General features: G+C 43.6%; 4 long non-coding RNA genes across 4 annotated transcripts; 2 read left to right on the plus strand and 2 right to left on the minus strand.

Moving 5' to 3' along the window:
• Positions 1–13,688: 13,688 nt before the first annotated feature.
• On the minus strand, positions 13,689–18,105 carry LOC135489815 (uncharacterized). Its single transcript, XR_010447239.1, has 4 exons — positions 17,973–18,105; positions 16,457–16,549; positions 15,743–15,791; positions 13,689–13,951 (listed from the first exon to the last, which is right to left on the minus strand). It is a non-coding gene; the product is annotated as an uncharacterized LOC135489815 (long non-coding RNA).
• A 4,314-nt stretch (positions 18,106–22,419) lies between these two features.
• LOC135489818 (uncharacterized) lies at positions 22,420–26,838 on the plus strand. Its single transcript, XR_010447242.1, has 4 exons — positions 22,420–22,552; positions 23,976–24,068; positions 24,736–24,784; positions 26,576–26,838. It is a non-coding gene; the product is annotated as an uncharacterized LOC135489818 (long non-coding RNA).
• A 22,846-nt stretch (positions 26,839–49,684) lies between these two features.
• On the minus strand, positions 49,685–54,101 carry LOC135489814 (uncharacterized). The gene is made up of 4 exons (XR_010447238.1): positions 53,969–54,101; positions 52,453–52,545; positions 51,739–51,787; positions 49,685–49,947 (listed from the first exon to the last, which is right to left on the minus strand). It is a non-coding gene; the product is annotated as an uncharacterized LOC135489814 (long non-coding RNA).
• Positions 54,102–58,415: 4,314 nt separating this feature from the next.
• On the plus strand, positions 58,416–62,837 carry LOC135489817 (uncharacterized). Its single transcript, XR_010447241.1, has 4 exons — positions 58,416–58,548; positions 59,975–60,067; positions 60,735–60,783; positions 62,575–62,837. It is a non-coding gene; the product is annotated as an uncharacterized LOC135489817 (long non-coding RNA).
• The last annotated feature ends 9,252 nt before the right edge of the window (positions 62,838–72,089 follow it).

The raw sequence follows: 72,089 nt of genomic DNA on the forward strand, positions 1-72,089 counted from the left end.
GGCCTTTGTGGGCTTTTGGGAACTTTGGTTTTCAAAATCATGCAGGATTCTCAGGTTCCTGGGCCTAGCAAGGCATACACTACACCATGCAATAGGCCTACACATACGTCAGGCACTGGTAGTGCAGACGGGCCTAGATCACCAATCAATAGCAGCAAATCATTTGCAGAGGTATTGGATAATCCAATGAGTCAATTGATAAAAGAGGACCTTTTCTGGGGTATGAGCCGAGAACACGGAATACAATGCAGGTTTATTGATGACGCTACCTTGGACGATTACTTGCTCCCAATAGCTAAAATTGTCGGAGCAGAGAATATTGTCGCTGCTTCTAAATGTGAGAGAAAAGCGAAGGTTTTCTTCACGTCTATGACTTTTGCGAATATTGTTATTGCTCATGGGTTGACTGTGAATGGACACTTCTTAGACGTTCATCCGGTTGGAAAGCCGACTACCAACCTCATTATTTCCGGGGTACCACCCTTTCTGCCCAACGATGCCATAATAATGCAGCTTCGTCAATTCGGAACAGTAACCAATAACATCCGTTACATCCCTCTTGGTACCAGGCAAAAGGGCCTAAGTCACATCAAGTCTTTTCGTAGACAAACTAGGATAAGTCTCGATCCCGGGGCAGAGCTGCCGTATACTCTGATGGTTCCGTCTGGTCCTGACCTGGTCAAGGTCTACTTGTCAACAGATAACAATCTACGGTGCGATATGTGTAAGAAAATCGGCCATCCTACGCGTCGTTGTCGTTCAACAGCAAATTCAACTACTGTGGCTCCTCCTGTCGCAGGAAAAGCACAAGCCGCTTTGTTGGCTTCGACAAATGATCCAAAAACAAGCACCCCAGCCATTTCCACTGTCGCAGGACCTGCAGCGCAGGAGTCCGTTGGAGACTATGTTTCAAAATCAATCAGGAGTGTTGTTGTGGACCCAAAGGCCAGCACTGACCGTCAAAATCTAGATTCCTCTCAAGATGACACTCAACCACGCCTAGGTTTGAATACGGATTCTCTGCAAGATCCTATGGAAACCTCTCAAATAGACAGTTTCAACCCTCTTGTTGGCAATGCACAGCCCCATCAACCAGTTGACACGCCCTCAGTCGATACTCTTGTGGATACGGGCTTGCCGTTCACTCTCGATGGCTTGAACTTCTCTCTAACGGCCCCTTACGTATCTGGAAATGCTGCTGAGAGTGATTCAGTTCCGACAAAGAACGACAGTCATCAAGCGTGCCTTCCATCCAAGCCAGCAACTAGAAAGTCGCGTGCTAGGTCTTTGTCGCCTACCCCATCAACGTCACCGCACAATAGTGACTCGGCCTCGCGCAAGGTCCCACGTATTGAAAAAACTATATCTGCAACAAACGCACAACCTCCTGATGAACCCATTGCGGAGCTTGGGAATGATGATGCGGAGGATGGATCAGCTATGGATCTGGATCGCTCCTTTGACACAATGTCCCAGATATCCGTCTCATTCGACAACATGTCTCAAGCTTCAGATGTACAGTCTGACCCATTTGCCATCATAAAAGCAAACGAATCAGGAGATCTCTTCTCGAACAGGAGGGTCATCGAGTTTCTAAAATACGTTAAAGGTTCTCCAAAGCCCCTGCTAAAGGCTAAAGAGTTTACTAATGATGTCGGGAAGCTGCAGAGAAGTCTTCGCAACTACAGAAGTACAAACAAACTTTCGTTGGGGGACCAAAGGAAGATAACAAGACTTGTCGACCATCTGAATAAATCCTAACTTTCTATCTACCTACGTATCTTCCAATGGCTTGTTTGGTTGTTGTCTTGATTATGTCTCTGTCCGTTATTTCGGCTAATGTTAATGGTTGCCACGATTCATTAAAACGTGCAGAAACCCTTAGCTTCTTAAAATTGCTCAAATCGGATGTTTACTTCTTACAAGAAACGCACGCTTCCTCAGCAGATGAGGCATTTTGGAACGTTGCTTGGGGTGGCACTATTCATTTTTCTCACGGAACCATAAATGCTAGAGGAGTAGCCATTCTCTTCTCTTCCAGGATGCTAGGGTATGATGTTTCGGTCAATTATCCCGTAGCTAGTAGGTGCATTCATATCCACGGTACCTTCAAAGGACACGGTCTCAACTTCCTAAATGTTTACGCGCCCAACAATGGGGCTGATCGTATAGCGTTTTATAAAACAATTGGTACATACCTCGCTTCCATAGACAACGATGATCCTTTCATTGTGGGTGGTGATTATAACTGTACCCTTACGCCTAGTTTTGACCGACTGAGCGGCAAGGAAACCAACGTTGCTTCGAGTCATGCTTTGAGAGACGTCATCGATAAGCATGAGCTAATTGACATTTGGCGTTCAAAAAATCCAGATAAGATTGAATTCACATGGTCCTGTCGCACGAACCTAAGGAATTCCGCAGCGAGGCTTGATCGTTTCTATGTTTCAGACTACATTGCAAATCACGTTTCTCAAGTGGAGACCCTGAAAGCTTTCAGGTCTGATCACTCACCGGTAAAACTTCTTATCCAGTTACCAAACAAAACGTCAATTCCTTCACCACACTGGTGTCTGAACACTGATATCCTCTCTGAGACTGCATATGGCAGGGAAGTTCGTGATTTTTGGACATCTTGGCAAGCCTGCAAAACCCAGTATGACTCTCTCTCTCTTTGGTGGGAAATTGGAAAGAATCGGCTCAGGTTGATCTCTAAGCAACATTCCATAAGGAAGAACAGAATAGCCGCTGCTGAGGAGAACAAACTAAATCAAGGGATTCATAGGTTGGACTTGCTTCCCAAGCCACTTGACTTGGCCGATACAGCTGAGCTTGAGGAGAAAAAGCAGCTACTTCAGACTTTGAAGGAAAGGAAAATTCGCGGAGCATGTGTCCGGTCACGTTTCCAGTTCTTGCATCATTTTAACGCGTCAACGTCTTATTTCTTTAGCTTTGAAAAGAAGAAGGGCATAAACAGGACAATTTCTAACCTGAGGAAGGAATCTGGAGAAGTGGTCACTGACCCCAACGACATACGGGATATGGCAAAAGATTTCTACTCCAATCTCTTCGCAAAGGAGCCAACTGATTCCGATGCTCAGGATCATTTGCTTCGTGATCTACCAACACTATCCGAAGACCTCAGGAACTCTTGTGATAGTCCCTTAACGCTCGATGATCTCACGGAAGCTTTGTCAACCAGCTCGAGTAATAAATCCCCAGGTATAGACGGTCTACCTTTTGAGTTTTATAAAACGTTTTGGAGCATACTAGGTCCTGACTTACTAGATGTTTTCACCTATGCTGTCGCAAAAAGCGAGCTACCTATATCGTGTAGACGCTCAGTTGTTACACTTTTGCCTAAGAAAGGGGACCTCAGTTGCCTAAAAAATTGGCGTCCTGTATCACTTCTGTGTTGTGATTATAAACTCTTCACAAAGGCCTTATCAAACCGTTTAAAACACTGCCTACCGGAGGTCATTCACCCTGACCAGTCGTATACGGTTCCAAATAGGTCAATTCTCAATAACATATCGCTTCTACGAGATACGCTTTTCTACTACAACAAGAACAACCTAGATCTTGCAGTTGTTTCCATTGACCAGGAAAAAGCGTTTGATCGGATTGATCATGATTGGCTCTTTGTGTCCTCCGGACTCTTGGTTTCGGAGAGTTCTACATATCCTGTATCAAACTTCTATACGTTGATGCTGAGTGTATTTTGAAAATCAATCGATCTCTTGGTGCTCCTTTTGGATTCACTCGTGGAATTCGACAAGGTTGTCCATTGTCGGGGTCGCTCTATGCTATTGCAATTGAGCCTCTTCTCAATAACATTCGGATGAATCCTGATATACAAGGGTTGTCTTTTCCAGATACGGATTTACCACCTACTAAACAGAGTGCGTATGCTGATGACTTAAATGTCTTTATTACATCCAATCCAGGGTTCGTGGCTTTAAAAAACTGTATCAGCACTTATGAGAGGGCCAGTTCGTCCAAGGTCAACTATACAAAATCCACAGGTCTATGGTCCGGTGCGTGGTGGAATAGACCTGATCGACCACTCAGGTTGTTGTGGAACAACAAGGGCGTGAGAAGTCTCGGAATCTTTCTTGGCAACGAAACGTTGTTTGAAAAACAAAACTGGGATAACACCATGGAGAAGCTCAAGGTGAAATTTGGGGCATGGACGCCTGTCCTTAACTGCTTGTCTGAAAGAGGCAAGGTGTTGCTTATTAACAGTCTTGTTCTGTCGACACTTGTATACAAGCTTCAAGTCATTACACCCCCGGCTACATTGGTGGCTGATGTTCAGCGACTCATGCTAGATTTTTTCTGGACCAACAACAAACACTGGATACCTTCGGAAATTTTGTCTTTACCAGTTTACGATGGTGGCCTTGCGCTTGGCAATGTCAAATGCAAAATCAGAGCTTTCCGACTACGGTTCCTCAGAGACGTCCTTTACGGGGAAAGGGGTCATCCCTGCTACGCTGTTGCTCTCTACTACCTCAAGAGTCTTCTAGGCCTCAACTATACCCAGGAATTTCTAGTTGCTCGTTTTCCAAACGAGATCATCCGCACTCTCCCAAGGTTCTATTCGGAGTCAATTCGTACCATCTCCCAGATCTCCATAATTCGTGAACCTGACACTCTAACCCTCGAACAAATTATCTCCGAACCAGTCTTCTTTAACCCGGATATTCTCCCTAACTTCTCTCCAGTAAACTCGCTCTTAGCCAAGGCTGGTGTTACTTTACTTAGACATCTTCTCCAGTCGGATCTGTCCTTCAGGAATATTGATGAAATTCATCGAGCTGTACCTGACAACTCCAAACGACTCCTTTCAAAGGAGCTAAAGGCCCTAGTTGAGTCCCTTCCTAGGAAATGGGTGGATTTTCTCGCATCTCCAACTTCAAATGTTAGCTCCTTTGATAAGCCTCAGCTGAGGGATGTTCTGGTTGCAGTTCCAAGGATTCATGAGAAGGGTGATGATGTCTCCCTAAACGGGGACAACCTCCCTTCGCCTCCATAACAGTCAAGCAGGCATATAATGTCCTCTGTCTGAATGCCTATCAGGAGAAGTATTTCAGAAGGCCTGGTCACAGGTGGGATGATTTTTTGGCCGGGTCTGATGTTGCTCCCATCTTCACCTCTACGTTTTCAAAGCCTATCAAGGACGACCACGCGTTTATTCATTTTAGACTTCTACATGGTGCAATGCCCACTGGTTTGTTCAGATATAACGCAGGTTTTGTAAACAACCCCCATTGTCTGTTTTGTGGGAGTCACGACGACCTACTACATTCCTTTGTACAATGTCATCATCTTACCCCTCTAGCTCAATGCGTAGCAAGCTTAGTGCTGAAAGTCAACAACGAATACTCTTTCTCGATAAAGGACTATATATCTTTATTACCCCTCACCTCTCTCGCAAACAGGTACATCAATTACATTTTTGTCACCGCCCAAGCAGCAGCCTACAAGGCACTTTTGCATAAAATCTTTGGTGAAGGAGCCACCGATCCGCTAGAGATATTTAGATCATTTTTAAAATACCGTATCAACATAGACTACCTCTATTACAAACTAGAGGATGAAATCATGGTATTTGACAATATGTGGTGCAGGAATGGCGCTTTTTGCACCATCAATGATGCAGAAGAATTGATCTGGAACTTCTAATTTTTCACATCTGGGTTTTACAATCTACCATTTTAGATTTTATCACTTTTGTTTCAGAAAATTCCCTCTAACACTTAATTACGTAACGTCTTTTTTTTAGCAGACAATGTCTTTTTCTAACCGCTTTTAATAGACTTTTCAATATCTAGACCTCAAAATCAATATCAACAAAAGCCAACCAATTGTTATTCACTCCATGCAAAACCACTCCCTGGAGAGGTGCCGCAGCCTAAATGTACGTACCTTGCATTATATTAGTTCAGGAGTGCTTGGATAGGGCTGTATTTATCAGTAGAGGTCATAAAGTCATTATCTAATTGTCTAACTATGTATATGAAATGTACCAACTTCTCGTTTGGTTAACAAAATCTTTGCTTTTTTTTACCTAACAACTTTCTTTAACCCTCCTAACTAACCCAAACAGAAATGAGGAGAATGTACTGACTGCACAAGACAGTCCAAATAGTACTACATACTGATCTGTTAATATCCTCTCTCGTAGGGGGAGGTCACGTTTCATGTCGGTCTCCGATACTTTCACAGTTTTCGCTTATTAAGGTTTCACGTTTCTTTTCGCTTTTTGGTTCTTTGTTTTCGTTAATATTCAGGCTAGCTTCTGGCTGGTAAGTTTTGGTCACTTTTTGTGGCCTTTGTGGGCTTTTGGGGAACTTTGGTTTTCAAAATCATGCAGGATTCTCAGGTTCCTGGGCCTAGCAAGGCATACACTACACCATGCAATAGGCCTACACATACGTCAAGCACTGGTAGTGCAGACGGGCCTAGATCACCAATCAATAGCAGCAAATCATTTGCAGAGGTATTGAATAATCCAATGAGTCAATTGATAAAAGAGGACCTTTTCTGGGGTATGAGCCGAGAACACGGAATACAATGCAGGTTTATTGATGACGCTACCTTGGACGATTACTTGCTCCCAATAGCTAAAATTGTCGGAGCAGAAAATATTGTCGCTGCTTCTAAATGTGAGAAAAAAGCGAAGGTTTTCTTCACGTCTATGACTTTTGCGAATATTGTTACTGCTCATGGGTTGACTGTGAATGGACACTTCTTAGACGTTCATCCGGTTGGAAAGCCGACTACCAACTTCATTATTTCCGGGGTACCACCCTTTCTGCCCAACGATGCCATAATAATGCAGCTTCGTCAATTCGGAACAGTAACCAATAACATCCGTTACATCCCTCTTGGTACCAGGCAAAAGGGCCTAAGTCACATCAAGTCTTTTCGTAGACAAACTAGGATAAGTCTCGATCCCGGGGCAGAGCTGCCGTATACTCTGATGGTTCCGTCTGGTCCTGACCTGGTCAAGGTCTACTTGTCAACAGATAACAATCTACGGTGCGATATGTGTAAGAAAATCGGCCATCCTACGCGTCGTTGTCGTTCAACAGCAAATTCAACTACTGTGGCTCCTCCTGTCGAAGGAAAAGCACCAGCTGCTTTGTTGGCTTCGACAAATGATCCAAAAAAAGCACCCCAGCCATTCCCACTGTCGCAGGACCTGCAGCGCAGGAGTCCGTTGGAGACTATGTTTCAAAATCAATCAGGAGTGTTGTTGTGGACCCAAAGGCCAGCACTGACCGTCAAAATCTAGATTCCTCTCAAGATGACACTCAACCACGCCTAGGTTTGAATACGGATTCTCTGCAAGATCCTATGGAAACCTCTCAAATAGACAGTTTCAACCCTCTTGTTGGCAATGCACAGCCCCATCAACCAGTTGACACGCCCTCAGTCGATACTCTTGTGGATACGGGCTTGCCGTTCACTCTCGATGGCTTGAACTTCTCTCTAACGGCCCCTTACGTATCTGGAAATGCTGCTGAGAGTGATTCAGTTCCGACAAAGAACGACAGTCATCAAGCGTGCCTTCCATCCAAGCCAGCAACTAGAAAGTCGCGTGCTAGGTCTTTGTCGCCTACCCCATCAACGTCACCGCACAATAGTGACTCGGCCTCGCGCAAGGTCCCACGTATTGAAAAAACTATATCTGCAACAAACGCACAACCTCCTGATGAACCCATTGCGGAGCTTGGGAATGATGATGCGGAGGATGGATCAGCTATGGATCTGGATCGCTCCTTTGACACAATGTCCCAGATATCCGTCTCATTCGACAACATGTCTCAAGCTTCAGATGTACAGTCTGACCCATTTGCCATCATAAAAGCAAACGAATCAGGAGATCTCTTCTCGAACAGGAGGGTCATCGAGTTTCTAAAATACGTTAAAGGTTCTCCAAAGCCCCTGCTAAAGGCTAAAGAGTTTACTAATGATGTCGGGAAGCTGCAGAGAAGTCTTCGCAACTACAGAAGTACAAACAAACTTTCGTTGGGGGACCAAAGGAAGATAACAAGACTTGTCGACCATCTGAATAAATCCTAACTTTCTATCTACCTACGTATCTTCCAATGGCTTGTTTGGTTGTTGTCTTGATTATGTCTCTGTCCGTTATTTCGGCTAATGTTAATGGTTGCCACGATTCATTAAAACGTGCAGAAACCCTTAGCTTCTTAAAATTGCTCAAATCGGATGTTTACTTCTTACAAGAAACGCACGCTTCCTCAGCAGATGAGGCATTTTGGAACGTTGCTTGGGGTGGCACTATTCATTTTTCTCACGGAACCATAAATGCTAGAGGAGTAGCCATTCTCTTCTCTTCCAGGATGCTAGGGTATGATGTTTCGGTCAATTATCCCGTAGCTAGTAGGTGCATTCATATCCACGGTACCTTCAAAGGACACGGTCTCAACTTCCTAAATGTTTACGCGCCCAACAATGGGGCTGATCGTATAGCGTTTTATAAAACAATTGGTACATACCTCGCTTCCATAGACAACGATGATCCTTTCATTGTGGGTGGTGATTATAACTGTACCCTTACGCCTAGTTTTGACCGACTGAGCGGCAAGGAAACCAACGTTGCTTCGAGTCATGCTTTGAGAGACGTCATCGATAAGCATGAGCTAATTGACATTTGGCGTTCAAAAAATCCAGATAAGATTGAATTCACATGGTCCTGTCGCACGAACCTAAGGAATTCCGCAGCGAGGCTTGATCGTTTCTATGTTTCAGACTACATTGCAAATCACGTTTCTCAAGTGGAGACCCTGAAAGCTTTCAGGTCTGATCACTCACCGGTAAAACTTCTTATCCAGTTACCAAACAAAACGTCAATTCCTTCACCACACTGGTGTCTGAACACTGATATCCTCTCTGAGACTGCATATGGCAGGGAAGTTCGTGATTTTTGGACATCTTGGCAAGCCTGCAAAACCCAGTATGACTCTCTCTCTCTTTGGTGGGAGATTGGAAAGAATCGGCTCAGGTTGATATCTAAGCAACATTCCATAAGGAAGAACAGAATAGCCGCTGCTGAGGAGAACAAACTAAATCAAGGGATTCATAGGTTGGACTTGCTTCCCAAGCCACTTGACTTGGCCGATACAGCTGAGATTGAGGAGAAAAAGCAGCTACTTCAGACTTTGAAGGAAAGGAAAATTCGCGGAGCATGTGTCCGGTCACGTTTCCAGTTCTTGCATCATTTTAACGCGTCAACGTCTTATTTCTTTAGCTTTGAAAAGAAGAAGGGCATAAACAGGACAATTTCTAACCTGAGGAAAGAATCTGGAGAAGTGGTCACTGACCCCAACGACATACGGGATATGGCAAAAGATTTCTACTCCAATCTCTTCGCAAAGGAGCCAACTGATTCCGATGCTCAGGATCATTTGCTTCGTGATCTACCAACACTATCCGAAGACCTCAGGAACTCTTGTGATAGTCCCTTAACGCTCGATGATCTCACGGAAGCTTTGTCAACCAGCTCGAGTAATAAATCCCCAGGTATAGACGGTCTACCTTTTGAGTTTTATAAAACGTTTTGGAGCATACTAGGTCCTGACTTACTAGATGTTTTCACCTATGCTGTCGCAAAAAGCGAGCTATCTATATCGTGTAGACGCTCAGTTGTTACACTTTTGCCTAAGAAAGGGACCTCAGTTGCCTAAAAAATTGGCGTCCTGTATCACTTCTGTGTTGTGATTATAAACTCTTCACAAAGGCCTTATCAAACCGTTTAAAACACTGCCTACCGGAGGTCATTCACCCTGACCAGTCGTATACGGTTCGAAATAGGTCAATTCTCAATAACATATCGCTTCTACGAGATACGCTTTTCTACTACAACAAGAACAACCTAGATCTTGCAGTTGTTTCCATTGACCAGGAAAAAGCGTTTGATCGGATTGATCATGATTGGCTCTTTCGTGTCCTCCGGACTCTTGGTTTCGGAGAGTTCTACATATCCTGTATCAAACTTCTATACGTTGATGCTGAGTGTATTTTGAAAATCAATCGATCTCTTGGTGCTCCTTTTGGATTCACTCGTGGAATTCGACAAGGTTGTCCATTGTCGGGGTCGCTCTATGCTATTGCAATTAAGCCTCTTCTCAATAACATTCGGATGAATCCTGATATACAAGGGTTGTCTTTTCCAGATACGGATTTACCACCTACTAAACAGAGTGCGTATGCTGATGACTTAAATGTCTTTATTACATCCAATCCAGGGTTCGTGGCTTTAAAAAACTGTATCAGCACTTATGAGAGGGCCAGTTCGTCCAAGGTCAACTATACAAAATCCACAGGTCTATGGTCCGGTGCGTGGCGGAATAGACCTGATCGACCACTCGGGTTGTTGTGGAACAACAAGGGCGTAAGAAGTCTCGGAATCTTTCTTGGCAACGAAACGTTGTTTGAAAAACAAAACTGGGATAACACCATGGAGAAGCTCAAGGTGAAATTTGGGGCATGGACGCCTGTCCTTAACTGCTTGTCTGAAAGAGGCAAGGTGTTGCTTATTAACAGTCTTGTTCTGTCGACACTTGTATACAAGCTTCAAGTCATTACACCCCCGGCTACATTGGTGGCTGATGTTCAGCGACTCATGCTAGATTTTTTCTGGACCAACAACAAACACTGGATACCTTCGGAAATTTTGTCTTTACCAGTTTACGATGGTGGCCTTGCGCTTGGCAATGTCAAATGCAAAATCAGAGCTTTCCGTCTACGGTTCCTCAGAGACGTCCTTTACGGGGAAAGGGGTCATCCCTGCTACGCTGTTGCTCTCTACTACCTCAAGAGCCTTCTAGGCCTCAACTATATCCAGGAATTTCTAGTTGCTCGTTTTCCAAACGAGATCATCCGCACTCTCCCAAGGTTCTATTCGGAGTCAATTCGTACCATCTCCCAGATCTCCATAATTCGGAAACCTGACACTCTAACCCTCGAGCAAATTATCTCCGAACCAGTCTTCTTTAACCCGGATATTCTCCCTAACTTCTCTCCAGTAAACTCGCTCTTAGCCAAGGCTGGTGTATCTTTACTTAGACATCTTCTCCAGTCGGATCTGTCCTTCAGGAATATTGATGAAATTCATCGAGCTGTACCTGACAACTCCAAACGACTACTTTCAAAGGAGCTAAAGGCCCTAGTTGAGTCCCTTCCTAGGAAATGGGTAGATTTTCTCGCATCTCCAACTTCAAATGTTAGCTCCTTTGATAAGCCTCAGCTAAGGGATGTTCTGGTTGCAGTTCCAAGGATTCATGAGAAGGGTGATGATGTCTCCCTAAACGGGGACAACCTCCCCTTCGCCTCCATAACAGTCAAGCAGGCATATAATGTCCTCTGTCTGAATGCCTATCAGGAGAAGTATTTCAGAAGGCCTGGTCACAGGTGGGATGATTTTTTGGCCGGGTCTGATGTTGCTCCCATCTTCACCTCTACGTTTTCAAAGCCTATCAAGGACGACCACGCATTTACTCATTTTAGACTTCTACATGGTGCAATGCCCACTGGTTTGTTCAGATATAACGCAGGTTTTGTAAACAACCCCCATTGTCTGTTTTGTGGGAGTCACGACGACCTACTACATTCCTTTGTACAATGTCATCATCTTACCCCTCTAGCTCAATGCGTAGCAAGCTTAGTGCTGAAAGTCAACAACGAATACTCTTTCTCGATAAAAGACTATATATCGTTATTACCCCTCACCTCTCTCGCAAACAGGTACATCAATTACATTTTTGTCACCGCCCAAGCAGCAGCCTACAAGGCACTTGTGCATAAAATCTTTGGTGAAGGAGCCACCGATCCGCTAGAGATATTTAGATCATTTCTAAAATACCGTATCAACATAGACTACCTCTATTACAAACTAGAGGATGAAATCATGGTATTTGACAATATGTGGTGCAGGAATGGCGCTTTCTGCACCATCAATGATGCAGAAGAATTGATCTGGAACTTCTAATTTTTCACATCTGGGTTTTACAATCTACCATTTTAGATTTTATCACTTTTGTTTCAGAAAATTCCCTCTAACACTTAATTACGTAACGTCTTTTTTTTTAGCAGACAATGTCTTTTTCTAACCGCTTTTAATAGACTTTTCAATATCTAGACTTCAAAATCAATATCAACAAAAGCCAACCAATTGTTATTCACTCCATGCAAAACCACTCCCTGGAGAGGTGCCGCAGCCTAAATGTACGTACCTTGCATTATATTAGTTTAGGAGTGCTTGGATAGGGCTGTATTTATCAGTAGAGGTCATGAAGTCATTATCTAATTGTCTAACTATGTATATGAAATGTACCAACTTCTCGTTTGGTTAACAAAATCTTTGCTTTTTTTACCTAACAACTTTCTTTAACCCTCCTAACTAACCCAAACAGAAATGAGGAGAATGTACTGACTGCACAAGACAGTCCAAATAGTACTACATACTGATCTGTTAATATCCTCTCTCTTTCTCTCTCTTTCTCTCTGTCACGAAGTTCCTTTATTGTGACAGTCTCTTCGCTATGAAATATTCCCTCTCTCTCTCTCTCTCTGTCACGAAGTTCCTTTATCGTGACAGTCATAGCAGTCTCTTCGCTATGAAATATTCTCTCTCTCTATTGCAGCATACACCGCAAAAGCCTGTATTGAAAACCCACTCTTAACATGCAGTTCAACACCCGCCAAATCCCAATATACAGTGTGAATACACCCATCGCATGTAGGACAAGAGGACTGGTCAAGCGATCCGCACTGGTCGGCTTGCTAAAACAGACTGACGAAGGTGGGCAGCGCGCACTTGCATGACGTCACCACTTTTGATTTAGTACAACAAAGAAAATACAATATAGTGTACTCTGATTATCTAAATATCTGTTTAAATTTAAATGTCAACTAGAGAAGTATGTTATTCATATAAAAACCATGGATCACAACCGTTTTGAAATAATTTTTTTAAACAATCAAGTTGACAGATACACTTCTTTTTATAGTAGATAATGATTTTGAACAAAACTACGGTAACAAGAGCTTGATGGTTTTTATTAGTATTCCCAGTCAAATCCTATGAAATAGCTCAAAGCACAAAATAATGATGAAGGGTTTATCACTCGACATAGAATTATGTACCAATAACCTGACATACTCGTCGATCCCATAGGTAGCAGGAGCTGATGGGGACAATATTGTTTGCAAGCGAGGTACCATTAGGCCCCACGGGTGGGGCTGATTGGCCACTGCACGGATGTAGAATGACTGATTAGGCAAGGTATAGACCAATTACTGGTTGCTGAATGGCAAAAGTATTTTTGGGTCCCAGGCCAAACTTTGAAGAAATTTCGCCTGTAGTTTTCGCCCAGCGGCCCAAAAGGCCCCCGAAAAACCAGTGTCAGTCGTAATCTCATCCCCTCGGTCGTTGGTGCCGAGTGTTGGCCTGCCTGGGGTGCAGGATGCCCTAAAGGATGTGGAAATTTACTTGTAACACCATTCTCCAAAGCAGACAAAATATTATAGCATAATACAGTATGGATGATACTCGGCCTCTCGATATATGTGTGTAACATATAGGAGTGAAAGAAAACACTGAATCAAAGGATGATGGTCTCTGGTCATTGGATAAAGGACAAGTCTTATTTGTTGCAACTTATTCTTTATTTGGTATAGCAAGAAGCAAAAAAGACTAATCTTTATTGATTCTTGGTCGGAGCAATTACGGAACAGCACGAATGAGGTACGGAAGGATGCTGTAAGGTTCTATCCAAGTCTTTTCATTATTGGTACTGGTATTTCGTCTGATCATTAGTAACATTTAAATCCCCAGCTGCAGTGTCCGATGCCACCTTCAGTTGGACAGCAAGTCCAGCTCTTGGTACAAAAGTGACCGACAGGAAAGCAATCAGACCTGGAAGAAAACGGGATAAAAGGGCGTCAATAGTGAGGTTTTGCTATCCCGTACCGAAAACTGATTAGTCCGTACAGCGCTTGGTTCACGGAGACCGGCTCAAGATCGGGAAATCTTTCACGATGACGTCTTACGAGGGGAATGTGTTCTTTCTTATAATGATAATAAAATGGTACTTCTATAGCGCTAAATCCAGGATAAATATTCCCGCTCAAAGCGCTTTACACAAAAAACATTAATAACATTCTAATTTGATGGATAGGCACTCCTGAACAGAAAGGTTTTCAAGAGTGCCTTGAATTCCTTAATGTCAGTGAAAGAAGTCAGTCTCGGGGGCAACTTATTCCATAGCCTGGGTGCCGCGGATGCAAAAGCACGTTCATCATTACCTGAACCGAGTGGCTTCGGTTGCATCAACCGGGTATGGGATGATGAACGGAGCACCCGAGACTGACCCCTCACACTGATGAGATTCTTCAGGTGAACAGGTGCCAGCCCGTGTATGGCCTTAAAGGTCAGAACGATAACCTTAAACTCAACGTGTTGTGAGACAGAAAGCCAGTGCAGATTCCCGAAGAATTGGGGTGATATACTCTGACCTCCTGCTCCTTGTAAACGAGTCGAGCTGCAGAGTTCTGCACTCTCTGCAATTTCAAGATGGAATTGGCTGGTAGGCCTTTTAACAGGGAGTTGCAGAAATCCAGGCGAGATGCTATAGGAGCTGTGTATACTGCCTGGCAGAAGATTTTGATAGGTATCTCCTGATTCGACTGATGTTGTGGATCCCGAGATTCGCATTTCGAACAATGTTTGAAATATGTTGCCTGAAGTTAAGGTACTTGTCGAAAATTACCCCCAGGTTCCTTGCTGAGTCTGCGGGATCCACAACACAATCAACTACTTTGATAACTGTGATGCTAGGCACATCTTTCATGTATGGGGATCTGATAACGATGAACTCAGTTTTCTCATTGTTACACAGCAGCCTATTCTCTAACAACCATGCACTGACCTTCGAAATGCAGTCACCCATGGATAATGTCATTGCACCAAGTTGGCTCATGTCAAAAACCAAGTAGCACTGTGCATCTTCAGCATAGAAATGGAAACCGCAGTGAGGAGTCAGTATGTCACGGAGGGGGTTTGTGTAAAGGGTGAACAAGAGTGGCCCCAGGACCGAACCCTGGGGCACCCAACAATCAACACTGATTGGGGTAGAGCAGGCTTTCCCGATTTTCACACACTGAGTCCTCCCTGACAGATACGACTGAATCCATTTAGGAGCCAGACATGTCGATCTCTCAGAATGGCATGGTCCACAGTGTCGAAAGCGGCACTTAGGTCAAACAGGACAAGGAGCACACCTTTGCGCTCAGCCAGAGCTTGAACGATGTCATTGTGCACCTTAAGAAGTGCCGTTTCGACACTGTGAGCCTGACGATATGCAGACTGGAAAGGGGTTTAGAGACCGTTCCTTTCGATATGGGCAGTCAACTGGCTAGCTACAACCTTCTCAAAACTTTTGATAAAAAGGCAAGGTTTGACACTGGCCTGTAATTTTTCAAGACTTCTGTTGGATTTCTCGACGGTACAGCATAGCGAAAACTCTCTATTAGCGGGGGCAAATAGGGGGGCAAATAGCAAATCTGGTTCAAGGTAGGAGGATCCTTGCCGGACTCATTACGAGAGGATGCTGTTTGAAACCTCTTTGTGTGTGACCAAAAGCCATTTTTACTGTGACGCCTCCAATAGAACAAGCGAGAGGGAGAACCCAAAGGCTGTGTCACCTACCGTTTTTCCAGATCCATTTCTTCACTGAATCCTTCCTCGACTTTATCTCCTGCAACAAACAGATAAACGGGTATAATAATCCATGTGTTTGGTAAGGGTAGTAAGTTTGGGGTAGAGTGAATGCGATTGGGACAGTGCATACACTGCTTTGTCATTTTACGCCGCACTGCACCAAGGCAATGGAAAAAAAAGGAAAAGTTTTGAAATCCATGGGAGCTGAATCGCGTCACCAAATGCATTTAGACTTGGTCCCATGAATTTCACCACCGACACGATTTTTGCACTGTTTGAGTACAGTGTCAGCTGAAAAAGCCGTGTGAAATAGCAAATGCACTGTCGCATGCGTTGTCACAATCGCATGCCAAGTAATCAATCAAACCCGCCCAAAAGCGCTGTCTCTCGCCTCCCGATAGAGAAAGTTGGTTTCGGTCAGGTTTCGACCAGCCTGCACCGATCATTGGAGGAAGAATATTCGAGAAACCCATGATCTCCCCTGGATAAGGCAGGTAGGATAATGGGCTTTTAGATCACAGAGATTAATATCTGTACTCGTTCATAAAGTTGATGTCATGATGTAGAGCATTATCTCAAACCCAGCGATTCTGTACCCGTTTTACCCGCAGACGTGAGATCTTTTTGTCGCATATAGAACCGATGATAATCGTAGGAACTGAGCTTAAGCCGATCATTTGCGGGCGTTGTATGTACACATACCGAGGACCAAGGAGAAGATCACCACCAGAACGAACAGGACACAAATGGTCTTCATCTTTTCCGTGAGAAATCTTGCTTGGGAGACGTCACTTCCTGGAATGTAGCGAAAAGAGGAAACTGAGATTTCTGAGCTTTTTGCTCGCCAACACTCGCCACTTACTAAGTTGGCTATAACAAGGTATCTCCCTACCCTCACTATCGGTGCAAAGCACCAGTATACACCACAGGCGCGTAAAAATAAGAGCTCAAAAGCCCTCCCCCCCCCCCCGACCCCAAAATCGACTGAAAAACACACCCGCACATAGAATTGCACAAGTGTTGACACTGGAGCTGGAGTTTTTATATTCAGGTATCGGTTAACGTCCAAGGATAAGGTAGGTTTTATCTGAAAGAATGCCAACTTACGCGATAATGCAAAATATTCCAGTGCAATAACGATTTATGCATTGTATATGGTGAATTGCCACTTGCGATGTCGGAATCGCATTCAGCCACTTCCGATGTCACAAAGCGAGAGCTTTTGCTGGTGCGGTTTGGGTGCAATGAAGCGTGAAAGTGCAAAGGTGTTTAAGAGCATTCTCGCAGTCGCAATCAGTGGTAACCCACCATATAAGGGTGTAGGTTTAAAGTCGGTTCCCGCTAAACGCGAGTTTGCTTGAATCGCAGCAGAACAAACTCGCTTGTCTGGGTGTTTGGGCGAGCAGTGGGGCGTAAAATAACAAAGCCGTATTATAGCGTGCGTTGCTGCAATCGTAATTACTGGTATTGGAAACCTCAATGATTGCGAATGGCCTCTTGGCTTGGCCATTTGACGCCCCCTGCAAAAAACCGAACTAAAAAAAGCATTTGCGCGGATTATGACAACGCATGCAATGCTTTTTCATTTCACGCTACACTGCACTGCCCTAAAACAAATCTCAATATGTAAAATTTCACACATATATACTAAACCAGTTTGCTTTCATGGCTACAGCAAACAGGGGATCTTAAGCAGTCTGTGGTGTGTTTACGCGCGATCAACCTATTTAAAATCAAATGAAGAATTCCGCAGAGGTGAAGAACTTCGAGTGCGCGAACATGCAGCTCAATGTAGTCCTCCCAAAGGATGTATCGTGTTTCAAGCAACTCTGGAAGGTTTGATTAAACCAGCCATCATAACTCTACCCTTGTCCAAACCAGACATGCCTTCTCTCCTTGCCATTGTGATTGACTTTTCACACATCGTAGAGCGTGGTCAGAAAAATATAAACAGTATGAGGAAGAAAAACACCTCTTTCCGACGTATAAAACAGCACAATGAGGAATGGAAAGAGCAAGGGGGATGAACTCAAATTGAGGCGGTTAATAGTTGATTGTGTGCTGAACATAATCGCATTCTCGACTGTTTGCGCCGCAATCACGAAATTGTGGATGTCATGATATTTTAAACCGATTCGAAAGTGTAAACCGGTTTGGAAGTGGGCGGCGAACCACACCATGACGTACAAGTTTAAAATTAATGGCATAATTCACTTACCTTTTAAAAAGATGCTACTGCACTACTGCTTGGAGTCCAACGACTGAGCTGTGAGTTGGTTTCGGCAAGGATTAGTATTTGTAGCCAGGCCTAGCAGGGCTGATTCTGGATGTGCGTCGGGTTATTGAGTAGAAAGCTGTCGTGAATGCTTTGGAATTCTGCTTCATCACTGTACTGTCAGCAAAATTCCATTGATACTCGACTTCAACTTCACCTGTTATTGTTACTCACTTGACATAATTCAAGTGGTAAGGATAGGTTTACACTCACTGTCACAGGGCTCGGGTTTGAGAACCAATAACTTGTATTCTGGATAAACTTGCATAGATTTAGGACTAGAATTCGTCACAGGCATTTGTGAAGGACTCTATGATTCGAGGGACTATCTTTCCGTTTACACCACCACCAATTCATTGTGTTCACAATACACAGCTAATGTACGCCGTGGTCATACAGTAGTCTCGCGTATACTCCGCCGTCAAAGCCGACGCGATTCCGAAATTCCAGCGAAGTTGTCGATTTTTAATTTAACAACAGCGGGTTCGAGACGGGGCATCAATCACCCTTCGACTGGGATTATACACCTTTCCAGAAATGGGGCGCTGAGTTTCCGAAATAGTGATATCATAAGGGGAAACTAGGCCTTATGGTGGAGGGACAAAGGAGATAATCATGGTTGACCAACACACTTGAATGCCTTTAATGACGGACAAGGGGGAAAAAGTTGGTTCCAATGCAAGTCACCAATTTCGGGAAGCATGTATAGGGAGCTCTTGAGCGAGCTTTATGGGTTAGAGAGTGTGTGTATACCGTTCACGAAAAAAAGTTGACCCGGTCTAATGTTTTTGAGTGTTTCTATTTTTGAGTGTTTCCCCTCATTGTTTGGGAACGCTAAAAGATAGATTGACAAGTTTTTCTGTGTTTCCCCCTATTGAAAAGTCATGGTCTCTCTAGCTGCCTATTGTTTGGAAACACTGACACATGGGAAACAACCACAGATGTTACACCGGAACCAGGAAACCTCCAGGCCCAGGTGAAATTTGTGCACGCGAATCGTATTCGCCGATGCACAGCAATTTACCTGTAGAGAGATTTTCTTTTTCCAAAACAATGCAGCGGGACCGATGATGTTTAAGCAGAGTAGCCGCTGTTCGGTTGGAGATTTCGTCATAATAGGGGCGAATCAAAGTGTGACGATACCCTGGGGCGAATCGAAATGCATTAAACAACTATCTGCATCTCTTTCCGCGAAGAAATCGTGCTTTGAACTGGCAAAAGTCCGCAAAAGATTTCGAGTCTGCTACTTTTTCCGTAGTACGCATGCGCACCAATATGATCGGTCCCCGGCTGCCCGTTTCGACGACGATTTCGTCAATGTCACGGCGTGAGGGAGGATGTCGACGATCTGGTCCTATTTATAATGCAATAATCTTGAAAGAACATTGCTCTCAATGTTTATTTCTCCGTTTCCATGACAAAATCCTACCGTGAAACCAGAAATCACTCGTCCACAACACAAGCCATTTCAATCTTCCGTAGAAAGCGCATGCGCACTAACTCAAACGCAAGCGCTACCCTCAGAGGTCTCATTAGGGAGTTTTTTTGTACTCTTGCGCGCCCAACTCGTAACCGTAGTTCCTAAAAAATCATTGATTTCTTGGTTCTCACAGTACGCCAGTGATGATTTAGCAGTTGCTTTGCCAAAGACATGTTTTTTGAAGTTTCTGAAACCTGGAGCGCTACTCAATAGGCGGCTAACAAGAAACTACGTATTTTACTGTTGTTGCCGACGTATGTGTACACTGAACTTGGGATGTGCGTCGGCCCAGTGTTGAAATGCTGTCCAGTGCTTGAATTATAAGCAGTATGTTGTGACAATTACCCCCATGAGCGATGTCCTCAGGGAGGGTCAGTTTCATCAGATTAGAAGGAAGTGAGAACCGTCGGTTCGCATATAGTTATATGGCTTGGGTAAATAGTTAAGATGATGCCATCATGGCAGTTGGCCGAAGAAGCAGTTGGCTAGCACACAATGTTAATGATGGCGTGTAGTTGGTGGTGGGGAGAGGAAGGGATATAGTTAGGATGATGCCATCATAGCAGTTGACCCAATAGACGCTGACGCAGTATAGAAAATAGGTGGGGAGAATGTGGGAAGGAAACTAAACAAAACAGGAGAAGAATAGGTATTTTTTCCCGGAGATAAGCATAATGATCCTAAGACCCAAGTGTAGGATTTGAATTCAAAAAGACCCTAGCCGACCCCCTGTCCTGAATAGTTTGGTCTCGTTAGGGAGTTTTTCCCAAATGTACGCGATGATGAAGTGCCCCATCAACAGGACGTAACATCTATTTTAAAATCCGTTTCCAAAGTGATTGCATGAGGAAAACCCATTTGTGTCGTATATCAGTGGAAACGCCCGATTCCCCTGATTCTGTAGGATGTTAAATCGGGCATTTTATTTCTTTAAATAAATCATAAGCGTCGCATTTGCTCCTGGCACTGTTCACCATCCCAAATGGCAATATTGCCACTTGGGCCGGACAATCACGGCAAACGCCAAATATTATATATATATACATTTCTTCCTGAATAATTCTTGTACTAACCACTCTCCCGTGAAAGACAGTTGCCTACGCTACACAAAAATTTTTAAAAATCGAGGGTCAACCATTGAACTTTTGAGATATGTTGAATTTTGCACAAATCAGCGAAAAACGCTCCATCTTGCACTGGACAGCATTTCAACACTGGGCCGACGCACATCCCAAGTTCAGTGTACACATACGTCGGCAACAACAGTAAAATACGTAGTTTCTTGTTAGCCGCCTATTGAGTAGCGCTCCAGGTTTCAGAAACTTCAAAAAACATGTCTTTGGCAAAGCAACTGCTAAATCATCACTGGCGTACTGTGAGAACCAAGAAATCAATGATTTTTTAGGAACTACGGTTACGGGTTGGGCGCGCAAGAGTACAAAAAAACTCCCTAATGAGACCTCTGAGGGTAGCGCTTGCGTTTGAGTTAGTGCGCATGCGCTTTCTACGGAAGATTGAAATGGCTTGTGTTGTGGACGAGTGATTTCTGGTTTCACGGTAGGATTTTGTCATGGAAACGGAGAAATAAACATTGAGAGCAATGTTCTTTCAAGATTATTGCATTATAAATAGGACCAGATCGTCGACATCCTCCCTCACGCCGTGACATTGACGAAATCGTCGTCGAAACGGGCAGCCGGGGACCGATCATATTGGTGCGCATGCGTACTACGGAAAAAGTAGCAGACTCGAAATCTTTTGCGGACTTTTGCCAGTTCAAAGCACGATTTCTTCGCGGAAAGAGATGCAGATAGTTGTTTAATGCATTTCGATTCGCCCCAGGGTATCGTCACACTTTGATTCGCCCCTATTATGACGAAATCTCCAACCGAACAGCGGCTACTCTGCTTAAACATCATCGGTCCCGCTGCATTGTTTTGGAAAAAGAAAATCTCTCTACAGGTAAATTGCTGTGCATCGGCGAATACGATTCGCGTGCACAAATTTCACCTGGGCCTGGAGGTTTCCTGGTTCCGGTGTAACATCTGTGGTTGTTTCCCATGTGTCAGTGTTTCCAAACAATAGGCAGCTAGAGAGACCATGACTTTTCAATAGGGGGAAACACAGAAAAACTTGTCAATCTATCTTTTAGCGTTCCCAAACAATGAGGGGAAACACTCAAAAATAGAAACACTCAAAAACATTAGACCGGGTCAACTTTTTTTCGTGAACGGTATACACACACTCTCTAACCCATAAAGCTCGCTCAAGAGCTCCCTATACATGCTTCCCGAAATTGGTGACTTGCATTGGAACCAACTTTTTCCCCCTTGTCCGTCATTAAAGGCATTCAAGTGTGTTGGTCAACCATGATTATCTCCTTTGTCCCTCCACCATAAGGCCTAGTTTCCCCTTATGATATCACTATTTCGGAAACTCAGCGCCCCATTTCTGGAAAGGTGTATAATCCCAGTCGATGGGTGATTGATGCCCCGTCTCGAACCCGCTGTTGTTAAATTAAAAATCGACAACTTCGCTGGAATTTCGGAATCGCGTCGGCTTTGACGGCGGAGTATACGCGAGACTACTGTATGACCACGGCGTACATTAGCTGTGTATTGTGAACACAATGAATTGGTGGTGGTGTAAACGGAAAGATAGTCCCTCGAATCATAGAGTCCTTCACAAATGCCTGTGACGAATTCTAGTCCTAAATCTATGCAAGTTTATCCAGAATACAAGTTATTGGTTCTCAAACCCGAGCCCTGTGACAGTGAGTGTAAACCTATCCTTACCACTTGAATTATGTCAAGTGAGTAACAATAACAGGTGAAGTTGAAGTCGAGTATCAATGGAATTTTGCTGACAGTACAGTGATGAAGCAGAATTCCAAAGCATTCACGACAGCTTTCTACTCAATAACCCGACGCACATCCAGAATCAGCCCTGCTAGGCCTGGCTACAAATACTAATCCTTGCCGAAACCAACTCACAGCTCAGTCGTTGGACTCCAAGCAGTAGTGCAGTAGCATCTTTTTAAAAGGTAAGTGAATTATGCCATTAATTTTAAACTTGTACGTCATGGTGTGGTTCGCCGCCCACTTCCAAACCGGTTTACACTTTCGAATCGGTTTAAAATATCATGACATCCACAATTTCGTGATTGCGGCGCAAACAGTCGAGAATGCGATTATGTTCAGCACACAATCAACTATTAACCGCCTCAATTTGAGTTCATCCCCCTTGCTCTTTCCATTCCTCATTGTGCTGTTTTATACGTCGGAAAGAGGTGTTTTTCTTCCTCATACTGTCTATATTTTTCTGACCACGCTCTACGATGTGTGAAAAGTCAATCACAATGGCAAGGAGAGAAGGCATGTCCGGTTTGGACAAGGGTAGAGTTATGATGGCTGGTTTAATCAAACCTTCCAGAGTTGCTTGAAACACGATACATCCTTTGGGAGGACTACATTGAGCTGCATGTTCGCGCACTCGAAGTTCTTCACCTCTGCGGAATTCTTCATTTGATTTTAAATAGGTTGATCGCGCGTAAACACACCACAGACTGCTTAAGATCCCCTGTTTGCTGTAGCCATGAAAGCAAACTGGTTTAGTATATATGTGTGAAATTTTACATATTGAGATTTGTTTTAGGGCAGTGCAGTGTAGCGTGAAATGAAAAAGCATTGCATGCGTTGTCGTAATCCGCGCAAATGCTTTTTTTAGTTCGGTTTTTTGCAGGGGGCGTCAAATGGCCAAGCCAAGAGGCCATTCGCAATCATTGAGGTTTCCAATACCAGTAATTACGATTGCAGCAACGCACGCTATAATACGGCTTTGTTATTTTACGCCCCACTGCTCGCCCAAACACCCAGACAAGCGAGTTTGTTCTGCTGCGATTCAAGCAAACTCGCGTTTAGCGGGAACCGACTTTAAACCTACACCCTTATATGGTGGGTTACCACTGATTGCGACTGCGAGAATGCTCTTAAACACCTTTGCACTTTCACGCTTCATTGCACCCAAACCGCACCAGCAAAAGCTCTCGCTTTGTGACATCGGAAGTGGCTGAATGCGATTCCGACATCGCAAGTGGCAATTCACCATATACAATGCATAAATCGTTATTGCACTGGAATATTTTGCATTATCGCGTAAGTTGGCATTCTTTCAGATAAAACCTACCTTATCCTTGGACGTTAACCGATACCTGAATATAAAAACTCCAGCTCCAGTGTCAACACTTGTGCAATTCTATGTGCGGGTGTGTTTTTCAGTCGATTTTGGGGGGGGGGGGGGGGGGAGGGCTTTTGAGCTCTTATTTTTACGCGCCTGTGGTGTATACTGGTGCTTTACACCGATAGTGAGGGTAGGGAGATACCTTGTTATAGCCAACTTAGTAAGTGGCGAGTGTTGGCGAGCAAAAAGCTCAGAAATCTCAGTTTCCTCTTTTCGCTACATTCCAGGAAGTGACGTCTCCCAAGCAAGATTTCTCACGGAAAAGATGAAGACCATTTGTGTCCTGTTCGTTCTGGTGGTGATCTTCTCCTTGGTCCTCGGTATGTGTACATACAACGCCCGCAAATGATCGGCTTAAGCTCAGTTCCTACGATTATCATCGGTTCTATATGCGACAAAAAGATCTCACGTCTGCGGGTAAAACGGGTACAGAATCGCTGGGTTTGAGATAATGCTCTACATCATGACATCAACTTTATGAACGAGTACAGATATTAATCTCTGTGATCTAAAAGCCCATTATCCTACCTGCCTTATCCAGGGGAGATCATGGGTTTCTCGAATATTCTTCCTCCAATGATCGGTGCAGGCTGGTCGAAACCTGACCGAAACCAACTTTCTCTATCGGGAGGCGAGAGACAGAGCGCTTTTGGGCGGGTTTGATTGATTACTTGGCATGCGATTGTGACAACGCATGCGACAGTGCATTTGCTATTTCACACGGCTTTTTCAGCTGACACTGTACTCAAACAGTGCAAAAATCGTGTCGGTGGTGAAATTCATGGGACCAAGTCTAAATGCATTTGGTGACGCGATTCAGCTCCCATGGATTTCAAAACTTTTCCTTTTTTTTCCATTGCCTTGGTGCAGTGCGGCGTAAAATGACAAAGCAGTGTATGCACTGTCCCAATCGCATTCACTCTACCCCAAACTTACTACCCTTACCAAACACATGGATTATTATACCCGTTTATCTGTTTGTTGCAGGAGATAAAGTCGAGGAAGGATTCAGTGAAGAAATGGATCTGGAAAAACGGTAGGTGACACAGCCTTTGGGTTCTCTCTCTCGCTTGTTCTATTGGAGGCGTCACAGTAAAAATGGCTTTTGGTCACACACAAAGAGGTTTCAAACAGCATCCTCTCGTAATGAGTCCGGCAAGGATCCTCCTACCTTGAACCAGATTTGCTATTTGCCCCCCTATTTGCCCCCGCTAATAGAGAGTTTTCGCTATGCTGTACCGTCGAGAAATCCAACAGAGGTCTTGAAAAATTACAGGCCAGTGTCAAACCTTGCCTTTTTATCAAAAGTTTTGAGAAGGTTGTAGCTAGCCAGTTGACTGCCCATATCGAAAGGAACGGTCTCCAAACCCCTTTCCAGTCTGCATATCGTCAGGCTCACAGTGTCGAAACGGCACTTCTTAAGGTGCACAATGACATCGTTCAAGCTCTGGCTGAGCGCAAAGGTGTGCTCCTTGTCCTGCTTGACCTAAGTGCCGCTTTCGACACTGTGGACCATGCCATTCTGAGAGATCGACATGTCTGGCTCCTAAATGGATTCAGTCGTATCTGTCAGGGAGGACTCAGTGTGTGAAAATCGGGAAAGCCTGCTCTACCCCAATCAGTGTTGATTGTTGGGTGCCCCAGGGTTCGGTCCTGGGGCCACTCTTGTTCACCCTTTACACAAACCCCCTCCGTGACATACTGACTCCTCACTGCGGTTTCCATTTCTATGCTGAAGATGCACAGTGCTACTTGGTTTTTGACATGAGCCAACTTGGTGCAGTGACATTATCCATGGGTGACTGCATTTCGAAGGTCAGTGCATGGTTGTTAGAGAATAGGCTGCTGTGTAACAATGAGAAAACTGAGTTCATCGTTATCAGATCCCCATACATGAAAGATGTGCCTAGCATCACAGTTATCAAAGTAGTTGATTGTGTTGTGGATCCCGCAGACTCAGCAAGGAACCTGGGGGTAATTTTCGACAAGTACCTTAACTTCAGGCAACATATTTCAAACATTGTTCGAAATGCGAATCTCGGGATCCACAACATCAGTCGAATCAGGAGATACCTATCAAAATCTTCTGCCAGGCAGTATACACAGCTCCTATAGCATCTCGCCTGGATTTCTGCAACTCCCTGTTAAAAGGCCTACCAGCCAATTCCATCTTGAAATTGCAGAGAGTGCAGAACTCTGCAGCTCGACTCGTTTACAAGGAGCAGGAGGTCAGAGTATATCACCCCAATTCTTCGGGAATCTGCACTGGCTTTCTGTCTCACAACACGTTGAGTTTAAGGTGCTCGTTCTGACCTTTAAGGCCATACACGGGCTGGCACCTGTTCACCTGAAGAATCTCATCAGTGTGAGGGGTCAGTCTCGGGTGCTCCGTTCATCATCCCATACCCGGTTGATGCAACCGAAGCCACTCGGTTCAGGTAATGCTGAACGTGCTTTTGCATCCGCGGCACCCAGGCTATGGAATAAGTTGCCCCCGAGACTGACTTCTTTCACTGACATCAAGGAATTCAAGGCACTCTTGAAAACCTTTCTGTTCAGGAGTGCCTATCCATCAAATTAGAATGTTATTAATGTTTTTTGTGTAAAGCGCTTTGAGCGGGAATATTTATCCTGGATTTAGCGCTATAGAAGTACCATTTTATTATCATTATAAGAAAGAACACATTCCCCTCGTAAGACGTCATCGTGAAAGATTTCCCGATATTGAGCCGGTCTCCGTGAACCAAGCGCTGTACGGACTAATCAGTTTTCGGTACGGGATAGCAAAACCTCACTATTGACGCCCTTTTATCCCGTTTTCTTCCAGGTCTGATTGCTTTCCTGTCGGTCACTTTTGTACCAAGAGCTGGACTTGCTGTCCAACTGAAGGTGGCATCGGACACTGCAGCTGGGGATTTAAATGTTACTAATGATCAGACGAAATACCAGTACCAATAATGAAAAGACTTGGATAGAACCTTACAGCATCCTTCCGTACCTCATTCGTGCTGTTCCGTAATTGCTCCGACCAAGAATCAATAAAGATTAGTCTTTTTTGCTTCTTGCTATACCAAATAAAGAATAAGTTGCAACAAATAAGACTTGTCCTTTATCCAATGACCAGAGACCATCATCCTTTGATTCAGTGTTTTCTTTCACTCCTATATGTTACACACATATATCGAGAGGCCGAGTATCATCCATACTGTATTATGCTATAATATTTTGTCTGCTTTGGAGAATGGTGTTACAAGTAAATGTCCACATCCTTTAGGGCATCCTGCACCCCAGGCAGGCCAACACTCGGCACCAACGACCGAGGGGATGAGATTACGACTGACACTGGTTTTTCGGGGGCCTTTTGGGCCGCTGGGCGAAAACTACAGGCGAAATTTCTTCAAAGTTTGGCCTGGGACCCAAAAATACTTTTGCCATTCAGCAACCAGTAATTGGTCTATACCTTGCTTAATCAGTCATTCTACATCCGTGCAGTGGCCAATCAGCCCCACCCGTGGGGCCTAATGGTACCTCGCTTGCAAACAATATTGTCCCCATCAGCTCCTGCTACCTATGGGATCGACCGAGTATGTCAGGTTATTGGTATATAATTCTATGTCGAGTGATAAACCCTTCATCATTATTTTGTGCTTTGAGCTATTTCATAGGATTTGACTGGGAATACTAATAAAAACCATCAAACTCTTGTTACCGTAGTTTTGTTCAAAATCATTATCTACTATAAAAAGAAGTGTATCTGTCAACTTGATTGTTTAAAAAAATTATTTCAAAACGGTTGTGATCCATGGTTTTTATATGAATAACATACTTCTCTAGTTGACATTTAAATTTAAACAGATATTTAGATAATCAGAGTACAATATATTGTATTTTCTTTGTTGTACTAAATCAAAAGTGGTGACGTCATGCAAGTGCGCGCTGCCCACCTTCGTCAGTCTGTTTTAGCAAGCCGACCAGTGCGGATCGCTTGACCAGTCCTCTTGTCCTACATGCGATGGGTGTATTCACACTGTATATTGGGATTTGGCGGGTGTTGAACTGCATGTTAAGAGTGGGTTTTCAATACAGGCTTTTGCGGTGTATGCTGCAATAGAGAGAGAGAATATTTCATAGCGAAGAGACTGCTATGACTGTCACGATAAAGGAACTTCGTGACAGAGAGAGAGAGAGAGAGGGAATATTTCATAGCGAAGAGACTGTCACGATAAAGGAACTTCGTGACAGAGAGAAAGAGAGAGAAAGAGAGAGAGAGAGAGAATATTTCATAGCGAAGATACTGCTATGACCGTCACAACAAAAGGGTATTCATGAAGAAAAGAAAAGAAAAGAAAAGAAAAGAAAAGAAAAGAAAAGAAAAGAAAGGGAGGGAGGATGTCGACGATCTGGTCCTATTTATAATGCAATAATCTTGAAAGAACATTGCTCTCAATGTTTATTTCTCCGTTTCCATGAAAAAATCCTACCGTGAAACCAGAAATCACTCGTCCACAACACAAGCCATTTCAATCTTCCGTAGAAAGCGCATGCGCACTAACTCAAACGCAAGCGCTACCCTCAGAGGTCTCATTAGGGAGTTTTTTTGTACTCTTGCGCGGCCAACCCGTAACCGTAGTTCCTAAAAAATCATTGATTTCTTGGTTCTCACAGTACGCCAGTGATGATTTAGCAGTTGCCTTGCCAAAGACATGTTTTTTGAAGTTTCTGAAACCTGCGTTTTGCGTTTTTCGCTGATTTGTGCAAAATTCAACATATCTCAAAAGTTCAATGGTTGACCCTCGATTTTTAAAAATTTTTGTGTAGCGTAGGCAACTGTCTTTCACGGGAGAGTGGTTAGTACAAGAATTATTCAGGAAGATGTATATATATATAATATTTGGCGTTTGCCGTGATTGTCCGGCCCAAGTGGCAATATTGCCATTTGGGATGGTGAACAGTGCCAGGAGCAAATGCGACGCTTATGATTTATTTAAAGAAATAAAATGCCCGATTTAACATCCTACAGAATCAGGGGAATCGGGCATTTCCAGTGATATACGACACTCATGCAATCACTTTGGAAACGGATTTTAAAATAGATGTTACGTCCTGTTGATGGGGCACTTCATCATCGCGTACATTTGGGAAAAACTCCCTAACGAGACCAAACTATTCAGGACAGGGGGTCGGCTAGGGTCTTTTTGAATTCAAATCCTACACTTGGGTCTTAGGATCATTATGCTTATCTCCGGGAAAAAATACCTATTCTTCTCCTGTTTTGTTTAGTTTCCTTCCCACATTCTCCCCACCTATTTTCTATACTGCGTCAGCGTCTATTGGGTCAACTGCCATGATGGCATCATCTTAACTATTTACCCAAGCCATATAACTATATGCGAACCGACGGTTCTCACTTCCTTCTAATCTGATGAAACTGACCCTCCCTGAGGACATCGCTCATGGGGGTAATTGGCACAACATACTGCTTATAATTCAAGCAGCCTGGTTGGTGAAATCATGATCACTTTTGATGTCATAAAACCCCATATAAAGTTGTCGCTTCGCTTCATGCATGTCCTTGTCTATTATATGTCACCCAAAATGCACACCCACTTTTAAAGAAACAAGAATGGTCACTGACCTAATGATCTTCCACCAAATGAGGAACCTGCAGAACTAAAATTCCAGATGGCAGAACCAATACCAAAAGGGATCTGACGAATACAGTGGCAAAATTTATTTGGTCTCTATGATATATGATCAAGGCGCACACTAGCTCTGTATTGTGTACATAGTGCATTGGTGGTGGTGTAAACGGAAAGATAGTCCCTCGAATCATAGAGTCCTTCGGTCGAGTGGCAATGGAATTTTGCTGACAGTACAGTGATGAAGCAGAATTCCAAAGCAATCACGACAGCTTTCTCCTCAATAACCCGACGCACATCCAGAATTAGCCCTGCTAGGCCTGGCTACAAATACTAATCCTTGCCCAAACCAACTCACAACTCAGTCGTTGGACTCCAAGCAGTAGTGCAGTAGCATCTTTTTAAAAGGTAAGTGAATTATGCCATTAATTCTAAACTTTTACGTCGTGGTGTGGTTCGCCGCCCACTTCCAAATCGGTTTACACTTTCGAATCGGTTTAAAATATCATGACATCCACAATGTTGTGATTGCGGCGCAAACAGTCGAAAATGCGATTATGTTCAGCTCATCATCAACAGTTTACCACCTCCATTTGAGTTCATCCCCCTCACCTTGCAAAGGTTGTTGAACGTGACCTTGCTAATGCTAGCAACATGTCGACCCTTTATACCGGGACCCTCTGTATTTCAAAAGAACCTTAATCCTATGTTAATGCCTACTGACATCGATGAATGATATTTGACGCGGTTTCAGATGAATTTCACAACGCATGCGATTTTCGGGTTGTTTTCGTCACTCGGGTGGAGCGTGAAAGAAAAAAACCACCGCCACATGCCTTGTCCAATCAGTGTTAACATATCCTTACTATATGGACGCAACAAACATATCGTTTTCGATACATTTGCTCTTTCCATTTCTCATTTGACATGTTGTTTTATACGTCAAAAAGAGGTGTTTTTGTTCTTCAAATCGTTTTTCTTTTCTGACCACGCTCTACGATGCGTGAAAAGTCAATCACAATGGCAAGGAGAGAAGGCATATCTGCTTTGGAGAATGGTGGAGTTTTGATGGCTGGTTTAATCAAACCTTCCAGAGTAGCTTGAAACACGATACGTCCTTTGGGAGGTCTACATTGAGCTGCATGTTCGCGCACTCGAAGTTCTTAAGCTTTGCGGAATTCTTCATTTGATTTTAAATTGGTTGATCGCGCGTAAACACACCACAAACTGCTAAAGATCCCCTGTTTGCTGCAGCGATGAAAGCAAACTGGTTTAGTGTATATGTGTGTATTTTTACATATTGAGATTTGTTTTAGGGCAGTGCAGTGTAGCGTGAATTGAAAAAGCATTGCATGCGTTGTCGTAATCCGCACGAAAACTTTTTTAGTTCGTTTTTTGCAGGGGGGCGTCAAATGACCAAGCCCAGAGGCCATTCGCTATCTGAGAGGTTTCCACTCCCTGTAATTACGATTGCAGCAACGCACACAATTCATACGGCTTGGTTATTTTACGTCACACTGCTCCCCCAAACACCCAGACGAACGAGTTTGTTCTGCTGCGATTCAAGCAAACTCGCGTTTGGCGGGAACCGACTTTAAACCTACATCCTTATATGGTAGCATACCACTGATCGCGATTGCAAGAACGCTCTTAAACGCCTTTGCTCTTTCATGCTTCACTGCACCCAAACCGCAACAGCACCTCTTGCTTTGTGACATCGGAAGTGGCTGAATGCGATTCCGACATCGCAAGTGGCAATGCACCATATACAATGCATAAATCGTTATTGCACTGGAATATTTTGCATTATCGCGTAAGTTGGCATTCTTTCAGATAAAAACCTACCTTATCCATGGACGTTGTCTGGTGCATGAATATAGAAACTCCAGCTCCAGTGTCAACACTTGTACAATTTTATGTGCGAGTGTGTTTTTCAGTCGATTTTGGGGTTGGGGGGCTTTTGAGCTCTTATTTTTACGCGCCTGTGGTGCATACTGGTGCGTTGAAACGGTAGTTAGAGCAGGATGATACCTTGTTATGGTCATCATAGTAAGTGGCGAGTGTTGGCCAGCAAAAAGCTCAAAAATCTCAGTTTCCTCTTTTCGCTACATTCCAGGAAGTTACGTCTCTCTAGCAAGATTTCTCACAGAAAAGATGAAGACCATTTGTGTCCTGTTCGTTATGGTGGTGATCTTCTCCTTGGTCCTTGGTAGGTGTACATACAACGTTCAAAGCTCTGTTCCTACGATTATCATAGGTGCTATTTACGACAAAAAGATCTCACGTCTGCGGGTAAAACGGGTACCGAATCGCTGGGTTTGAGATAATGTTCTACATCATGACATTAACTTTATGAACGAGTACAGATATTAATCTTTGTTATCTCAAAGCCCATTATCCAACCTATTCTGGGGAGATCAGGGGTTTCTCAAATAACGCCCCCTAGCCTCCTCGGAGCGAATTCTTCCTCCAATGATCGGTGCAGGCTGATCGAAAGCTTGACCGAAATTGCGCGCCAACTTTCTCTACCGGGAGGCGAGAGACAGCGCTTTTGGGCGGGTTATAGGTTTGATTAATTATTTGGTATGCGATTGAGACAACGCATGCGACAGTGCATTTGCTATTTCACACGGCTTTTTCAGCTGACACTGTACTCAAACAGTACAAAAATTGTGTGCGTGGTGAAATTCATGGGACCAAGTCTAAATGTATTTGGTGACGCGATTCAGCTCCCATGGATTTCAAAACTTATCCGATGTTTTGCATTGCTTTGGTGCAGTGCAGTCCGGCGTAAAATGACAAAGCAGTGTATGCCCTGTCCCAATCGCATTCACTCTACCCCAAACTTACTACCCTTAAACACCTGAATTATCATACCCCGTTTATGCGTTTGTTGCAGGAGATAAAGTCGAGGAAGGATTCAAGAAAGAACCCATTCCCCTCGTACGACGTCATCGTGAAATATTTCCCGATCTCGAGCCGGTCTTTATGAACCAAAACGCTGTATATCGGCCGCTATTTCGGGATCGGGAACTCGGGAAATGGCGGACTAATCAGTTTTCGGTACGGATAGCAAAACCTCACTATTGACGCCCTTTTATCCCGTTTTCTTCCAGGACTGATGATTGCATTCCTGTCGGTAACTTTTGTACCAAGACCTGGACTTGCTGTGGCAATGCAGTGTGCACCTGGGAATTTAAATGTGAATAATGATCAGACGACATACCAGTACGAAGGATGAAAAGACTTGGATAGAACCTTACAGCATCCTTCTCTACCACATTCGTGCTGTTCCGTAATTGCTCCGACCAAGAATCAATAAAGATTAGTCTTTTTTGCTTCTTGCTATACCAAATAAAGAATAAGTTGCAACAAATAAGACTTGTCCTTTATCCAATGACCAGAGACCATCATCCTTTGATTCAGTGTTTTCTTTCACTCCTATATGTTACACACATATATCGAGAGGCCGAGTATCATCCATACTGTATTATGCTATAATATTTTGTCTGCTTTGGAGAATGGTGTTACAAATAAATGTCCACATCCTTTAGGGCATCCTGAGCCCCAGGCCAACACTCGGCACCAACGACCGAGGGGATGAGGAAACGACTGACACTGGTTTTTCGAGGACCTTTTGGGCCGCTGGGCGAAAACTACTGGCGAAATTTCTTCAAAGTTTGGCCTTGGACCCAAAAGTACTTTTGCCTTTCAGCAACCAATAATTGGTCTATACCTTGCTTAGTCAGTCATTCTACATCCGTGCAGTGGCCAATCAGCGCTACCCGTGGGGCCTAATGGTACCTCGCTTGCAAACAATTTTCCCCATCAGCTCCTGCTACCTATGGGATCATTCCAGTATGTCAGGTTATTGGTATATAATTCTATGTCGAGTGATAAACCCTTCATCATTGTTTTGTGCCTTTAGCTATTTAATAGGATTTGACTGGGAATACTAGGCTAATAAAAACCATCAAGCTCTTGTTAGTTTTGTTCAAAATTATTATCTACAGGATAGAGAAATGTTACTGTCAACTTGATTGTTGAAAGAATGTATTTAAAAACAGTTGTGATCCATGGTTTTTATATGAATAACATACTTCTCTAGTTGACATTTAAATTTAAACAGATATTTAGATAATCAGAGTACACTATATTGTATTTTCTTTGTTGTACTACAACGTTTAGGCCAACAATAGATTGATCACTCCTTAGGGCAAGATTTTCTCTTACAGACTCCCTGGGCAGTCGATTGCGTCAACCTAGTTCGGTCTCCTTATGGTGAGGAACGAGGCCGGTCCACTGCGCCCGGTGTGTCAACGCAGCAGGTTCACGTAAAATTTGGCGTAATTGTAACTTATACCAAACGTCGATAAAAACCCGCAAGGTTTCCACTGGGAAACAAAAGGGCAGAAAGCACAAGGCTTCAAATAGATGGTGCTGACGCCAGAATTACTTAAAGGCGATATGCCGTAGCATTACTTAAACGCGATAAGCCGTTACAATCTGATTACGTGGCCAACCAGTATATAAACCCGAGGTCACAAACTGAAATAAAGGACGGTGAGGGTTAACGACAAATCACGCAAACACCAACTTTTTAATAGAACAAACTAAAAGAGGAATAGGCTTCAGAATACACAATGTACCTTGTTTATGCACATTGTATTTATATATGAGTAACAGACCTGCGTCACGTGAGAGATTACCTAAACTAATATCCCCCAGACAGTCAGGTGACTTCAGGTGACTTGACTATTCTGCCAAACTCCTTTGTTCAAGCCCCCAGTTGACCCGGGACAATTTATTCTTCGAATTGAAACCGACCTGGTCTGGCCCCTCCTTAGTCCCTATGACGTTCTAACGACAATGGCATGTTGCACCAAAGCTCAGTCGTGACCTGCATTGTGGAACTCTCTAAACTAACATTGATTTTTGTCTACAGAGTTTAATCCCTACAGTTTGACAATGTGGTTGCTCGGTACTCGCTCTCAAATTACACTCCTTAATGCGCATGGTATAAATCATTCTTCACGTACGTCTGTTCAAAAGTTTTCCTCTAGACCGATGTGTAACCACTGTTTACGTTGTCACCTGTCGTCTCTTTTACTTTGGCTTGTATATCATTCGCGTCATTCGACACCATCGTGTGTTTTTTGGAGAAGCTCGCCAACTCTGCCTCCGGTACATCTTCCGCCGTTGCTTTCCATCGGAGAATCACCGGGAGGATGTCTTTCCCTTTCAACGAATGTTCGGGCTTTAGCTGAGCTGTCACGGGCAGATAATGGCACCAGGCCTTGTCCTGTATTTATATATGAGTAACACACGTGCGTCACGTGAGAGATTACCTAAACTAATATCCCCCAGACAGTCAGGTGACTTCAGGTGACTTGAATATTCTGCCAAACTCCTTTGTTCAAGCCCCCAGCTGACCCGGGACAATTTATTCTTCGAATTGAAACCGACCTGGTTTGGCCCCTCCTTAGCCCCTATGACGTTCTAACGACAATGGCATGTTGCACCCAAGCTCAGTCGTGACCTGCATTGTGGAACTCTCTAAAATAACATTGATTTTTGTCTACAGAATTCAATCCCTACAGTTTGACAATGTGGTTGCTCGGTACTCGCTCTCAAATTACACTCCTGAAGTAGTGGTGCCATTAATGCGCATGGTATAAATCATTCTTCACGTACGTATGTTCAAAAGTTTTCCTCTAGACCTATGTGTAACCACTGCTTAGGAGTGTAATTTCATACTTACATGGGCCCCCTTTCAGAGTAGAGAGATCAGATAAATTTTACATAGTTTCCCGCTCATGCATGTAGCTTCCATAACCTGAACTTTACCATAACAATGCAGAACACTGTACATGCAACCAGGAACTAATCATTACTGATGTTGGTACTAAAACTTACTTCTTAACTTTACTTAGTTATGCTACTTTTACCATACAATGACTCCCTGTCATGAAAGTCTTTATCAATTATTTCTCTACGTGCTATACTTAGTATCAAGTATAATTACTCAAACACTCATGAAGTTCCGTTTCATGAGTAAATCTTGATGCATAGTAGCCCTTCGCTAAGCTATATCTCACTGCCATGGTGTTCTTCTATCATGACCAACTCTCAATGCGCAGCCGTCCTACGATATGCTTATTTGTTTTCCTTTCTATCTTTTTTTATTCATTTTCCTTTTTCCTTTTCCTTTTTCTTTTTCTTTTTCTTTTTTCTTTTCTTTTCTTTTCTTTTCTTAATTTTTCTTTTCTTTTCTTTTCTTTTCTTACTTTTCCTTTTCTTTTTCTTTTCGTCACGAAGACCCTTTTGTCGTGACGGTCATAGCAGTCTCTTCGCTCTGAAATATTATCTCTCTCTCTCTGTCAGAAGTTCCTTTATCGTGACAGTCATAGCAGTCTCTTCGCTCTGAAATATTCTCTCTCTCTCTCTCTCTCTCTCTCTCTCGTAGGGGGAGGTCACGTTTCATGTCGGTCTCCGATACTTTCACAGTTTTCGCTTATTTAGGTTTCACGTTTCTTTTCGCTTTTTGGTTCTTTGTTTTCGTTAATATTCAGGCTAGCTTCTGGCTGGTAAGTTTTGGTCACTTTTTGTGGCCTTTGTGGGCTTTTGGGAACTTTGGTTTTCAAAATCATGCAGGATTCTCAGGTTCCTGGGCCTAGCAAGGCATACACTACACCATGCAATAGGCCTACACATACGTCAGGCACTGGTAGTGCAGACGGGCCTAGATCACCAATCAATAGCAGCAAATCATTTGCAGAGGTATTGGATAATCCAATGAGTCAATTGATAAAAGAGGACCTTTTCTGGGGTATGAGCCGAGAACACGGAATACAATGCAGGTTTATTGATGACGCTACCTTGGACGATTACTTGCTCCCAATAGCTAAAATTGTCGGAGCAGAGAATATTGTCGCTGCTTCTAAATGTGAGAGAAAAGCGAAGGTTTTCTTCACGTCTATGACTTTTGCGAATATTGTTATTGCTCATGGGTTGACTGTGAATGGACACTTCTTAGACGTTCATCCGGTTGGAAAGCCGACTACCAACCTCATTATTTCCGGGGTACCACCCTTTCTGCCCAACGATGCCATAATAATGCAGCTTCGTCAATTCGGAACAGTAACCAATAACATCCGTTACATCCCTCTTGGTACCAGGCAAAAGGGCCTAAGTCACATCAAGTCTTTTCGTAGACAAACTAGGATAAGTCTCGATCCCGGGGCAGAGCTGCCGTATACTCTGATGGTTCCGTCTGGTCCTGACCTGGTCAAGGTCTACTTGTCAACAGATAACAATCTACGGTGCGATATGTGTAAGAAAATCGGCCATCCTACGCGTCGTTGTCGTTCAACAGCAAATTCAACTACTGTGGCTCCTCCTGTCGCAGGAAAAGCACAAGCCGCTTTGTTGGCTTCGACAAATGATCCAAAAACAAGCACCCCAGCCATTTCCACTGTCGCAGGACCTGCAGCGCAGGAGTCCGTTGGAGACTATGTTTCAAAATCAATCAGGAGTGTTGTTGTGGACCCAAAGGCCAGCACTGACCGTCAAAATCTAGATTCCTCTCAAGATGACACTCAACCACGCCTAGGTTTGAATACGGATTCTCTGCAAGATCCTATGGAAACCTCTCAAATAGACAGTTTCAACCCTCTTGTTGGCAATGCACAGCCCCATCAACCAGTTGACACGCCCTCAGTCGATACTCTTGTGGATACGGGCTTGCCGTTCACTCTCGATGGCTTGAACTTCTCTCTAACGGCCCCTTACGTATCTGGAAATGCTGCTGAGAGTGATTCAGTTCCGACAAAGAACGACAGTCATCAAGCGTGCCTTCCATCCAAGCCAGCAACTAGAAAGTCGCGTGCTAGGTCTTTGTCGCCTACCCCATCAACGTCACCGCACAATAGTGACTCGGCCTCGCGCAAGGTCCCACGTATTGAAAAAACTATATCTGCAACAAACGCACAACCTCCTGATGAACCCATTGCGGAGCTTGGGAATGATGATGCGGAGGATGGATCAGCTATGGATCTGGATCGCTCCTTTGACACAATGTCCCAGATATCCGTCTCATTCGACAACATGTCTCAAGCTTCAGATGTACAGTCTGACCCATTTGCCATCATAAAAGCAAACGAATCAGGAGATCTCTTCTCGAACAGGAGGGTCATCGAGTTTCTAAAATACGTTAAAGGTTCTCCAAAGCCCCTGCTAAAGGCTAAAGAGTTTACTAATGATGTCGGGAAGCTGCAGAGAAGTCTTCGCAACTACAGAAGTACAAACAAACTTTCGTTGGGGGACCAAAGGAAGATAACAAGACTTGTCGACCATCTGAATAAATCCTAACTTTCTATCTACCTACGTATCTTCCAATGGCTTGTTTGGTTGTTGTCTTGATTATGTCTCTGTCCGTTATTTCGGCTAATGTTAATGGTTGCCACGATTCATTAAAACGTGCAGAAACCCTTAGCTTCTTAAAATTGCTCAAATCGGATGTTTACTTCTTACAAGAAACGCACGCTTCCTCAGCAGATGAGGCATTTTGGAACGTTGCTTGGGGTGGCACTATTCATTTTTCTCACGGAACCATAAATGCTAGAGGAGTAGCCATTCTCTTCTCTTCCAGGATGCTAGGGTATGATGTTTCGGTCAATTATCCCGTAGCTAGTAGGTGCATTCATATCCACGGTACCTTCAAAGGACACGGTCTCAACTTCCTAAATGTTTACGCGCCCAACAATGGGGCTGATCGTATAGCGTTTTATAAAACAATTGGTACATACCTCGCTTCCATAGACAACGATGATCCTTTCATTGTGGGTGGTGATTATAACTGTACCCTTACGCCTAGTTTTGACCGACTGAGCGGCAAGGAAACCAACGTTGCTTCGAGTCATGCTTTGAGAGACGTCATCGATAAGCATGAGCTAATTGACATTTGGCGTTCAAAAAATCCAGATAAGATTGAATTCACATGGTCCTGTCGCACGAACCTAAGGAATTCCGCAGCGAGGCTTGATCGTTTCTATGTTTCAGACTACATTGCAAATCACGTTTCTCAAGTGGAGACCCTGAAAGCTTTCAGGTCTGATCACTCACCGGTAAAACTTCTTATCCAGTTACCAAACAAAACGTCAATTCCTTCACCACACTGGTGTCTGAACACTGATATCCTCTCTGAGACTGCATATGGCAGGGAAGTTCGTGATTTTTGGACATCTTGGCAAGCCTGCAAAACCCAGTATGACTCTCTCTCTCTTTGGTGGGAAATTGGAAAGAATCGGCTCAGGTTGATCTCTAAGCAACATTCCATAAGGAAGAACAGAATAGCCGCTGCTGAGGAGAACAAACTAAATCAAGGGATTCATAGGTTGGACTTGCTTCCCAAGCCACTTGACTTGGCCGATACAGCTGAGCTTGAGGAGAAAAAGCAGCTACTTCAGACTTTGAAGGAAAGGAAAATTCGCGGAGCATGTGTCCGGTCACGTTTCCAGTTCTTGCATCATTTTAACGCGTCAACGTCTTATTTCTTTAGCTTTGAAAAGAAGAAGGGCATAAACAGGACAATTTCTAACCTGAGGAAGGAATCTGGAGAAGTGGTCACTGACCCCAACGACATACGGGATATGGCAAAAGATTTCTACTCCAATCTCTTCGCAAAGGAGCCAACTGATTCCGATGCTCAGGATCATTTGCTTCGTGATCTACCAACACTATCCGAAGACCTCAGGAACTCTTGTGATAGTCCCTTAACGCTCGATGATCTCACGGAAGCTTTGTCAACCAGCTCGAGTAATAAATCCCCAGGTATAGACGGTCTACCTTTTGAGTTTTATAAAACGTTTTGGAGCATACTAGGTCCTGACTTACTAGATGTTTTCACCTATGCTGTCGCAAAAAGCGAGCTACCTATATCGTGTAGACGCTCAGTTGTTACACTTTTGCCTAAGAAAGGGGACCTCAGTTGCCTAAAAAATTGGCGTCCTGTATCACTTCTGTGTTGTGATTATAAACTCTTCACAAAGGCCTTATCAAACCGTTTAAAACACTGCCTACCGGAGGTCATTCACCCTGACCAGTCGTATACGGTTCCAAATAGGTCAATTCTCAATAACATATCGCTTCTACGAGATACGCTTTTCTACTACAACAAGAACAACCTAGATCTTGCAGTTGTTTCCATTGACCAGGAAAAAGCGTTTGATCGGATTGATCATGATTGGCTCTTTGTGTCCTCCGGACTCTTGGTTTCGGAGAGTTCTACATATCCTGTATCAAACTTCTATACGTTGATGCTGAGTGTATTTTGAAAATCAATCGATCTCTTGGTGCTCCTTTTGGATTCACTCGTGGAATTCGACAAGGTTGTCCATTGTCGGGGTCGCTCTATGCTATTGCAATTGAGCCTCTTCTCAATAACATTCGGATGAATCCTGATATACAAGGGTTGTCTTTTCCAGATACGGATTTACCACCTACTAAACAGAGTGCGTATGCTGATGACTTAAATGTCTTTATTACATCCAATCCAGGGTTCGTGGCTTTAAAAAACTGTATCAGCACTTATGAGAGGGCCAGTTCGTCCAAGGTCAACTATACAAAATCCACAGGTCTATGGTCCGGTGCGTGGTGGAATAGACCTGATCGACCACTCAGGTTGTTGTGGAACAACAAGGGCGTGAGAAGTCTCGGAATCTTTCTTGGCAACGAAACGTTGTTTGAAAAACAAAACTGGGATAACACCATGGAGAAGCTCAAGGTGAAATTTGGGGCATGGACGCCTGTCCTTAACTGCTTGTCTGAAAGAGGCAAGGTGTTGCTTATTAACAGTCTTGTTCTGTCGACACTTGTATACAAGCTTCAAGTCATTACACCCCCGGCTACATTGGTGGCTGATGTTCAGCGACTCATGCTAGATTTTTTCTGGACCAACAACAAACACTGGATACCTTCGGAAATTTTGTCTTTACCAGTTTACGATGGTGGCCTTGCGCTTGGCAATGTCAAATGCAAAATCAGAGCTTTCCGACTACGGTTCCTCAGAGACGTCCTTTACGGGGAAAGGGGTCATCCCTGCTACGCTGTTGCTCTCTACTACCTCAAGAGTCTTCTAGGCCTCAACTATACCCAGGAATTTCTAGTTGCTCGTTTTCCAAACGAGATCATCCGCACTCTCCCAAGGTTCTATTCGGAGTCAATTCGTACCATCTCCCAGATCTCCATAATTCGTGAACCTGACACTCTAACCCTCGAACAAATTATCTCCGAACCAGTCTTCTTTAACCCGGATATTCTCCCTAACTTCTCTCCAGTAAACTCGCTCTTAGCCAAGGCTGGTGTTACTTTACTTAGACATCTTCTCCAGTCGGATCTGTCCTTCAGGAATATTGATGAAATTCATCGAGCTGTACCTGACAACTCCAAACGACTCCTTTCAAAGGAGCTAAAGGCCCTAGTTGAGTCCCTTCCTAGGAAATGGGTGGATTTTCTCGCATCTCCAACTTCAAATGTTAGCTCCTTTGATAAGCCTCAGCTGAGGGATGTTCTGGTTGCAGTTCCAAGGATTCATGAGAAGGGTGATGATGTCTCCCTAAACGGGGACAACCTCCCTTCGCCTCCATAACAGTCAAGCAGGCATATAATGTCCTCTGTCTGAATGCCTATCAGGAGAAGTATTTCAGAAGGCCTGGTCACAGGTGGGATGATTTTTTGGCCGGGTCTGATGTTGCTCCCATCTTCACCTCTACGTTTTCAAAGCCTATCAAGGACGACCACGCGTTTATTCATTTTAGACTTCTACATGGTGCAATGCCCACTGGTTTGTTCAGATATAACGCAGGTTTTGTAAACAACCCCCATTGTCTGTTTTGTGGGAGTCACGACGACCTACTACATTCCTTTGTACAATGTCATCATCTTACCCCTCTAGCTCAATGCGTAGCAAGCTTAGTGCTGAAAGTCAACAACGAATACTCTTTCTCGATAAAGGACTATATATCTTTATTACCCCTCACCTCTCTCGCAAACAGGTACATCAATTACATTTTTGTCACCGCCCAAGCAGCAGCCTACAAGGCACTTTTGCATAAAATCTTTGGTGAAGGAGCCACCGATCCGCTAGAGATATTTAGATCATTTTTAAAATACCGTATCAACATAGACTACCTCTATTACAAACTAGAGGATGAAATCATGGTATTTGACAATATGTGGTGCAGGAATGGCGCTTTTTGCACCATCAATGATGCAGAAGAATTGATCTGGAACTTCTAATTTTTCACATCTGGGTTTTACAATCTACCATTTTAGATTTTATCACTTTTGTTTCAGAAAATTCCCTCTAACACTTAATTACGTAACGTCTTTTTTTTAGCAGACAATGTCTTTTTCTAACCGCTTTTAATAGACTTTTCAATATCTAGACCTCAAAATCAATATCAACAAAAGCCAACCAATTGTTATTCACTCCATGCAAAACCACTCCCTGGAGAGGTGCCGCAGCCTAAATGTACGTACCTTGCATTATATTAGTTCAGGAGTGCTTGGATAGGGCTGTATTTATCAGTAGAGGTCATAAAGTCATTATCTAATTGTCTAACTATGTATATGAAATGTACCAACTTCTCGTTTGGTTAACAAAATCTTTGCTTTTTTTTACCTAACAACTTTCTTTAACCCTCCTAACTAACCCAAACAGAAATGAGGAGAATGTACTGACTGCACAAGACAGTCCAAATAGTACTACATACTGATCTGTTAATATCCTCTCTCGTAGGGGGAGGTCACGTTTCATGTCGGTCTCCGATACTTTCACAGTTTTCGCTTATTAAGGTTTCACGTTTCTTTTCGCTTTTTGGTTCTTTGTTTTCGTTAATATTCAGGCTAGCTTCTGGCTGGTAAGTTTTGGTCACTTTTTGTGGCCTTTGTGGGCTTTTGGGGAACTTTGGTTTTCAAAATCATGCAGGATTCTCAGGTTCCTGGGCCTAGCAAGGCATACACTACACCATGCAATAGGCCTACACATACGTCAAGCACTGGTAGTGCAGACGGGCCTAGATCACCAATCAATAGCAGCAAATCATTTGCAGAGGTATTGAATAATCCAATGAGTCAATTGATAAAAGAGGACCTTTTCTGGGGTATGAGCCGAGAACACGGAATACAATGCAGGTTTATTGATGACGCTACCTTGGACGATTACTTGCTCCCAATAGCTAAAATTGTCGGAGCAGAAAATATTGTCGCTGCTTCTAAATGTGAGAAAAAAGCGAAGGTTTTCTTCACGTCTATGACTTTTGCGAATATTGTTACTGCTCATGGGTTGACTGTGAATGGACACTTCTTAGACGTTCATCCGGTTGGAAAGCCGACTACCAACTTCATTATTTCCGGGGTACCACCCTTTCTGCCCAACGATGCCATAATAATGCAGCTTCGTCAATTCGGAACAGTAACCAATAACATCCGTTACATCCCTCTTGGTACCAGGCAAAAGGGCCTAAGTCACATCAAGTCTTTTCGTAGACAAACTAGGATAAGTCTCGATCCCGGGGCAGAGCTGCCGTATACTCTGATGGTTCCGTCTGGTCCTGACCTGGTCAAGGTCTACTTGTCAACAGATAACAATCTACGGTGCGATATGTGTAAGAAAATCGGCCATCCTACGCGTCGTTGTCGTTCAACAGCAAATTCAACTACTGTGGCTCCTCCTGTCGAAGGAAAAGCACCAGCTGCTTTGTTGGCTTCGACAAATGATCCAAAAAAAGCACCCCAGCCATTCCCACTGTCGCAGGACCTGCAGCGCAGGAGTCCGTTGGAGACTATGTTTCAAAATCAATCAGGAGTGTTGTTGTGGACCCAAAGGCCAGCACTGACCGTCAAAATCTAGATTCCTCTCAAGATGACACTCAACCACGCCTAGGTTTGAATACGGATTCTCTGCAAGATCCTATGGAAACCTCTCAAATAGACAGTTTCAACCCTCTTGTTGGCAATGCACAGCCCCATCAACCAGTTGACACGCCCTCAGTCGATACTCTTGTGGATACGGGCTTGCCGTTCACTCTCGATGGCTTGAACTTCTCTCTAACGGCCCCTTACGTATCTGGAAATGCTGCTGAGAGTGATTCAGTTCCGACAAAGAACGACAGTCATCAAGCGTGCCTTCCATCCAAGCCAGCAACTAGAAAGTCGCGTGCTAGGTCTTTGTCGCCTACCCCATCAACGTCACCGCACAATAGTGACTCGGCCTCGCGCAAGGTCCCACGTATTGAAAAAACTATATCTGCAACAAACGCACAACCTCCTGATGAACCCATTGCGGAGCTTGGGAATGATGATGCGGAGGATGGATCAGCTATGGATCTGGATCGCTCCTTTGACACAATGTCCCAGATATCCGTCTCATTCGACAACATGTCTCAAGCTTCAGATGTACAGTCTGACCCATTTGCCATCATAAAAGCAAACGAATCAGGAGATCTCTTCTCGAACAGGAGGGTCATCGAGTTTCTAAAATACGTTAAAGGTTCTCCAAAGCCCCTGCTAAAGGCTAAAGAGTTTACTAATGATGTCGGGAAGCTGCAGAGAAGTCTTCGCAACTACAGAAGTACAAACAAACTTTCGTTGGGGGACCAAAGGAAGATAACAAGACTTGTCGACCATCTGAATAAATCCTAACTTTCTATCTACCTACGTATCTTCCAATGGCTTGTTTGGTTGTTGTCTTGATTATGTCTCTGTCCGTTATTTCGGCTAATGTTAATGGTTGCCACGATTCATTAAAACGTGCAGAAACCCTTAGCTTCTTAAAATTGCTCAAATCGGATGTTTACTTCTTACAAGAAACGCACGCTTCCTCAGCAGATGAGGCATTTTGGAACGTTGCTTGGGGTGGCACTATTCATTTTTCTCACGGAACCATAAATGCTAGAGGAGTAGCCATTCTCTTCTCTTCCAGGATGCTAGGGTATGATGTTTCGGTCAATTATCCCGTAGCTAGTAGGTGCATTCATATCCACGGTACCTTCAAAGGACACGGTCTCAACTTCCTAAATGTTTACGCGCCCAACAATGGGGCTGATCGTATAGCGTTTTATAAAACAATTGGTACATACCTCGCTTCCATAGACAACGATGATCCTTTCATTGTGGGTGGTGATTATAACTGTACCCTTACGCCTAGTTTTGACCGACTGAGCGGCAAGGAAACCAACGTTGCTTCGAGTCATGCTTTGAGAGACGTCATCGATAAGCATGAGCTAATTGACATTTGGCGTTCAAAAAATCCAGATAAGATTGAATTCACATGGTCCTGTCGCACGAACCTAAGGAATTCCGCAGCGAGGCTTGATCGTTTCTATGTTTCAGACTACATTGCAAATCACGTTTCTCAAGTGGAGACCCTGAAAGCTTTCAGGTCTGATCACTCACCGGTAAAACTTCTTATCCAGTTACCAAACAAAACGTCAATTCCTTCACCACACTGGTGTCTGAACACTGATATCCTCTCTGAGACTGCATATGGCAGGGAAGTTCGTGATTTTTGGACATCTTGGCAAGCCTGCAAAACCCAGTATGACTCTCTCTCTCTTTGGTGGGAGATTGGAAAGAATCGGCTCAGGTTGATATCTAAGCAACATTCCATAAGGAAGAACAGAATAGCCGCTGCTGAGGAGAACAAACTAAATCAAGGGATTCATAGGTTGGACTTGCTTCCCAAGCCACTTGACTTGGCCGATACAGCTGAGATTGAGGAGAAAAAGCAGCTACTTCAGACTTTGAAGGAAAGGAAAATTCGCGGAGCATGTGTCCGGTCACGTTTCCAGTTCTTGCATCATTTTAACGCGTCAACGTCTTATTTCTTTAGCTTTGAAAAGAAGAAGGGCATAAACAGGACAATTTCTAACCTGAGGAAAGAATCTGGAGAAGTGGTCACTGACCCCAACGACATACGGGATATGGCAAAAGATTTCTACTCCAATCTCTTCGCAAAGGAGCCAACTGATTCCGATGCTCAGGATCATTTGCTTCGTGATCTACCAACACTATCCGAAGACCTCAGGAACTCTTGTGATAGTCCCTTAACGCTCGATGATCTCACGGAAGCTTTGTCAACCAGCTCGAGTAATAAATCCCCAGGTATAGACGGTCTACCTTTTGAGTTTTATAAAACGTTTTGGAGCATACTAGGTCCTGACTTACTAGATGTTTTCACCTATGCTGTCGCAAAAAGCGAGCTATCTATATCGTGTAGACGCTCAGTTGTTACACTTTTGCCTAAGAAAGGGACCTCAGTTGCCTAAAAAATTGGCGTCCTGTATCACTTCTGTGTTGTGATTATAAACTCTTCACAAAGGCCTTATCAAACCGTTTAAAACACTGCCTACCGGAGGTCATTCACCCTGACCAGTCGTATACGGTTCGAAATAGGTCAATTCTCAATAACATATCGCTTCTACGAGATACGCTTTTCTACTACAACAAGAACAACCTAGATCTTGCAGTTGTTTCCATTGACCAGGAAAAAGCGTTTGATCGGATTGATCATGATTGGCTCTTTCGTGTCCTCCGGACTCTTGGTTTCGGAGAGTTCTACATATCCTGTATCAAACTTCTATACGTTGATGCTGAGTGTATTTTGAAAATCAATCGATCTCTTGGTGCTCCTTTTGGATTCACTCGTGGAATTCGACAAGGTTGTCCATTGTCGGGGTCGCTCTATGCTATTGCAATTAAGCCTCTTCTCAATAACATTCGGATGAATCCTGATATACAAGGGTTGTCTTTTCCAGATACGGATTTACCACCTACTAAACAGAGTGCGTATGCTGATGACTTAAATGTCTTTATTACATCCAATCCAGGGTTCGTGGCTTTAAAAAACTGTATCAGCACTTATGAGAGGGCCAGTTCGTCCAAGGTCAACTATACAAAATCCACAGGTCTATGGTCCGGTGCGTGGCGGAATAGACCTGATCGACCACTCGGGTTGTTGTGGAACAACAAGGGCGTAAGAAGTCTCGGAATCTTTCTTGGCAACGAAACGTTGTTTGAAAAACAAAACTGGGATAACACCATGGAGAAGCTCAAGGTGAAATTTGGGGCATGGACGCCTGTCCTTAACTGCTTGTCTGAAAGAGGCAAGGTGTTGCTTATTAACAGTCTTGTTCTGTCGACACTTGTATACAAGCTTCAAGTCATTACACCCCCGGCTACATTGGTGGCTGATGTTCAGCGACTCATGCTAGATTTTTTCTGGACCAACAACAAACACTGGATACCTTCGGAAATTTTGTCTTTACCAGTTTACGATGGTGGCCTTGCGCTTGGCAATGTCAAATGCAAAATCAGAGCTTTCCGTCTACGGTTCCTCAGAGACGTCCTTTACGGGGAAAGGGGTCATCCCTGCTACGCTGTTGCTCTCTACTACCTCAAGAGCCTTCTAGGCCTCAACTATATCCAGGAATTTCTAGTTGCTCGTTTTCCAAACGAGATCATCCGCACTCTCCCAAGGTTCTATTCGGAGTCAATTCGTACCATCTCCCAGATCTCCATAATTCGGAAACCTGACACTCTAACCCTCGAGCAAATTATCTCCGAACCAGTCTTCTTTAACCCGGATATTCTCCCTAACTTCTCTCCAGTAAACTCGCTCTTAGCCAAGGCTGGTGTATCTTTACTTAGACATCTTCTCCAGTCGGATCTGTCCTTCAGGAATATTGATGAAATTCATCGAGCTGTACCTGACAACTCCAAACGACTACTTTCAAAGGAGCTAAAGGCCCTAGTTGAGTCCCTTCCTAGGAAATGGGTAGATTTTCTCGCATCTCCAACTTCAAATGTTAGCTCCTTTGATAAGCCTCAGCTAAGGGATGTTCTGGTTGCAGTTCCAAGGATTCATGAGAAGGGTGATGATGTCTCCCTAAACGGGGACAACCTCCCCTTCGCCTCCATAACAGTCAAGCAGGCATATAATGTCCTCTGTCTGAATGCCTATCAGGAGAAGTATTTCAGAAGGCCTGGTCACAGGTGGGATGATTTTTTGGCCGGGTCTGATGTTGCTCCCATCTTCACCTCTACGTTTTCAAAGCCTATCAAGGACGACCACGCATTTACTCATTTTAGACTTCTACATGGTGCAATGCCCACTGGTTTGTTCAGATATAACGCAGGTTTTGTAAACAACCCCCATTGTCTGTTTTGTGGGAGTCACGACGACCTACTACATTCCTTTGTACAATGTCATCATCTTACCCCTCTAGCTCAATGCGTAGCAAGCTTAGTGCTGAAAGTCAACAACGAATACTCTTTCTCGATAAAAGACTATATATCGTTATTACCCCTCACCTCTCTCGCAAACAGGTACATCAATTACATTTTTGTCACCGCCCAAGCAGCAGCCTACAAGGCACTTGTGCATAAAATCTTTGGTGAAGGAGCCACCGATCCGCTAGAGATATTTAGATCATTTCTAAAATACCGTATCAACATAGACTACCTCTATTACAAACTAGAGGATGAAATCATGGTATTTGACAATATGTGGTGCAGGAATGGCGCTTTCTGCACCATCAATGATGCAGAAGAATTGATCTGGAACTTCTAATTTTTCACATCTGGGTTTTACAATCTACCATTTTAGATTTTATCACTTTTGTTTCAGAAAATTCCCTCTAACACTTAATTACGTAACGTCTTTTTTTTTAGCAGACAATGTCTTTTTCTAACCGCTTTTAATAGACTTTTCAATATCTAGACTTCAAAATCAATATCAACAAAAGCCAACCAATTGTTATTCACTCCATGCAAAACCACTCCCTGGAGAGGTGCCGCAGCCTAAATGTACGTACCTTGCATTATATTAGTTTAGGAGTGCTTGGATAGGGCTGTATTTATCAGTAGAGGTCATGAAGTCATTATCTAATTGTCTAACTATGTATATGAAATGTACCAACTTCTCGTTTGGTTAACAAAATCTTTGCTTTTTTTACCTAACAACTTTCTTTAACCCTCCTAACTAACCCAAACAGAAATGAGGAGAATGTACTGACTGCACAAGACAGTCCAAATAGTACTACATACTGATCTGTTAATATCCTCTCTCTTTCTCTCTCTTTCTCTCTGTCACGAAGTTCCTTTATTGTGACAGTCTCTTCGCTATGAAATATTCCCTCTCTCTCTCTCTCTCTGTCACGAAGTTCCTTTATCGTGACAGTCATAGCAGTCTCTTCGCTATGAAATATTCTCTCTCTCTATTGCAGCATACACCGCAAAAGCCTGTATTGAAAACCCACTCTTAACATGCAGTTCAACACCCGCCAAATCCCAATATACAGTGTGAATACACCCATCGCATGTAGGACAAGAGGACTGGTCAAGCGATCCGCACTGGTCGGCTTGCTAAAACAGACTGACGAAGGTGGGCAGCGCGCACTTGCATGACGTCACCACTTTTGATTTAGTACAACAAAGAAAATACAATATAGTGTACTCTGATTATCTAAATATCTGTTTAAATTTAAATGTCAACTAGAGAAGTATGTTATTCATATAAAAACCATGGATCACAACCGTTTTGAAATAATTTTTTTAAACAATCAAGTTGACAGATACACTTCTTTTTATAGTAGATAATGATTTTGAACAAAACTACGGTAACAAGAGCTTGATGGTTTTTATTAGTATTCCCAGTCAAATCCTATGAAATAGCTCAAAGCACAAAATAATGATGAAGGGTTTATCACTCGACATAGAATTATGTACCAATAACCTGACATACTCGTCGATCCCATAGGTAGCAGGAGCTGATGGGGACAATATTGTTTGCAAGCGAGGTACCATTAGGCCCCACGGGTGGGGCTGATTGGCCACTGCACGGATGTAGAATGACTGATTAGGCAAGGTATAGACCAATTACTGGTTGCTGAATGGCAAAAGTATTTTTGGGTCCCAGGCCAAACTTTGAAGAAATTTCGCCTGTAGTTTTCGCCCAGCGGCCCAAAAGGCCCCCGAAAAACCAGTGTCAGTCGTAATCTCATCCCCTCGGTCGTTGGTGCCGAGTGTTGGCCTGCCTGGGGTGCAGGATGCCCTAAAGGATGTGGAAATTTACTTGTAACACCATTCTCCAAAGCAGACAAAATATTATAGCATAATACAGTATGGATGATACTCGGCCTCTCGATATATGTGTGTAACATATAGGAGTGAAAGAAAACACTGAATCAAAGGATGATGGTCTCTGGTCATTGGATAAAGGACAAGTCTTATTTGTTGCAACTTATTCTTTATTTGGTATAGCAAGAAGCAAAAAAGACTAATCTTTATTGATTCTTGGTCGGAGCAATTACGGAACAGCACGAATGAGGTACGGAAGGATGCTGTAAGGTTCTATCCAAGTCTTTTCATTATTGGTACTGGTATTTCGTCTGATCATTAGTAACATTTAAATCCCCAGCTGCAGTGTCCGATGCCACCTTCAGTTGGACAGCAAGTCCAGCTCTTGGTACAAAAGTGACCGACAGGAAAGCAATCAGACCTGGAAGAAAACGGGATAAAAGGGCGTCAATAGTGAGGTTTTGCTATCCCGTACCGAAAACTGATTAGTCCGTACAGCGCTTGGTTCACGGAGACCGGCTCAAGATCGGGAAATCTTTCACGATGACGTCTTACGAGGGGAATGTGTTCTTTCTTATAATGATAATAAAATGGTACTTCTATAGCGCTAAATCCAGGATAAATATTCCCGCTCAAAGCGCTTTACACAAAAAACATTAATAACATTCTAATTTGATGGATAGGCACTCCTGAACAGAAAGGTTTTCAAGAGTGCCTTGAATTCCTTAATGTCAGTGAAAGAAGTCAGTCTCGGGGGCAACTTATTCCATAGCCTGGGTGCCGCGGATGCAAAAGCACGTTCATCATTACCTGAACCGAGTGGCTTCGGTTGCATCAACCGGGTATGGGATGATGAACGGAGCACCCGAGACTGACCCCTCACACTGATGAGATTCTTCAGGTGAACAGGTGCCAGCCCGTGTATGGCCTTAAAGGTCAGAACGATAACCTTAAACTCAACGTGTTGTGAGACAGAAAGCCAGTGCAGATTCCCGAAGAATTGGGGTGATATACTCTGACCTCCTGCTCCTTGTAAACGAGTCGAGCTGCAGAGTTCTGCACTCTCTGCAATTTCAAGATGGAATTGGCTGGTAGGCCTTTTAACAGGGAGTTGCAGAAATCCAGGCGAGATGCTATAGGAGCTGTGTATACTGCCTGGCAGAAGATTTTGATAGGTATCTCCTGATTCGACTGATGTTGTGGATCCCGAGATTCGCATTTCGAACAATGTTTGAAATATGTTGCCTGAAGTTAAGGTACTTGTCGAAAATTACCCCCAGGTTCCTTGCTGAGTCTGCGGGATCCACAACACAATCAACTACTTTGATAACTGTGATGCTAGGCACATCTTTCATGTATGGGGATCTGATAACGATGAACTCAGTTTTCTCATTGTTACACAGCAGCCTATTCTCTAACAACCATGCACTGACCTTCGAAATGCAGTCACCCATGGATAATGTCATTGCACCAAGTTGGCTCATGTCAAAAACCAAGTAGCACTGTGCATCTTCAGCATAGAAATGGAAACCGCAGTGAGGAGTCAGTATGTCACGGAGGGGGTTTGTGTAAAGGGTGAACAAGAGTGGCCCCAGGACCGAACCCTGGGGCACCCAACAATCAACACTGATTGGGGTAGAGCAGGCTTTCCCGATTTTCACACACTGAGTCCTCCCTGACAGATACGACTGAATCCATTTAGGAGCCAGACATGTCGATCTCTCAGAATGGCATGGTCCACAGTGTCGAAAGCGGCACTTAGGTCAAACAGGACAAGGAGCACACCTTTGCGCTCAGCCAGAGCTTGAACGATGTCATTGTGCACCTTAAGAAGTGCCGTTTCGACACTGTGAGCCTGACGATATGCAGACTGGAAAGGGGTTTAGAGACCGTTCCTTTCGATATGGGCAGTCAACTGGCTAGCTACAACCTTCTCAAAACTTTTGATAAAAAGGCAAGGTTTGACACTGGCCTGTAATTTTTCAAGACTTCTGTTGGATTTCTCGACGGTACAGCATAGCGAAAACTCTCTATTAGCGGGGGCAAATAGGGGGGCAAATAGCAAATCTGGTTCAAGGTAGGAGGATCCTTGCCGGACTCATTACGAGAGGATGCTGTTTGAAACCTCTTTGTGTGTGACCAAAAGCCATTTTTACTGTGACGCCTCCAATAGAACAAGCGAGAGGGAGAACCCAAAGGCTGTGTCACCTACCGTTTTTCCAGATCCATTTCTTCACTGAATCCTTCCTCGACTTTATCTCCTGCAACAAACAGATAAACGGGTATAATAATCCATGTGTTTGGTAAGGGTAGTAAGTTTGGGGTAGAGTGAATGCGATTGGGACAGTGCATACACTGCTTTGTCATTTTACGCCGCACTGCACCAAGGCAATGGAAAAAAAAGGAAAAGTTTTGAAATCCATGGGAGCTGAATCGCGTCACCAAATGCATTTAGACTTGGTCCCATGAATTTCACCACCGACACGATTTTTGCACTGTTTGAGTACAGTGTCAGCTGAAAAAGCCGTGTGAAATAGCAAATGCACTGTCGCATGCGTTGTCACAATCGCATGCCAAGTAATCAATCAAACCCGCCCAAAAGCGCTGTCTCTCGCCTCCCGATAGAGAAAGTTGGTTTCGGTCAGGTTTCGACCAGCCTGCACCGATCATTGGAGGAAGAATATTCGAGAAACCCATGATCTCCCCTGGATAAGGCAGGTAGGATAATGGGCTTTTAGATCACAGAGATTAATATCTGTACTCGTTCATAAAGTTGATGTCATGATGTAGAGCATTATCTCAAACCCAGCGATTCTGTACCCGTTTTACCCGCAGACGTGAGATCTTTTTGTCGCATATAGAACCGATGATAATCGTAGGAACTGAGCTTAAGCCGATCATTTGCGGGCGTTGTATGTACACATACCGAGGACCAAGGAGAAGATCACCACCAGAACGAACAGGACACAAATGGTCTTCATCTTTTCCGTGAGAAATCTTGCTTGGGAGACGTCACTTCCTGGAATGTAGCGAAAAGAGGAAACTGAGATTTCTGAGCTTTTTGCTCGCCAACACTCGCCACTTACTAAGTTGGCTATAACAAGGTATCTCCCTACCCTCACTATCGGTGCAAAGCACCAGTATACACCACAGGCGCGTAAAAATAAGAGCTCAAAAGCCCTCCCCCCCCCCCCCACCCCAAAATCGACTGAAAAACACACCCGCACATAGAATTGCACAAGTGTTGACACTGGAGCTGGAGTTTTTATATTCAGGTATCGGTTAACGTCCAAGGATAAGGTAGGTTTTATCTGAAAGAATGCCAACTTACGCGATAATGCAAAATATTCCAGTGCAATAACGATTTATGCATTGTATATGGTGAATTGCCACTTGCGATGTCGGAATCGCATTCAGCCACTTCCGATGTCACAAAGCGAGAGCTTTTGCTGGTGCGGTTTGGGTGCAATGAAGCGTGAAAGTGCAAAGGTGTTTAAGAGCATTCTCGCAGTCGCAATCAGTGGTAACCCACCATATAAGGGTGTAGGTTTAAAGTCGGTTCCCGCTAAACGCGAGTTTGCTTGAATCGCAGCAGAACAAACTCGCTTGTCTGGGTGTTTGGGCGAGCAGTGGGGCGTAAAATAACAAAGCCGTATTATAGCGTGCGTTGCTGCAATCGTAATTACTGGTATTGGAAACCTCAATGATTGCGAATGGCCTCTTGGCTTGGCCATTTGACGCCCCCTGCAAAAAACCGAACTAAAAAAAGCATTTGCGCGGATTATGACAACGCATGCAATGCTTTTTCATTTCACGCTACACTGCACTGCCCTAAAACAAATCTCAATATGTAAAATTTCACACATATATACTAAACCAGTTTGCTTTCATGGCTACAGCAAACAGGGGATCTTAAGCAGTCTGTGGTGTGTTTACGCGCGATCAACCTATTTAAAATCAAATGAAGAATTCCGCAGAGGTGAAGAACTTCGAGTGCGCGAACATGCAGCTCAATGTAGTCCTCCCAAAGGATGTATCGTGTTTCAAGCAACTCTGGAAGGTTTGATTAAACCAGCCATCATAACTCTACCCTTGTCCAAACCAGACATGCCTTCTCTCCTTGCCATTGTGATTGACTTTTCACACATCGTAGAGCGTGGTCAGAAAAATATAAACAGTATGAGGAAGAAAAACACCTCTTTCCGACGTATAAAACAGCACAATGAGGAATGGAAAGAGCAAGGGGGATGAACTCAAATTGAGGCGGTTAATAGTTGATTGTGTGCTGAACATAATCGCATTCTCGACTGTTTGCGCCGCAATCACGAAATTGTGGATGTCATGATATTTTAAACCGATTCGAAAGTGTAAACCGGTTTGGAAGTGGGCGGCGAACCACACCATGACGTACAAGTTTAAAATTAATGGCATAATTCACTTACCTTTTAAAAAGATGCTACTGCACTACTGCTTGGAGTCCAACGACTGAGCTGTGAGTTGGTTTCGGCAAGGATTAGTATTTGTAGCCAGGCCTAGCAGGGCTGATTCTGGATGTGCGTCGGGTTATTGAGTAGAAAGCTGTCGTGAATGCTTTGGAATTCTGCTTCATCACTGTACTGTCAGCAAAATTCCATTGATACTCGACTTCAACTTCACCTGTTATTGTTACTCACTTGACATAATTCAAGTGGTAAGGATAGGTTTACACTCACTGTCACAGGGCTCGGGTTTGAGAACCAATAACTTGTATTCTGGATAAACTTGCATAGATTTAGGACTAGAATTCGTCACAGGCATTTGTGAAGGACTCTATGATTCGAGGGACTATCTTTCCGTTTACACCACCACCAATTCATTGTGTTCACAATACACAGCTAATGTACGCCGTGGTCATACAGTAGTCTCGCGTATACTCCGCCGTCAAAGCCGACGCGATTCCGAAATTCCAGCGAAGTTGTCGATTTTTAATTTAACAACAGCGGGTTCGAGACGGGGCATCAATCACCCTTCGACTGGGATTATACACCTTTCCAGAAATGGGGCGCTGAGTTTCCGAAATAGTGATATCATAAGGGGAAACTAGGCCTTATGGTGGAGGGACAAAGGAGATAATCATGGTTGACCAACACACTTGAATGCCTTTAATGACGGACAAGGGGGAAAAAGTTGGTTCCAATGCAAGTCACCAATTTCGGGAAGCATGTATAGGGAGCTCTTGAGCGAGCTTTATGGGTTAGAGAGTGTGTGTATACCGTTCACGAAAAAAAGTTGACCCGGTCTAATGTTTTTGAGTGTTTCTATTTTTGAGTGTTTCCCCTCATTGTTTGGGAACGCTAAAAGATAGATTGACAAGTTTTTCTGTGTTTCCCCCTATTGAAAAGTCATGGTCTCTCTAGCTGCCTATTGTTTGGAAACACTGACACATGGGAAACAACCACAGATGTTACACCGGAACCAGGAAACCTCCAGGCCCAGGTGAAATTTGTGCACGCGAATCGTATTCGCCGATGCACAGCAATTTACCTGTAGAGAGATTTTCTTTTTCCAAAACAATGCAGCGGGACCGATGATGTTTAAGCAGAGTAGCCGCTGTTCGGTTGGAGATTTCGTCATAATAGGGGCGAATCAAAGTGTGACGATACCCTGGGGCGAATCGAAATGCATTAAACAACTATCTGCATCTCTTTCCGCGAAGAAATCGTGCTTTGAACTGGCAAAAGTCCGCAAAAGATTTCGAGTCTGCTACTTTTTCCGTAGTACGCATGCGCACCAATATGATCGGTCCCCGGCTGCCCGTTTCGACGACGATTTCGTCAATGTCACGGCGTGAGGGAGGATGTCGACGATCTGGTCCTATTTATAATGCAATAATCTTGAAAGAACATTGCTCTCAATGTTTATTTCTCCGTTTCCATGACAAAATCCTACCGTGAAACCAGAAATCACTCGTCCACAACACAAGCCATTTCAATCTTCCGTAGAAAGCGCATGCGCACTAACTCAAACGCAAGCGCTACCCTCAGAGGTCTCATTAGGGAGTTTTTTTGTACTCTTGCGCGCCCAACTCGTAACCGTAGTTCCTAAAAAATCATTGATTTCTTGGTTCTCACAGTACGCCAGTGATGATTTAGCAGTTGCTTTGCCAAAGACATGTTTTTTGAAGTTTCTGAAACCTGGAGCGCTACTCAATAGGCGGCTAACAAGAAACTACGTATTTTACTGTTGTTGCCGACGTATGTGTACACTGAACTTGGGATGTGCGTCGGCCCAGTGTTGAAATGCTGTCCAGTGCTTGAATTATAAGCAGTATGTTGTGACAATTACCCCCATGAGCGATGTCCTCAGGGAGGGTCAGTTTCATCAGATTAGAAGGAAGTGAGAACCGTCGGTTCGCATATAGTTATATGGCTTGGGTAAATAGTTAAGATGATGCCATCATGGCAGTTGGCCGAAGAAGCAGTTGGCTAGCACACAATGTTAATGATGGCGTGTAGTTGGTGGTGGGGAGAGGAAGGGATATAGTTAGGATGATGCCATCATAGCAGTTGACCCAATAGACGCTGACGCAGTATAGAAAATAGGTGGGGAGAATGTGGGAAGGAAACTAAACAAAACAGGAGAAGAATAGGTATTTTTTCCCGGAGATAAGCATAATGATCCTAAGACCCAAGTGTAGGATTTGAATTCAAAAAGACCCTAGCCGACCCCCTGTCCTGAATAGTTTGGTCTCGTTAGGGAGTTTTTCCCAAATGTACGCGATGATGAAGTGCCCCATCAACAGGACGTAACATCTATTTTAAAATCCGTTTCCAAAGTGATTGCATGAGGAAAACCCATTTGTGTCGTATATCAGTGGAAACGCCCGATTCCCCTGATTCTGTAGGATGTTAAATCGGGCATTTTATTTCTTTAAATAAATCATAAGCGTCGCATTTGCTCCTGGCACTGTTCACCATCCCAAATGGCAATATTGCCACTTGGGCCGGACAATCACGGCAAACGCCAAATATTATATATATATACATTTCTTCCTGAATAATTCTTGTACTAACCACTCTCCCGTGAAAGACAGTTGCCTACGCTACACAAAAATTTTTAAAAATCGAGGGTCAACCATTGAACTTTTGAGATATGTTGAATTTTGCACAAATCAGCGAAAAACGCTCCATCTTGCACTGGACAGCATTTCAACACTGGGCCGACGCACATCCCAAGTTCAGTGTACACATACGTCGGCAACAACAGTAAAATACGTAGTTTCTTGTTAGCCGCCTATTGAGTAGCGCTCCAGGTTTCAGAAACTTCAAAAAACATGTCTTTGGCAAAGCAACTGCTAAATCATCACTGGCGTACTGTGAGAACCAAGAAATCAATGATTTTTTAGGAACTACGGTTACGGGTTGGGCGCGCAAGAGTACAAAAAAACTCCCTAATGAGACCTCTGAGGGTAGCGCTTGCGTTTGAGTTAGTGCGCATGCGCTTTCTACGGAAGATTGAAATGGCTTGTGTTGTGGACGAGTGATTTCTGGTTTCACGGTAGGATTTTGTCATGGAAACGGAGAAATAAACATTGAGAGCAATGTTCTTTCAAGATTATTGCATTATAAATAGGACCAGATCGTCGACATCCTCCCTCACGCCGTGACATTGACGAAATCGTCGTCGAAACGGGCAGCCGGGGACCGATCATATTGGTGCGCATGCGTACTACGGAAAAAGTAGCAGACTCGAAATCTTTTGCGGACTTTTGCCAGTTCAAAGCACGATTTCTTCGCGGAAAGAGATGCAGATAGTTGTTTAATGCATTTCGATTCGCCCCAGGGTATCGTCACACTTTGATTCGCCCCTATTATGACGAAATCTCCAACCGAACAGCGGCTACTCTGCTTAAACATCATCGGTCCCGCTGCATTGTTTTGGAAAAAGAAAATCTCTCTACAGGTAAATTGCTGTGCATCGGCGAATACGATTCGCGTGCACAAATTTCACCTGGGCCTGGAGGTTTCCTGGTTCCGGTGTAACATCTGTGGTTGTTTCCCATGTGTCAGTGTTTCCAAACAATAGGCAGCTAGAGAGACCATGACTTTTCAATAGGGGGAAACACAGAAAAACTTGTCAATCTATCTTTTAGCGTTCCCAAACAATGAGGGGAAACACTCAAAAATAGAAACACTCAAAAACATTAGACCGGGTCAACTTTTTTTCGTGAACGGTATACACACACTCTCTAACCCATAAAGCTCGCTCAAGAGCTCCCTATACATGCTTCCCGAAATTGGTGACTTGCATTGGAACCAACTTTTTCCCCCTTGTCCGTCATTAAAGGCATTCAAGTGTGTTGGTCAACCATGATTATCTCCTTTGTCCCTCCACCATAAGGCCTAGTTTCCCCTTATGATATCACTATTTCGGAAACTCAGCGCCCCATTTCTGGAAAGGTGTATAATCCCAGTCGATGGGTGATTGATGCCCCGTCTCGAACCCGCTGTTGTTAAATTAAAAATCGACAACTTCGCTGGAATTTCGGAATCGCGTCGGCTTTGACGGCGGAGTATACGCGAGACTACTGTATGACCACGGCGTACATTAGCTGTGTATTGTGAACACAATGAATTGGTGGTGGTGTAAACGGAAAGATAGTCCCTCGAATCATAGAGTCCTTCACAAATGCCTGTGACGAATTCTAGTCCTAAATCTATGCAAGTTTATCCAGAATACAAGTTATTGGTTCTCAAACCCGAGCCCTGTGACAGTGAGTGTAAACCTATCCTTACCACTTGAATTATGTCAAGTGAGTAACAATAACAGGTGAAGTTGAAGTCGAGTATCAATGGAATTTTGCTGACAGTACAGTGATGAAGCAGAATTCCAAAGCATTCACGACAGCTTTCTACTCAATAACCCGACGCACATCCAGAATCAGCCCTGCTAGGCCTGGCTACAAATACTAATCCTTGCCGAAACCAACTCACAGCTCAGTCGTTGGACTCCAAGCAGTAGTGCAGTAGCATCTTTTTAAAAGGTAAGTGAATTATGCCATTAATTTTAAACTTGTACGTCATGGTGTGGTTCGCCGCCCACTTCCAAACCGGTTTACACTTTCGAATCGGTTTAAAATATCATGACATCCACAATTTCGTGATTGCGGCGCAAACAGTCGAGAATGCGATTATGTTCAGCACACAATCAACTATTAACCGCCTCAATTTGAGTTCATCCCCCTTGCTCTTTCCATTCCTCATTGTGCTGTTTTATACGTCGGAAAGAGGTGTTTTTCTTCCTCATACTGTCTATATTTTTCTGACCACGCTCTACGATGTGTGAAAAGTCAATCACAATGGCAAGGAGAGAAGGCATGTCCGGTTTGGACAAGGGTAGAGTTATGATGGCTGGTTTAATCAAACCTTCCAGAGTTGCTTGAAACACGATACATCCTTTGGGAGGACTACATTGAGCTGCATGTTCGCGCACTCGAAGTTCTTCACCTCTGCGGAATTCTTCATTTGATTTTAAATAGGTTGATCGCGCGTAAACACACCACAGACTGCTTAAGATCCCCTGTTTGCTGTAGCCATGAAAGCAAACTGGTTTAGTATATATGTGTGAAATTTTACATATTGAGATTTGTTTTAGGGCAGTGCAGTGTAGCGTGAAATGAAAAAGCATTGCATGCGTTGTCGTAATCCGCGCAAATGCTTTTTTTAGTTCGGTTTTTTGCAGGGGGCGTCAAATGGCCAAGCCAAGAGGCCATTCGCAATCATTGAGGTTTCCAATACCAGTAATTACGATTGCAGCAACGCACGCTATAATACGGCTTTGTTATTTTACGCCCCACTGCTCGCCCAAACACCCAGACAAGCGAGTTTGTTCTGCTGCGATTCAAGCAAACTCGCGTTTAGCGGGAACCGACTTTAAACCTACACCCTTATATGGTGGGTTACCACTGATTGCGACTGCGAGAATGCTCTTAAACACCTTTGCACTTTCACGCTTCATTGCACCCAAACCGCACCAGCAAAAGCTCTCGCTTTGTGACATCGGAAGTGGCTGAATGCGATTCCGACATCGCAAGTGGCAATTCACCATATACAATGCATAAATCGTTATTGCACTGGAATATTTTGCATTATCGCGTAAGTTGGCATTCTTTCAGATAAAACCTACCTTATCCTTGGACGTTAACCGATACCTGAATATAAAAACTCCAGCTCCAGTGTCAACACTTGTGCAATTCTATGTGCGGGTGTGTTTTTCAGTCGATTTTGGGGTCGGGGAGGGGGGGGGGAGGGCTTTTGAGCTCTTATTTTTACGCGCCTGTGGTGTATACTGGTGCTTTACACCGATAGTGAGGGTAGGGAGATACCTTGTTATAGCCAACTTAGTAAGTGGCGAGTGTTGGCGAGCAAAAAGCTCAGAAATCTCAGTTTCCTCTTTTCGCTACATTCCAGGAAGTGACGTCTCCCAAGCAAGATTTCTCACGGAAAAGATGAAGACCATTTGTGTCCTGTTCGTTCTGGTGGTGATCTTCTCCTTGGTCCTCGGTATGTGTACATACAACGCCCGCAAATGATCGGCTTAAGCTCAGTTCCTACGATTATCATCGGTTCTATATGCGACAAAAAGATCTCACGTCTGCGGGTAAAACGGGTACAGAATCGCTGGGTTTGAGATAATGCTCTACATCATGACATCAACTTTATGAACGAGTACAGATATTAATCTCTGTGATCTAAAAGCCCATTATCCTACCTGCCTTATCCAGGGGAGATCATGGGTTTCTCGAATATTCTTCCTCCAATGATCGGTGCAGGCTGGTCGAAACCTGACCGAAACCAACTTTCTCTATCGGGAGGCGAGAGACAGAGCGCTTTTGGGCGGGTTTGATTGATTACTTGGCATGCGATTGTGACAACGCATGCGACAGTGCATTTGCTATTTCACACGGCTTTTTCAGCTGACACTGTACTCAAACAGTGCAAAAATCGTGTCGGTGGTGAAATTCATGGGACCAAGTCTAAATGCATTTGGTGACGCGATTCAGCTCCCATGGATTTCAAAACTTTTCCTTTTTTTTCCATTGCCTTGGTGCAGTGCGGCGTAAAATGACAAAGCAGTGTATGCACTGTCCCAATCGCATTCACTCTACCCCAAACTTACTACCCTTACCAAACACATGGATTATTATACCCGTTTATCTGTTTGTTGCAGGAGATAAAGTCGAGGAAGGATTCAGTGAAGAAATGGATCTGGAAAAACGGTAGGTGACACAGCCTTTGGGTTCTCTCTCTCGCTTGTTCTATTGGAGGCGTCACAGTAAAAATGGCTTTTGGTCACACACAAAGAGGTTTCAAACAGCATCCTCTCGTAATGAGTCCGGCAAGGATCCTCCTACCTTGAACCAGATTTGCTATTTGCCCCCCTATTTGCCCCCGCTAATAGAGAGTTTTCGCTATGCTGTACCGTCGAGAAATCCAACAGAGGTCTTGAAAAATTACAGGCCAGTGTCAAACCTTGCCTTTTTATCAAAAGTTTTGAGAAGGTTGTAGCTAGCCAGTTGACTGCCCATATCGAAAGGAACGGTCTCCAAACCCCTTTCCAGTCTGCATATCGTCAGGCTCACAGTGTCGAAACGGCACTTCTTAAGGTGCACAATGACATCGTTCAAGCTCTGGCTGAGCGCAAAGGTGTGCTCCTTGTCCTGCTTGACCTAAGTGCCGCTTTCGACACTGTGGACCATGCCATTCTGAGAGATCGACATGTCTGGCTCCTAAATGGATTCAGTCGTATCTGTCAGGGAGGACTCAGTGTGTGAAAATCGGGAAAGCCTGCTCTACCCCAATCAGTGTTGATTGTTGGGTGCCCCAGGGTTCGGTCCTGGGGCCACTCTTGTTCACCCTTTACACAAACCCCCTCCGTGACATACTGACTCCTCACTGCGGTTTCCATTTCTATGCTGAAGATGCACAGTGCTACTTGGTTTTTGACATGAGCCAACTTGGTGCAGTGACATTATCCATGGGTGACTGCATTTCGAAGGTCAGTGCATGGTTGTTAGAGAATAGGCTGCTGTGTAACAATGAGAAAACTGAGTTCATCGTTATCAGATCCCCATACATGAAAGATGTGCCTAGCATCACAGTTATCAAAGTAGTTGATTGTGTTGTGGATCCCGCAGACTCAGCAAGGAACCTGGGGGTAATTTTCGACAAGTACCTTAACTTCAGGCAACATATTTCAAACATTGTTCGAAATGCGAATCTCGGGATCCACAACATCAGTCGAATCAGGAGATACCTATCAAAATCTTCTGCCAGGCAGTATACACAGCTCCTATAGCATCTCGCCTGGATTTCTGCAACTCCCTGTTAAAAGGCCTACCAGCCAATTCCATCTTGAAATTGCAGAGAGTGCAGAACTCTGCAGCTCGACTCGTTTACAAGGAGCAGGAGGTCAGAGTATATCACCCCAATTCTTCGGGAATCTGCACTGGCTTTCTGTCTCACAACACGTTGAGTTTAAGGTGCTCGTTCTGACCTTTAAGGCCATACACGGGCTGGCACCTGTTCACCTGAAGAATCTCATCAGTGTGAGGGGTCAGTCTCGGGTGCTCCGTTCATCATCCCATACCCGGTTGATGCAACCGAAGCCACTCGGTTCAGGTAATGCTGAACGTGCTTTTGCATCCGCGGCACCCAGGCTATGGAATAAGTTGCCCCCGAGACTGACTTCTTTCACTGACATCAAGGAATTCAAGGCACTCTTGAAAACCTTTCTGTTCAGGAGTGCCTATCCATCAAATTAGAATGTTATTAATGTTTTTTGTGTAAAGCGCTTTGAGCGGGAATATTTATCCTGGATTTAGCGCTATAGAAGTACCATTTTATTATCATTATAAGAAAGAACACATTCCCCTCGTAAGACGTCATCGTGAAAGATTTCCCGATATTGAGCCGGTCTCCGTGAACCAAGCGCTGTACGGACTAATCAGTTTTCGGTACGGGATAGCAAAACCTCACTATTGACGCCCTTTTATCCCGTTTTCTTCCAGGTCTGATTGCTTTCCTGTCGGTCACTTTTGTACCAAGAGCTGGACTTGCTGTCCAACTGAAGGTGGCATCGGACACTGCAGCTGGGGATTTAAATGTTACTAATGATCAGACGAAATACCAGTACCAATAATGAAAAGACTTGGATAGAACCTTACAGCATCCTTCCGTACCTCATTCGTGCTGTTCCGTAATTGCTCCGACCAAGAATCAATAAAGATTAGTCTTTTTTGCTTCTTGCTATACCAAATAAAGAATAAGTTGCAACAAATAAGACTTGTCCTTTATCCAATGACCAGAGACCATCATCCTTTGATTCAGTGTTTTCTTTCACTCCTATATGTTACACACATATATCGAGAGGCCGAGTATCATCCATACTGTATTATGCTATAATATTTTGTCTGCTTTGGAGAATGGTGTTACAAGTAAATGTCCACATCCTTTAGGGCATCCTGCACCCCAGGCAGGCCAACACTCGGCACCAACGACCGAGGGGATGAGATTACGACTGACACTGGTTTTTCGGGGGCCTTTTGGGCCGCTGGGCGAAAACTACAGGCGAAATTTCTTCAAAGTTTGGCCTGGGACCCAAAAATACTTTTGCCATTCAGCAACCAGTAATTGGTCTATACCTTGCTTAATCAGTCATTCTACATCCGTGCAGTGGCCAATCAGCCCCACCCGTGGGGCCTAATGGTACCTCGCTTGCAAACAATATTGTCCCCATCAGCTCCTGCTACCTATGGGATCGACCGAGTATGTCAGGTTATTGGTATATAATTCTATGTCGAGTGATAAACCCTTCATCATTATTTTGTGCTTTGAGCTATTTCATAGGATTTGACTGGGAATACTAATAAAAACCATCAAACTCTTGTTACCGTAGTTTTGTTCAAAATCATTATCTACTATAAAAAGAAGTGTATCTGTCAACTTGATTGTTTAAAAAAATTATTTCAAAACGGTTGTGATCCATGGTTTTTATATGAATAACATACTTCTCTAGTTGACATTTAAATTTAAACAGATATTTAGATAATCAGAGTACAATATATTGTATTTTCTTTGTTGTACTAAATCAAAAGTGGTGACGTCATGCAAGTGCGCGCTGCCCACCTTCGTCAGTCTGTTTTAGCAAGCCGACCAGTGCGGATCGCTTGACCAGTCCTCTTGTCCTACATGCGATGGGTGTATTCACACTGTATATTGGGATTTGGCGGGTGTTGAACTGCATGTTAAGAGTGGGTTTTCAATACAGGCTTTTGCGGTGTATGCTGCAATAGAGAGAGAGAATATTTCATAGCGAAGAGACTGCTATGACTGTCACGATAAAGGAACTTCGTGACAGAGAGAGAGAGAGAGAGGGAATATTTCATAGCGAAGAGACTGTCACGATAAAGGAACTTCGTGACAGAGAGAAAGAGAGAGAAAGAGAGAGAGAGAGAGAATATTTCATAGCGAAGATACTGCTATGACCGTCACAACAAAAGGGTATTCATGAAGAAAAGAAAAGAAAAGAAAAGAAAAGAAAAGAAAAGAAAAGAAAAGAAAGGGAGGGAGGGGAGGATGTCGACGATCTGGTCCTATTTATAATGCAATAATCTTGAAAGAACATTGCTCTCAATGTTTATTTCTCCGTTTCCATGAAAAAATCCTACCGTGAAACCAGAAATCACTCGTCCACAACACAAGCCATTTCAATCTTCCGTAGAAAGCGCATGCGCACTAACTCAAACGCAAGCGCTACCCTCAGAGGTCTCATTAGGGAGTTTTTTTGTACTCTTGCGCGGCCAACCCGTAACCGTAGTTCCTAAAAAATCATTGATTTCTTGGTTCTCACAGTACGCCAGTGATGATTTAGCAGTTGCCTTGCCAAAGACATGTTTTTTGAAGTTTCTGAAACCTGCGTTTTGCGTTTTTCGCTGATTTGTGCAAAATTCAACATATCTCAAAAGTTCAATGGTTGACCCTCGATTTTTAAAAATTTTTGTGTAGCGTAGGCAACTGTCTTTCACGGGAGAGTGGTTAGTACAAGAATTATTCAGGAAGATGTATATATATATAATATTTGGCGTTTGCCGTGATTGTCCGGCCCAAGTGGCAATATTGCCATTTGGGATGGTGAACAGTGCCAGGAGCAAATGCGACGCTTATGATTTATTTAAAGAAATAAAATGCCCGATTTAACATCCTACAGAATCAGGGGAATCGGGCATTTCCAGTGATATACGACACTCATGCAATCACTTTGGAAACGGATTTTAAAATAGATGTTACGTCCTGTTGATGGGGCACTTCATCATCGCGTACATTTGGGAAAAACTCCCTAACGAGACCAAACTATTCAGGACAGGGGGTCGGCTAGGGTCTTTTTGAATTCAAATCCTACACTTGGGTCTTAGGATCATTATGCTTATCTCCGGGAAAAAATACCTATTCTTCTCCTGTTTTGTTTAGTTTCCTTCCCACATTCTCCCCACCTATTTTCTATACTGCGTCAGCGTCTATTGGGTCAACTGCCATGATGGCATCATCTTAACTATTTACCCAAGCCATATAACTATATGCGAACCGACGGTTCTCACTTCCTTCTAATCTGATGAAACTGACCCTCCCTGAGGACATCGCTCATGGGGGTAATTGGCACAACATACTGCTTATAATTCAAGCAGCCTGGTTGGTGAAATCATGATCACTTTTGATGTCATAAAACCCCATATAAAGTTGTCGCTTCGCTTCATGCATGTCCTTGTCTATTATATGTCACCCAAAATGCACACCCACTTTTAAAGAAACAAGAATGGTCACTGACCTAATGATCTTCCACCAAATGAGGAACCTGCAGAACTAAAATTCCAGATGGCAGAACCAATACCAAAAGGGATCTGACGAATACAGTGGCAAAATTTATTTGGTCTCTATGATATATGATCAAGGCGCACACTAGCTCTGTATTGTGTACATAGTGCATTGGTGGTGGTGTAAACGGAAAGATAGTCCCTCGAATCATAGAGTCCTTCGGTCGAGTGGCAATGGAATTTTGCTGACAGTACAGTGATGAAGCAGAATTCCAAAGCAATCACGACAGCTTTCTCCTCAATAACCCGACGCACATCCAGAATTAGCCCTGCTAGGCCTGGCTACAAATACTAATCCTTGCCCAAACCAACTCACAACTCAGTCGTTGGACTCCAAGCAGTAGTGCAGTAGCATCTTTTTAAAAGGTAAGTGAATTATGCCATTAATTCTAAACTTTTACGTCGTGGTGTGGTTCGCCGCCCACTTCCAAATCGGTTTACACTTTCGAATCGGTTTAAAATATCATGACATCCACAATGTTGTGATTGCGGCGCAAACAGTCGAAAATGCGATTATGTTCAGCTCATCATCAACAGTTTACCACCTCCATTTGAGTTCATCCCCCTCACCTTGCAAAGGTTGTTGAACGTGACCTTGCTAATGCTAGCAACATGTCGACCCTTTATACCGGGACCCTCTGTATTTCAAAAGAACCTTAATCCTATGTTAATGCCTACTGACATCGATGAATGATATTTGACGCGGTTTCAGATGAATTTCACAACGCATGCGATTTTCGGGTTGTTTTCGTCACTCGGGTGGAGCGTGAAAGAAAAAAACCACCGCCACATGCCTTGTCCAATCAGTGTTAACATATCCTTACTATATGGACGCAACAAACATATCGTTTTCGATACATTTGCTCTTTCCATTTCTCATTTGACATGTTGTTTTATACGTCAAAAAGAGGTGTTTTTGTTCTTCAAATCGTTTTTCTTTTCTGACCACGCTCTACGATGCGTGAAAAGTCAATCACAATGGCAAGGAGAGAAGGCATATCTGCTTTGGAGAATGGTGGAGTTTTGATGGCTGGTTTAATCAAACCTTCCAGAGTAGCTTGAAACACGATACGTCCTTTGGGAGGTCTACATTGAGCTGCATGTTCGCGCACTCGAAGTTCTTAAGCTTTGCGGAATTCTTCATTTGATTTTAAATTGGTTGATCGCGCGTAAACACACCACAAACTGCTAAAGATCCCCTGTTTGCTGCAGCGATGAAAGCAAACTGGTTTAGTGTATATGTGTGTATTTTTACATATTGAGATTTGTTTTAGGGCAGTGCAGTGTAGCGTGAATTGAAAAAGCATTGCATGCGTTGTCGTAATCCGCACGAAAACTTTTTTAGTTCGTTTTTTGCAGGGGGGCGTCAAATGACCAAGCCCAGAGGCCATTCGCTATCTGAGAGGTTTCCACTCCCTGTAATTACGATTGCAGCAACGCACACAATTCATACGGCTTGGTTATTTTACGTCACACTGCTCCCCCAAACACCCAGACGAACGAGTTTGTTCTGCTGCGATTCAAGCAAACTCGCGTTTGGCGGGAACCGACTTTAAACCTACATCCTTATATGGTAGCATACCACTGATCGCGATTGCAAGAACGCTCTTAAACGCCTTTGCTCTTTCATGCTTCACTGCACCCAAACCGCAACAGCACCTCTTGCTTTGTGACATCGGAAGTGGCTGAATGCGATTCCGACATCGCAAGTGGCAATTCACCATATACAATGCATAAATCGTTATTGCACTGGAATATTTTGCATTATCGCGTAAGTTGGCATTCTTTCAGATAAAAACCTACCTTATCCATGGACGTTGTCTGGTGCATGAATATAGAAACTCCAGCTCCAGTGTCAACACTTGTACAATTTTATGTGCGAGTGTGTTTTTCAGTCGATTTTGGGGTTGGGGGGCTTTTGAGCTCTTATTTTTACGCGCCTGTGGTGCATACTGGTGCGTTGAAACGGTAGTTAGAGCAGGATGATACCTTGTTATGGTCATCATAGTAAGTGGCGAGTGTTGGCCAGCAAAAAGCTCAAAAATCTCAGTTTCCTCTTTTCGCTACATTCCAGGAAGTTACGTCTCTCTAGCAAGATTTCTCACAGAAAAGATGAAGACCATTTGTGTCCTGTTCGTTATGGTGGTGATCTTCTCCTTGGTCCTTGGTAGGTGTACATACAACGTTCAAAGCTCTGTTCCTACGATTATCATAGGTGCTATTTACGACAAAAAGATCTCACGTCTGCGGGTAAAACGGGTACCGAATCGCTGGGTTTGAGATAATGTTCTACATCATGACATTAACTTTATGAACGAGTACAGATATTAATCTTTGTTATCTCAAAGCCCATTATCCAACCTATTCTGGGGAGATCAGGGGTTTCTCAAATAACGCCCCCTAGCCTCCTCGGAGCGAATTCTTCCTCCAATGATCGGTGCAGGCTGATCGAAAGCTTGACCGAAATTGCGCGCCAACTTTCTCTACCGGGAGGCGAGAGACAGCGCTTTTGGGCGGGTTATAGGTTTGATTAATTATTTGGTATGCGATTGAGACAACGCATGCGACAGTGCATTTGCTATTTCACACGGCTTTTTCAGCTGACACTGTACTCAAACAGTACAAAAATTGTGTGCGTGGTGAAATTCATGGGACCAAGTCTAAATGTATTTGGTGACGCGATTCAGCTCCCATGGATTTCAAAACTTATCCGATGTTTTGCATTGCTTTGGTGCAGTGCAGTCCGGCGTAAAATGACAAAGCAGTGTATGCCCTGTCCCAATCGCATTCACTCTACCCCAAACTTACTACCCTTAAACACCTGAATTATCATACCCCGTTTATGCGTTTGTTGCAGGAGATAAAGTCGAGGAAGGATTCAAGAAAGAACCCATTCCCCTCGTACGACGTCATCGTGAAATATTTCCCGATCTCGAGCCGGTCTTTATGAACCAAAACGCTGTATATCGGCCGCTATTTCGGGATCGGGAACTCGGGAAATGGCGGACTAATCAGTTTTCGGTACGGATAGCAAAACCTCACTATTGACGCCCTTTTATCCCGTTTTCTTCCAGGACTGATGATTGCATTCCTGTCGGTAACTTTTGTACCAAGACCTGGACTTGCTGTGGCAATGCAGTGTGCACCTGGGAATTTAAATGTGAATAATGATCAGACGACATACCAGTACGAAGGATGAAAAGACTTGGATAGAACCTTACAGCATCCTTCTCTACCACATTCGTGCTGTTCCGTAATTGCTCCGACCAAGAATCAATAAAGATTAGTCTTTTTTGCTTCTTGCTATACCAAATAAAGAATAAGTTGCAACAAATAAGACTTGTCCTTTATCCAATGACCAGAGACCATCATCCTTTGATTCAGTGTTTTCTTTCACTCCTATATGTTACACACATATATCGAGAGGCCGAGTATCATCCATACTGTATTATGCTATAATATTTTGTCTGCTTTGGAGAATGGTGTTACAAATAAATGTCCACATCCTTTAGGGCATCCTGAGCCCCAGGCCAACACTCGGCACCAACGACCGAGGGGATGAGGAAACGACTGACACTGGTTTTTCGAGGACCTTTTGGGCCGCTGGGCGAAAACTACTGGCGAAATTTCTTCAAAGTTTGGCCTTGGACCCAAAAGTACTTTTGCCTTTCAGCAACCAATAATTGGTCTATACCTTGCTTAGTCAGTCATTCTACATCCGTGCAGTGGCCAATCAGCGCTACCCGTGGGGCCTAATGGTACCTCGCTTGCAAACAATTTTCCCCATCAGCTCCTGCTACCTATGGGATCATTCCAGTATGTCAGGTTATTGGTATATAATTCTATGTCGAGTGATAAACCCTTCATCATTGTTTTGTGCCTTTAGCTATTTAATAGGATTTGACTGGGAATACTAGGCTAATAAAAACCATCAAGCTCTTGTTAGTTTTGTTCAAAATTATTATCTACAGGATAGAGAAATGTTACTGTCAACTTGATTGTTGAAAGAATGTATTTAAAAACAGTTGTGATCCATGGTTTTTATATGAATAACATACTTCTCTAGTTGACATTTAAATTTAAACAGATATTTAGATAATCAGAGTACACTATATTGTATTTTCTTTGTTGTACTACAACGTTTAGGCCAACAATAGATTGATCACTCCTTAGGGCAAGATTTTCTCTTACAGACTCCCTGGGCAGTCGATTGCGTCAACCTAGTTCGGTCTCCTTATGGTGAGGAACGAGGCCGGTCCACTGCGCCCGGTGTGTCAACGCAGCAGGTTCACGTAAAATTTGGCGTAATTGTAACTTATACCAAACGTCGATAAAAACCCGCAAGGTTTCCACTGGGAAACAAAAGGGCAGAAAGCACAAGGCTTCAAATAGATGGTGCTGACGCCAGAATTACTTAAAGGCGATATGCCGTAGCATTACTTAAACGCGATAAGCCGTTACAATCTGATTACGTGGCCAACCAGTATATAAACCCGAGGTCACAAACTGAAATAAAGGACGGTGAGGGTTAACGACAAATCACGCAAACACCAACTTTTTAATAGAACAAACTAAAAGAGGAATAGGCTTCAGAATACACAATGTACCTTGTTTATGCACATTGTATTTATATATGAGTAACAGACCTGCGTCACGTGAGAGATTACCTAAACTAATATCCCCCAGACAGTCAGGTGACTTCAGGTGACTTGACTATTCTGCCAAACTCCTTTGTTCAAGCCCCCAGTTGACCCGGGACAATTTATTCTTCGAATTGAAACCGACCTGGTCTGGCCCCTCCTTAGTCCCTATGACGTTCTAACGACAATGGCATGTTGCACCAAAGCTCAGTCGTGACCTGCATTGTGGAACTCTCTAAACTAACATTGATTTTTGTCTACAGAGTTTAATCCCTACAGTTTGACAATGTGGTTGCTCGGTACTCGCTCTCAAATTACACTCCTTAATGCGCATGGTATAAATCATTCTTCACGTACGTCTGTTCAAAAGTTTTCCTCTAGACCGATGTGTAACCACTGTTTACGTTGTCACCTGTCGTCTCTTTTACTTTGGCTTGTATATCATTCGCGTCATTCGACACCATCGTGTGTTTTTTGGAGAAGCTCGCCAACTCTGCCTCCGGTACATCTTCCGCCGTTGCTTTCCATCGGAGAATCACCGGGAGGATATCTTTCCCTTTCAACGAATGTTCGGGCTTTAGCTGAGCTGTCACGGGCAGATAATGGCACCAGGCCTTGTCCTGTATTTATATATGAGTAACACACGTGCGTCACGTGAGAGATTACCTAAACTAATATCCCCCAGACAGTCAGGTGACTTCAGGTGACTTGAATATTCTGCCAAACTCCTTTGTTCAAGCCCCCAGCTGACCCGGGACAATTTATTCTTCGAATTGAAACCGACCTGGTTTGGCCCCTCCTTAGCCCCTATGACGTTCTAACGACAATGGCATGTTGCACCCAAGCTCAGTCGTGACCTGCATTGTGGAACTCTCTAAAATAACATTGATTTTTGTCTACAGAATTCAATCCTACAGTTTGACAATGTGGTTGCTCGGTACTCGCTCTCAAATTACACTCCTGAAGTAGTGGTGCCATTAATGCGCATGGTATAAATCATTCTTCACGTACGTATGTTCAAAAGTTTTCCTCTAGACCTATGTGTAACCACTGCTTAGGAGTGTAATTTCATACTTACATGGGCCCCCTTTCAGAGTAGAGAGATCAGATAAATTTTACATAGTTTCCCGCTCATGCATGTAGCTTCCATAACCTGAACTTTACCATAACAATGCAGAACACTGTACATGCAACCAGGAACTAATCATTACTGATGTTGGTACTAAAACTTACTTCTTAACTTTACTTAGTTATGCTACTTTTACCATACAATGACTCCCTGTCATGAAAGTCTTTATCAATTATTTCTCTACGTGCTATACTTAGTATCAAGTATAATTACTCAAACACTCATGAAGTTCCGTTTCATGAGTAAATCTTGATGCATAGTAGCCCTTCGCTAAGCTATATCTCACTGCCATGGTGTTCTTCTATCATGACCAACTCTCAATGCGCAGCCGTCCTACGATATGCTTATTTGTTTTCCTTTCTATCTTTTTTTATTCATTTTCCTTTTTCCTTTTCCTTTTTCTTTTTCTTTTTCTTTTTTCTTTTCTTTTCTTTTCTTTTCTTAATTTTTCTTTTCTTTTCTTTTCTTTTCTTACTTTTCCTTTTCTTTTTCTTTTCGTCACGAAGACCCTTTTGTCGTGACGGTCATAGCAGTCTCTTCGCTCTGAAATATTATCTCTCTCTCTCTGTCAGAAGTTCCTTTATCGTGACAGTCATAGCAGTCTCTTCGCTCTGAAATATTCTCTCTCTCTCTCTCTCTCTCTCTCTCTCGTAGGGGGAGGTCACGTTTCATGTCGGTCTCCGATACTTTCACAGTTTTCGCTTATTTAGGTTTCACGTTTCTTTTCGCTTTTTGGTTCTTTGTTTTCGTTAATATTCAGGCTAGCTTCTGGCTGGTAAGTTTTGGTCACTTTTTGTGGCCTTTGTGGGCTTTTGGGAACTTTGGTTTTCAAAATCATGCAGGATTCTCAGGTTCCTGGGCCTAGCAAGGCATACACTACACCATGC

This window comes from Lineus longissimus, chromosome 6 (genome assembly GCF_910592395.1).
Source record: "Lineus longissimus chromosome 6, tnLinLong1.2, whole genome shotgun sequence".
Taxonomy (NCBI): Eukaryota; Metazoa; Nemertea; class Pilidiophora; order Heteronemertea; family Lineidae; genus Lineus; species Lineus longissimus.